Source organism: Cricetulus griseus, chromosome 6 (assembly GCF_003668045.3).
Source record: "Cricetulus griseus strain 17A/GY chromosome 6, alternate assembly CriGri-PICRH-1.0, whole genome shotgun sequence".
Lineage (NCBI taxonomy): Eukaryota > Metazoa > Chordata > Mammalia > Rodentia > Cricetidae > Cricetulus > Cricetulus griseus.
This window is the reverse complement of record NC_048599.1, coordinates 87390595-87462683: the sequence shown is the minus strand read 5'-3', so window position 1 is coordinate 87462683 and position 72089 is coordinate 87390595. Positions and strand designations below refer to the sequence as shown.

Below are 72089 nucleotides of genomic sequence, written 5' to 3'. Positions count from 1 at the left end.
CCTCAGTTAATATGAGCTTTGATTATAGTGATTTAGATGGTCTTGTTGCCTTGATGTATCCTCCAATTCTGGCTCTTGTATCCATTCTGTCTTCTCTTCCACGGGTTTCCTGATTTCTAGGGGGGAGGGATTTTATAGAGATATGTTTGGGCATGAGTGTTCCAAGATCTCTCACATTCTATTTGTTTCCATCTACCACAGGAAGAAGCTTCTCTGATGATTCCTGAAGAGGGTACTAATCTATGAATATAACAGAATGTCATTATGATTCATTTTATTACTACATTTCCCCCTTTTTGAAAGCAAGTATTATTTAGCTTGACCCTAGGTTCTTGGAATATCTAGTCTCAGGTTCTTGGTCTTCAAACAATGTTGAGACTTAAGTAAAATCAGTTACTGGTTAGTTATTCCCAACAAGCTCCATGACACCATTGTCCTAGTATATCTTGTGAACAGGACACCATTACAGATCAAAGGTTTGTGGCTGGCTTGTTGTTTATGTTTCTTTTTGGTAGTGTGCAGAGTACCTGGTGTACCAAAGGTTCAAGAGCTTAAGAGTGAAGGCTCTAAGTAGGTACCATTTTGTCTTCTCTATGTTCAATGGGCTGTGTAGATGTTATCTTTAACAATGGGACTTGCTGTCAGTTTGCAGAGAATAAGCTATAGTATTAGTAACAGTCAGAATCATTTGGAAATTTCCATGAGACCCTTTTATTTAACAATGCAATTGGATGTATCCCAATCCTAGCAATAGAAGCTTCATTTGTTTACAGGAGATGTCCTCTCAGGGTTTGTCATCCTTATTATTTGGCAATTTGATTTAAACCATCTTCATAGGTGTATCTATTTTAGGGAGATTCTATTTTATTATGTTTCCTAGCTCCCCCTCAAATATCCCTTAAGTTTTACTATCTTATCATGTATTATTTCATTTCCTCCTGTATCCTCTCATTCCACTGGCCTCAATCCATCTATAACGGTCTATTCTATTTTCCTTTTGCAGAAAGATCTATATCTGTTCCTTTAGTCCTTTACGCTATATCTACCCTCTGTTGTTCTATAGACTATAACTTAGTTATCATTAACTCAACAGCTAATATGCTTATACGGGCCAATACATACTGTATTTGTTTTCCAGGGTCTAGGACCTCACTCAATATAATTTTCTTTTACTTTCATCCATTTGCCTGTGAATATCATGATGGTATATTTTAATGGCTGAGTAACATTTTATTGGGTATATGTACCTCATTTTAATCCATTAATTAGTGGATTAATGTCATTTGTTTAAAATTTCTGGCAATTATATAGGTGGTGGTGACATATGACTTTGATCCCAACACTTGGAAGGCAGAATCAAGCAGATATCTGAGTTCAAGGCTGCCCTGGTCTATTAAGCAATTTTGAGAAGAAGAAGGGCTCTACAAAGAAATTCATCTTGAAAAAACACACAAAAATCTGACTATGATAGATAAATATGGCTGAGCAAGTGTGTTTGTAGAAGGAAGAAACATCATTGGGTGTATGCCCATGGGAGACATAGCTGGATCTTTAGGTACACAGATGCCTATCATCTGTGAAAACAGCATACTGATTTCCATAGAGGCTGTACAAGTATGCACTCCCACCAGCAAAGGGTGTTGTTACTCCACATTCTCTTTAGCATGAGGTGTCATTTGTTTTGTTGATCTTGTATCAGATAAAAATCTCAAAATGGTTTTGATTTGGATTTCACTAATGGCTAAACATGTTGAACATTTCTTTAAGTGTTTCACAGCCCTTTTAGATTACTTTATTGAGAATTCTCTATTGAGATTTGTGCCTCATTTTTAGTTGGAATATTTTTTTTCTTGATACTATACTGTCTGGTCTTATGTGTCAATTTTAACACAAGTTAGAGTCAACAGAGAGAAAGAAGCCACAGTTGAGGAAACGTGTCCATGAGTTTCAGTTTTAAGACACATTCTCAAATAGTTATCAAAGGGGAGCAACCAGCCTATGGTGAGTGGGACCATTTCTGGGATGGTGGGCCTGGTTTCTATAAGAAAGCAGGCCAAGCAAATCATGGAAACAAGCCATAAGTGGCACCCCTCCATGTCCTCTGCATCAGCTTCTGTCTCTAGGATCCTCCCCTGTTTGAGTTCCTGTCCTGACTTTCTTCAGTGATGAACAGCAATGCTGAGGTATCAGTCAAATTAACCCTTCTTCTCAACTTATTTTTTCAGTCATGGTGTTTCATCACAGAAATAGAAACTCTATCTAAGGCATCTAGTTTCTTGGGTTCTTTGTGTAATTTGGAAATCAACCCTCTATTGGAAGTCTAATTGGTAAAATTATTTTCCTGTGATGGAGGCTGCAGTTTTATCCAAATCACAGTTTCCTTGCCATGCAGAAGATTCTCAATTTCATGAGGTACTGTTTATTACCTGGTGGTCTTAGTACCTGTGCTAACATTGTTCTTTTCAGAAAGTCTTTACCTGTGTGAATTCATTCAAGAGCATTACATACTTTCTCTTCTGTCAGGTCTAGCATATATAGTTTTATGTTGAGGCTTTTGATTCATTTGGACTTAAGTTTTATGAATGTTCATAAGTATTGATCTATTTTCATTCCTTTACATGCATACATCAAGTTTGATCAGAAATATTTGCTGAAGAGGCTGTCTTTTACCTGGCCTGTGTTTCTGGCCTCATATCAAATATTAAGAGTCCTTAGGTATGCGATTTTATGTCTGGGTCTTTAATTTGATTCTATTAACTTCCAATACAATATCTTCTCTGTGGATCAAGGTGCTCTCTTTCTTTTTAGTGATTGAAGCATAAAGTGCCTGTATAAATAGATATCGAAACTTTATTCTGGATAATAAGTTTTCTACGTGTAATGTGCTTTGTTTTGCGTATGTTTTTATGTTGGAATTAGTAAACATGCAGAGCAACAAGTCAGTAAACCCTGATAAGGATACTGTGTCCATTTATTCACATGGCTTTTATTTCTCTTGTGACACAGTGTCTGAATGAACCTTGAGCTGCTATGTTCCTGACAGAGTAGCTACCCTGTAAGCCCCTGGGGAACTTTCTGTACCTTTCAAGCACTGCATTAGAGGTATGCCACCATGTCTGTCTTTGACCTTGATTCTGGCTTTACAATGCAATCCATCATACTTGTGAAGCATGTGCTCTTAGCCAGTGAGAAATCTCCCAATTCTGTAAGTTGAATACTTACCGGAAAGCACTATCAACATCTTCCCAATTTTTCTGATGTCATTATTGATTTCCTTATTCTTGAAGAGGTTAGCCATATGACTGAGCAATGACTTCAGGACAACAACATATATCAACATGTTTTCTCAAAAGAGAATGGGGATACAGGTAGTTTATAAATAAATACGTTAGGATCAAAGAACAAAAATAGAATATGGGTGAGGGAACCACAGGTAGAGACAACATTGCATTGTCTTTTAGATCCATAGGCTCTCTTTTAGAGAGAACAAGATGACATCATAGTAGATGACTAATAAAAATTTAAAATGCAGATCCACTGTTGGGACTGATGAAAATGACAAAAAATGTGTATGTTAGTGCATGTAAGCTTCATTTACAAGAAGAAATCACACATGTAATGATCACAGGCATTTGGAGCATGGAAGGGTAGTTGCAAAATACTCTGTATGATGCAAAACAAAAAGTTCCTTGCCTAAGTCACTCCTACCAGGAAGTCATGGAGCCTTTGTTTCATGATGGAGGAGTAGTGTTAGGGCTCCCAAATAACTATTTAGCAGTCATATGTCACGGTTGTTGGTACAAGCACCTCTAACACAGTAAAAGAGGATGCATCAAATAATTATTTTGTGCAATATTCAAATAAGATGGTCTTCTTCTCACAGGAAATCTGTGCAAGCATCTTGGGTGTAATAACAAAAGAGATTAATTCCTCCATAAGGGACAAGAAGTATATGGGGCAACCCAGCAGTATAGCGCTATAAATGATTGTGGGTTTGTGTGTATGTGTGCATGTGATACCTAATAATTGTATTCTCCAATAAAAATGCCAAAAATCATGTTTTCTCAATCTCTCGAGTCTGTGGAAGCCCATCAGTAAAAACTCAATGACAAGGCTCTAGTTTGCATGATTCTCAAGAGGACTTTGATAGGAAAGTTCATTTTAAGATTCTTCTTCCTTTGTCCAGGTATGAATGAGGCATCTCAATCAAGGAACCAGTAAATGAGGAAGGATCATAACATGAGGGACCAAATCTTACATGTGAAAACTATACAGATGAAGAACAGAAAAAATGGAGTCAGGAAAGAATTTAATAAATTTCTTGTATGATAATCTCATAGAATAGCTATAAAGAAAAAGATGAGAAATAACTGATTGAATATAATTTAGTCTTGAGAAAAAAGTATTCATCAATTGTTTTTTCTAGTGCAACCTTATTTGAGAAAATAGTGATCTACAACAAAAGTGGTTAAATTTATATTAATTTACCATAATACATTTTCACTAACAGATTATCTCCTCATATCTTACTATTATAATATAGAGAGTTAAATTTAACTACATGAAATTGTTACTAATGGCACTAATGGTATTTGGCATTTTAATTCTATGAGTATTCTATTTTATTGTAAATCCAGTTGCCTTCCCCTCAGAAATACTTTCAATAAATTCTCTCTGTATTTATATTGAAAACATTTTATCATTTCTAGCAATTGGAGAAGTGCAAAGCAAATGAAGTTTTTTTTTTTTTTTAAATTTCATCTTACCTCAGATATAATGGCAAAGATGAAGAAAAAAACTGCAAACAAATTCTGGGAGGAGGGGGAAGTTAAAAATCTCATTAATGGTGAGAATGCAAACAGGTGCAGTCAGTATTCAAATCACTTGGCAGAATTCTCAAAATCCTAAGAATAAATCTGTCCTATGATCCAGCTCTACCATACCTTGTTATATGCCCAAAGGCCTCAATATCTCACTAAACAGATACTTGCTCAGTTATGTTCATTGCTACTTTAAACACAATAACTAGGAAATAGAAAAGATCTAAGAACATAAATAGATAATGAAAATGTGGTACATACACACTATGAAATACCTTTCAGCTATATAGAAAAACAATAGCATGGATCATGTAGGCAATTAGATAGAACTACAAAAGTCCATACCGAGTGAAGTATCTCAGAGCCAGAAAGACAAATGTCATTGGAAGCTTCTAGCTTAAATCATCAGATTTTAATATAGATCCCAGAATACCTGCAGAAAGAAAGAAAGAAAGAAAGAAAGAAAGAAAGAAAGAAAGAGGGACCACCTGTGTCATGGTAATGGGACAATAGTGAAAGAAATAGCAGGATACAAATGAACTGACAGGAAAATGAGAAAAACCTGAGGCTCTAATTAGGGATGGCAGAATGACATAAATACAGGAGAAGGATGGAGAGGACTAAATAGCCATCAGGATGTCTGAAAAATAATACCAATGGATCATGCTATTAACTATTTATCTAAAAATGATAATACATATAAGTTAGTAATAAATACACATATACACTTTAAATGAAACTTTCTCACCTCATCTGACAATGCTCTCTCCAAGAGCAAAAGATCAAATAACAGATATCATAGCATCAGGCATGAGAATCCCTGCTTAGAGGAGTTGGTTAGGATTTTCCAAGAAGCTACAAAAACATATTCCTTATGCCCTTGTTCTCCCCAGAGATGGAAGGTAAATACGTGTTGCTGAAGATACTATGCACTTCAGACACAGGGTGGAGAGACTCCCAAGTGGAACTGGCATAAATACCTACTCCCTGAGGACTAGTTTTAATGGTATCATAAGGCACCATGCAAGTTTCCCAAAGAGGGAAGCAACAAATACTCCCACTTAGCTATAAAGCCTAGGAACTATAATGGCAAGCATGGAACTATAAACAGTAGGGTGCAGTACCATTGAAGTAAGATACAAATCTAAAATTAGACTTAATACCTGCTTAAAAAGCAATAAATCATGCCTAGTTTCAGAAACCTAGCAAATACCTATGGATACTGAATTTATTCATCTAGGAGGGGTACCTACAACACCACTGTGCAAAAACCATCATAACCTCTAACTACACTCTAAATCCTGCTCGCTCTACATAGATAAAAGTATTCAGGACTCCTCCTCACAAGTAAAACATCTATGTAATATATGCAGGTCATTACAGAAAACCAAAGTCAATCATAGTGAAGAGGTTTGGAGTCCAGAAAACAATTTCCTGCACATGATAAGATTCTTGGAAAAATGTGATAAAGGGGCCAAAAGATTGTAACATCCAAAAGTTCATGGAGTTTGTTGTGAGACTGTGAATTCTAGTTATGTCAGAACTTACACCCATAAATTTGACCAAAATGATCAACAAAACATGAGCAAAAGAGGAACAAAATCATAGATATGTTCAAGTGTATGGGGGAAAGACCATAGGGCCTCAACACAACATGATGAACTACAAGCAGCAAGGAATGCTGAGAAGAGGATAAATAGTCTTGCCCAAGGATAATCTCACCAACTCTTCTCTAATAAAAATATTGAGTTCCCCAAAACACATACATGCAACATTATACAAACTAGAATGTTATATTTATGAATATGTATTTATATGCATATATGCTTGTAACAACAATCAATAAAAAAGAAAGGCATAAATTTTAAAAAGAACAAATGGAGGTATTTTGGAGGGTTTTGAGGGTACAAAATAAGGAGAAATGATGTAATTATAATCTCAAAAATAAAAGAGTAAAAAGATTAAAATACAGAAAACACCAAAACAAAATCCATCAAAAAAAATTGGGTTCCATTTTGTATTGGAAAATTTTATGTTATTCATTGATCCTATCTTGGTCTGTGATGACATAACCAATGATTCTCCATTGAAGCACACTGCTTTTTCTTTTTCCAAAGGAATTGGTTGCAAGTAGTTTCTTGATTAGGAGAGGGACTTTGTGTCCATTTTCCATTTTCATGTTCAGGGATTCGATATGTTTTGAACATGTGTGTTTCACAGTTTTTGTGAGTTCTTTTGGGTATCAGCAAAGGATAAGAGAAGCTCAATAGCATTTGACCTTTAAATTAATAGGAATAAAATTGCGTAAATGACATCGACTTTTTATTTCACAGCTGCAAATTCTTTTCTTCTGGCATAACACTACTAGCATGTACAACTGTGCAGCTAGATTTAAGTAAATATAAAACAATGCTTGAATGTTATGTATAAAGGAACAAAATGAGTATGCTTGGTTAGTGTGTTCAATATTTTATTTCATAGTTTTATTTCAATCCTGGCATTGACAATTTCCAAAAACACCTAATACACTAATATCAGATCTTCATCTCTTAAGCAAATTCATAGTTCATAGAGACATAAGAACTAATTAAACAAGAAAAAACTATGGGTAGGGCAAGTGCCTTGAGAACAACATGAATATCAAGGGAGGTGATTGAAAGAGTAACCTCCAATAACAAACTTTGTGGTACACTTTGGTTTTTATTAGATTCACACTTGTTGTTTAATATTGTTTCTAAAACAACTTGTAATTTTTCATAAATAAACCTTCCAATGGAAATCAATACAATGTCATACACATTTGTACATGTTGGCCCTGGCATATAAAATTAAAGAGAGATCATCACAACATTAGCATTTAGTACTAAATACATTTTAAGATGAGTTAATTTGTGTATAGTGGAAAATTTTAGTTCTTGTAATTCTTGACAAATAGGATGGCTGGGCTACCTGGAAATTCCAGTGGGAGCCAAAATTCCCTTGGAATGTTAGAGCTTTTGGTTAAAGGAAAATTTTTGCTATATTCAATTAATTTGCTGAAAATTCCACTTGAAAGCTGAGTATAAGAAAATGTAAAGTGCTGGGCATAGTGATGCACTCCTTTAATCTCAGCACTTGGGAGGCAGAGGCAATCAAATTTCTGTGAGTTTGAGGCCAGCCTGGCCTACATAGTGAGTTGCAGGACTGTCAAGACTGTCTAGGACCAATCAAAACAAAAGTAAAAAAATAAATATAAAATGACAAAAATATATAAATTGAATTAATCATTTATGTATATTGACAATTATGAAATATATTTTTCACATGGGTACATGAAGTTAATATTATTAAAATCAGAAGGGGAATTAGTCTTCTCCAAATATAAGCCTACAATAAACTGCCAAATTCCAAGAAGTTCCAAATACACTCACACACACACACACACACACACACACACACACACACATACACACTCAACACTAAATGAACTCAGCAGTTGTGCATTATAAATCTATATGCTATATAGATATGTTTGTGTGTTTATTTGTATGTGTGTGTAACAATAATAATTAGAGATCAAAAAGACATGCATTTGAGAAAGGAAAGATACACAGAAGAAATTTAAGGGAGTAGGGTAGGGATGAAATGATGTAAACAGTTATACATATATGAAATCCCTCCCCCAGGAAACATAAATTATAAGGGGAAAATGAGAACTAAACTTATAAAATAAATTGAAATTTATTAATCTTATGAAAAAAAATTTCAAATCTTCTACCTCTAGATTCTCTTATTTGTTGTGGTTGTTTATAAGTAATTGATCTTCATAAGGTCAGAGGAAGTTGCACGATTAGGAGCTATGGATTTGTTGGAGTAGTTGTGGCTTTGTTGGAGGAAGTGTGGTACTTTGGTGGTGAGCCCCAAGTTCTCCTATGCTCAAGATAATTTCCAGTGTATTAGGTCACTTCCTGTTGCCTGCATGATCAAGATGTAACTCATTCTCCAATCATAGCTCTTACTCCAGCCCCATGTCTGCCTGCAGGGTGCCATGTCTTCCCATGATGATAATGGACTAAACCACTAAAAGTATTAGCTACCCCAATAAAAGTTTCTCCTTACAGGAGGTGCCATGCTCATAATGACTCTTCAGAGCAATAAAAACCCTAACTAAGACACCTGTAAATACCAGGAGACATGTACTCAGTATACGAACATCTTAGATAATAATCAATACTTGCCTTTGGCTTATGCTGTACCATGGGTTTTCCCCAGGGAATCAGGTCACATTGCTCATTTAAGAGTAGTAGTCACATTAGTCCTTAGAAATTCTAATTTTCTATTCCTTGTAGAAATTCAAGGCCTAACTGGATTTTCAAACAGACATCAACAAACTCACTTTTTAAAGTGCTCAAACGATCCAGCAACCTCTAGACTTCAGTCTATAACTCTGCTCCTTCCTATTCATTTCTAGGTTCTGAGGACTCACAGCATCATACAGTGATGCATATTTGTTGGGGAATTCTCATGTGTTTCTGCTCCTTTCTTCAAATACACATTTATTTAGTAAGAACAATTTACTTCTTCTAATAGTTTCAAAATACACTGAATATTTGAAAGTATAAAATGAAGCTAGATCTAATTTTATACATCACTGCCAATTAATCACTTTATAATGAAAATGTGATCTTAGAAGCACAGATTTCCCATGCCAATGTTAATGCACCCTATGGAAAATGATGCCATCTTTTTCAAACAAATGACTAATTAATAAAATACTTTTTTGTACTAGCAAATAGTGATTTCTTTAAATTTTATATTAATTTTCCAGATGTAATTAATGATTCTTCTGTGTGTGATGTGTGTCTGTGAATCTGTGTGAAGACTATATACATGTGTATACAAATGAGGGGTTGATGGCTTAGTTGTCCACATGCATGCTGATACAAAGTGAAGCACTGAATCCATCCATTTATTGCTCTCTATCTTATTTCCTTAAGACATAGTCTCTACTGAACCTCAACCTCAATGGTTTTAGTAAGAAAATTTGGGCTCTACACTACCTCACTTCAACCTGATTTTATTAAAAGTGTGTTATCATGCCTGACTTTTGATATGGGTGCTCAGAATCATTAATAATATCTGACATTTGCATAAAATTTGCTGTTACACACCTGTCTGTCTCCCAGAATAGGAAGTGTAATTTAATAGTCACCAGAAAGCACTATCAATCTCCTCCACATTTTCCTGGTGGCATTCTTCATTTCCTTATTCCTAAAAGTGTAAACGATAGGATTCACAAGTGGTGTCATAATTGTAGCAAATACAAGTGCATTTTTTTCAGAAGAGAAGGCAGATGTAGGTCGTGCATATATTAATATGCATGATACAAAGAACAAAAGCACAACAGTAATGTGGGATCCACAGGTAGAGAGAGCTTTAAGTCGCCCTTCAGAGCTGTGGGCTCTCAGAGAGAACAATATGACACCATAGGAGACAAGTAAAATAGAGAAGATTATGATGCAAATCGACCCACTGTTAGCGAATACCAAAATGACAAATATGTGTGTGTCAGTACAGGCAAGCTTCAGTAATGGGAACAAGTCACACATGAAGTGATCAATGACATTAGGTCCACAGAAGGGCAGCTGCAAAGTAAAGGTAATTTGTATGATAGAATGCAAGAATCCTCCAGCCCAGGATATTGCCACCAAAATGCCACAAATCCTCCGGGTCATAATGGAAGTGTAGTGCAAAGGCTTGCAAATGGCCACATAGCGGTCATAGGCCATGGCTGTCAGAACAATCACCTCTGTCCCAGTGAAAAAGTGGATAGCAAATAGTTGTGTCATACAACATTCAAATGAAATGGTCTTTCTCTCATAGAAAAAGTCTACAATCATCTTGGGTGTGACAGTAGATGAAGTGCATGCATCCAGTAAGGACAAGAATATCAAGAAGAAGTACATAGGGGAAGCAAGCAGTGTGGGACTGTAGATAATGGTAACCACAATTATCATATTGCCCCAAATAGTTGCAAGGTAGATCAACGAAAATACAACAAAGAGTATTTTCTCAACTTTTGAGTTCTGTGAAAGCCCTAGGAGTATGAACTCAGTGACCAAGCTGTGGTTTTGCATTATTTTCAAGATGATGCTGAAATAAAATCTTTTCATGTAAATCTGAAATTATAAGAAAAGAATACCTCATTAAAGTTTATATAACCACTAAGTACAAGTTTGCATTTCCTTCATTGTTTTGTCATTTAAAATAATATCCTAAATATTTAAAGATACAGTTGCATAACAGGTATTACTGAAGTTGAGATGAATTATTAAGTACTTTGAATAACCACACTTAATATATTGGAGTTAAAATCATCTACTTGTGTGAGTAGAGACAGTAGCCTATCTGTGAAAAGTCAGATTTTATCAGTCTTTATGTGATTTTGAAGTGAAACCTAATGCATTTTAAACTATTCTGAATATAAATGCAGACCAGAATGTAAGTCCTCATTGACTGATCAGAGCACTGCCTCATCCACCAATGAAAGTGCAAAATATATTTTAGGGCACTCTTCAAAATCATAGATTCATCCTAAATATGTGAAAGTGTAACTTTATTGGAACTTCCAATAACTCAATCTGTTTTTTATAAAATACAAAATTATTTGGGAAAGTATGCAATATTCCTCACTGTGCATATGTTGGTATTTAGAGCATCACAAGAACTTTACAAAACATATCCTGTTTTCATAACATCTGAGTAAAATACAAAAAATAAAATAAAATTGCAATAGCTCCAGACTTACATACCTAGTCTCAGCATTATGTCACAGTGGTTTGTATTTTTTAATTGTACTAAGTTACCATCAAAACTTTTATGATCAATCAAATAATGATGCTTACCCTGGACTTTAGAGACTCAAGCATTAGTATCCATGATGTCTCCATCAAATAAACAAGATGAAGATTGACATTGTTTGCCTTTGTAAGAACATCAGGAAAGTGATGTTCTTTCTAATCTTTTTCACTCTCTAAAGGCCAAAGCATAGTCTACTTTGTCTTTATGCAAATGAGACATCTTGACAAAAGCAACAGAAACAACAATGAAGAATCAGAAGAACAAGGACCAATCAGTTCTCAATGAAAATTAGTGACAACACATAGCTAAAAAAGAGTAAGTCTCCCTCAAATGAAATTTAGTCTTCCAAATTAGTTATTTTTCAAGATATATGCTTTGAAATTCATAAGAATTCACCACTCTAAAACATTTCACAATATCTTACCTGATTATCTCCAGCTAATAAACTGTCAAATTTGAAAAATATCAAAATGTCACTCATGGCAGCATTCCTTTACAATGCTAGGTGTAATTATTTTTTATGAAAACTCAACTGTGTCATCTGAGAAAGTACTTCCAGAAATCCTCTGTGTAAATATTCAAGCTTTCTGATTCATTTTCCTTAGGTAGTCACAGCCCAAAATGTGTCTGTCTTTTCCTGTGTAATATTCCCATGTGTGAATATGTACATGCATATACATATTCATGTCTACAGCTACAAATATCCATGTATAAGAAAAATGTATTTGTTCTGAGAAGAAAATGAGATGTTTCAATAACTGACATCTAAAGAAAGCGGACATTCCTTCACATGTTTATAAATATGTCATGTAATAATGATTGTCTATTTAGTTTACAGCAGCCATTTACATAATATCCTGAGGTCAGTTCCTCACTAGCATGTGTAAGATGAACTCTATCTACTCACATTCTATAACCAAGGAAAGAGTGGTCTGAAACAAACTGTATAAATTCCTTGGATCAAGAAGTAGTCATTTACTATAAATTACAGTGATCACTACTTAGATTATCAGCTGTTCCTCAGAGCTAAAATTGGATGGACAAAGAAGTTTATAAGAGACAGCAAAACATGGTGCCCATGCATGAATGTCAAAATGGACCTTAGAATTTCACACAATGAAAATGCAAAGGAAACCCACAGCTAATCTACACTCATACATATGATGAGATCCAAAACTCTCACCTTTTACTCTGCTGTGAATTAGGTCACTTTATGTTCCTAAATTTCTGGAAGCCTTGAGTTTCATTTTAATGTCACAACAATAAGGTTGGAATCAGAATCATAGATGATAATGAGTGTTAAAAACAAGTTGTCACATATAATCAAAAGAAGTAAAGATAATTTTTGTTGTATTTCATGCTGATACGTGGTCAAAACTGACAATTTCTTTCATTCATATTTATTCACATGATAAAATGTTTTTATAAGTTTCAGAGAGCTATGACAGTTTCAGTGTACAATACCTTCTCATGCTCTTTAAAATTAATGGTTGTAGTCCACTACTCCTGCATGAGCCTTCCTGTATGAAGAAAACAGAGAAATTTCAAAGAATCCTAGCCCTATGTTAATTTGAATGTAGCTTCATCTTCCTAATTATAATTAAGGTAATCGACGCCTGTTTGTTGTTACCAAAATAACACCATCATTTGTCCAGTGAATTAAGTTCCAAGACTCATATTTACACATCCACTATGGACAATAGATATAACATAGTTGTGGTTTATGATCACATGGGTTATGATTTTAAGCCACTGAAAACATAATTGACCTAAGAACAGGGAGTAATTTAGATTTACTCTGAGAATATAAGAGTGGTATAGTTCAAAATTAAGCTAAATACAAATAAAATGTTTAGTTAAGTGTGGTTTGTTCATGCTTATTTCATGATATTGACAGAGCATCTGATTCACATAAATCTATGTGAATTATGTCCTTTACCTTTTATACTGTCATGTCCTAATATAAAATGAGACTAAATAAAATGTTAAGTAGAATGAAAAACAGCTTATGTTCTGCTATTAAACAAGCAGGAAAAAGGCTGTCTGTAGAATAGACTTGTGCCATTTATTGAACTATCAGACTTCACAGTTTGGGGTCCATGAAAGACAAAGGAGTAGATGTCTATTGTTTGATGAGGACAGGTGGTGGTGGAAGAGAGGGTGGCAAAGTCTGATGCAGCCCACGCTGAACTCAAACACTCCACTTAGCCTAGGATAACTTTAAATTTCAGATCTTGTCTGTAGGTGGTGGTGCATGCTTTTAATTCCAGCTCTAGGGAGGCAGAGGACAGCCTGGTCTACAGAGCGAGTTCCAGCACAGGCTCCAAAGCTACTGAGAAACCCTGTCTCAAAAGATCAAAAGAGAAAAAAACTAAATTCAGATATCTTTCTCTCTCAATGCTGGTATTTCAAGCTATTATCAACACACCAAGCTAAATCTGTAGTTTCTATCAACACATTATATAAACAATCAATAAAAAATTAATATAGAAAATTGAACATTTAAACAGTGTCTGTATACATAGGTTGACTAAAATTGAATCAGCAAAAGAATAAATGTCAGTTTAAAATCCATTTTATGGGCTAGAGAAATGGATGGATACTTGAAAACACTTATTGTTCTTCTCGGAGCTTGAATACAGTTCCTAGCACCCATGTCAGGCTTCATAAACCTCTGTAACTGTAGACCAGGGACTCAGTCCCTTCCACTCCCTGTTGTGGAGTCCTGCAGAAAAGGGAAAATATGAAACAGACCAACAGATTTACCTATGAATAAAACAAAGTAAAATCACATTTTCAAGGTCATACCAATTATTAAAAATTCGATCTACTCAAATAATAGTGTGAAAATTAATCAGCAAATCAATTTAGAAACACAAACATGTTTATATTGTTATTATTAGCAATCCCAGCCATGAAATTATATTGTAAAATAAAGCTAAAGGAAGGAAATTTACATGATAATACATTTTCTAAGTTATTGAAAACAAAACAAGTATCTAAAGATACCATAACAAGATAGCTATTATATTCAACTGTTACAAACTAAAATTATATCATAATAATACAGACTTATTAAAGCACTATTAAAACACTTATTAAAGAACTTATTCAAGCACTAGTAATATGGAAACCTTAAGCTTTTTAATAGTAAATTTATGAAAAGAACAGAAGGAAATTAATTATTCACTGATGAATACATAAAAAGAGTTAAGATATGGAATGAAAAACCATAATATAATACTTTATTTATAATATGGTTATTGTTTCTATGAACCAAGTACCTAAATTTAAAGCCTACAAAATCTATTTTCCTTCACACTTATGTAAGGGGCACTGAGGTATTCAGAGCTTTCACTCTCAAAAAATGAAAACAAGAGACTAATCATATTGCATCTGGTGGTAATATTTTTCTTTCTAAAATTATTTATTTTATATGTGAAATTATAGTATGATTATATCATTCCCCCTCACTTTCTTCCCTCCATTTTATTTCCTATATCCTATATCTAACAAAACTCCTTTCTGCCAAGAGAATGTGCAAACACATTCTCTTGGAAATATTCTCTCTGTTGCTTTTCCAAAATGCCTCACCTTTTCTTGTCACTGCTTCTGGCATGCAGGACAGGACTTTACTATTTCCTTTCATGCTCTTGCCAATGGAGTTCTAAAACTTCTCTTCTGCTCCCCAGGTGATTCTGCTTAGTTTAAGAAAGACCAAGTCACAATCGTGAGGTCTACAGCAGTTCTGATCTTCAATTAATTGCATTTTCTGAATAGTTCAGAGGCACTCCTTACTGCCTAGTAAAAGTTAACTGAACATACTTAAACCAGCACAATTCACACTGAGTCAAGGTATTCTTCCTAATTCAGTAACCTTGCTTGTACCTCACCTGGTGTCCAGGTATGGAAAAAGTACAGTTTGTATTCTCTATCAATAGCTAGGTATTATAGACAACACCCCAACTAACACAGAACCTGTGTCATCATTCTTGAGAAAACTTCAAACATACTATTTTCTAATCAATGATATCAAAACAGTAATGTCACTTGTGTTACATACTGAAAATGTTTGTACAAAAAACAAATAAACTAATGGAGAGATAATAGAAAAACAGCACTGGTGCTATTGCTCTGTAACTTTATTTCAACTTCAAGATGACAAATAGAAAATGAGTTTAATTTCATTAGACTTAAAGAATCAGATGTTCATGGGAAAAGAAGGAAGGAGAGAAGGAAGAAGAACAAAGAAAGGAAGGAAGATGTTCTCCTTCTAACAACTGAGTTTTGGGCACCTGAACAATGATCAGTTGTCAAGCAATGGCTTCTGAACTCTGAATATATCATGTTAATCACAGATGTATTGATCACCCATGATCATAACATCCACACTAATGATGAGGAGTCTGAACACCAGAGTTTATGAAACCCCATACACATAGTTCAGCTCCTAATGCTCCCTGTTTGCTTTAAACACAGTAGCCTGACACACAGCAGCCACACTTAAAGTAACTCATATAATTTAAAATCATCTCTGAAAATGTTGAAATGTACCTTAAAGAAATCACCATGCTGGCTTCTCAGAAAAATCTGAAGTTAAGTATCACCTATTCTTTCTGGAGAAGTCTGTTCACTGGTGACCAAATGCTGATTGTATGCAATTCCCCTGTTCACCTGAGAGAGAAAACAGTGATTCTGGAGGTTGATACAAAGCATGTTACCATTGCTTCTTGGATCTGGCCATCAGCAGGGTCTCAGGTTTCAAGAAAAATGAAGAAACCAAAGATTTCCCCTGTGTTGTCACTGGATTTATAGAGGTTTCCCTGAGATGTCACCAGCCTAGGCGACTGATTCTTATTCCTCTGGGTTTGTGTGATTTCTTTCTAAATGAGTTTGTTACACAATTTCTGTGCTTGAACACTTGCTTGGGTGTTTAAAACACTTTGATTAATGTGAGAGAGTTTAATTTTTTGAAGAATAAGTTCTTTTAAATTTTCTCTAAATGTTCAATTTTTTCATGAGAGAGACTTTTGTAATTTTTGTCTGTCATATTCAATAATAAATTTATATGTCATGGATGCTACTTTTCTTTTGAATGATCAGGTTCCTATCTGATTGTGATTTCATGTAACAATGTATTTAGAGCAATAACAGTGCTGTAAAAAGTGTAGAACACAAGGTTTCTCTCCTGAACTTAAGCAAAATTCATGGGTAGTCATCACACATGATAGCTGGTTCTTTCATAAGGAATCCTAAAAGTAATCGTTATGCAAAATGTCTATTATTTGAGAAATAAAGTACAAAGACCATTCCTCAAAGAAAACCATTTTATTAAAACCTATATTTAGCCGGGCGTTGGTGGCACATGCCTATAATCCCAGCACTTGGGAGGCAGAGGCAGGCAGATCTCTGTGAGTTCAAATCCAGCCTGATCTCCAGAACAAGTGCCAAGATAGGCTCCAAAGCTACACAGAGAAACCTGTCTCAAAAAAAATAAATAAATAAAACCTATATTTAAAGGTATATGTTAATTTGAATGTTATTCACTTATAATAAAATTCTTGAGCTTCTCTGCCTATAGCATTTCTGGCTTGGTTGCCAGGGTGGTGTGGGAGAAATGTCTGTTTCATTTCATAGTCAAGGCAGAACTTGAATTCACAGCAATCTTTCTCTTTTAGTTTCCCTGATGCTGGAATGATAGGCCTGGGTCAAAATCTATGGCTTGTATCATAAGTCAAAAATGGTAAGTAGAGTTTCTAGAGGTGGAAAGTCATTGTGTATCCTCAAATATTCTAGATCATTTAACATAGTGGATAGAGCCTTGATAGGGCTGCTTGAAGGAAAAACCTAAAATTTGTCTCTTAGATCATTTCAGAGGTGGAATAAGCCACATGTTCTGCCAAATTGTACAATTCTTAATCAGTGATTCTTGCACTTTTTATCTGTTTACACAAATTTAAACAGTACAACTTATGAAAAGATCATTAATAATGTTGATCAATAAGCACTAGTATGAAAGTCTATGAATTTAAGAAGAATAGATGGTTTTCCTTTAACATAAATGCCACATCTCTGTCCCAACATAGAATAATCACAGGACATGAATTGCATCCCACAGTTGAACATATGAGCTCTGTAATGGTTAGCATTCAGATACTAACAATTGCTGTATTTTACTCAATTTAAACTACTAGCAACTTGCTAACATAAGAAAATATAAAACTTTTAAAGTACCTAGGGGAAGATAATAGAAGAAATATGTTTATATTTATAACTAACATTTGTACATATTATAGAAATTCTATATTTTTTTAGTTCAAAACATAAAGTCTACAAAAGAAAGATGGGGTGGAGAAATGGCTTAATACTTAAGAGCACTGTGGGTCTTGGAGAGAAACTGTGTTTTGTTACTAGTTTAACCCCAACCAGCTGTCTGCATCCTGTCACCACTTTAGCTCCCAAATAACACAGGAGACCCTTTATCAATTATGAAGCTATTAGCTAGTGACTAGGGTTTCTTATTGGCTAGCTCTGTCTTAAGTATTAAGCCATAATTACTAATACATGTATATCTACATGGTCTTATCTTATTGAGAACACCAGACTCATGCGTCCTCTACTCCTGGTATCAAAAAGTGACTCCTCACTTGTACTTCCCAGAATCTTCCTTGACTCCTAGTGACTCTTATCTTGCTTCCCTATTGGCCAACAGTTGTTATTCATCAACCAATAAGAGAAACATATTACAGAATATTTTCCCTATCATTTCCTCTTTTCTGTCTAAATAAAAAGAAAGGTTTTGACTTAACATAGATAAGTTATATATAACAAAGTAGTTATTAAGCAAGAATTATAATTATAGTATTTAATCCAGTAACATTTAGCAAGATTTAAAGAAAATATTTTATCTATCATATCTTTGTGAGTCTAAAGTCTTATATGTGACTTATAGTTTATTAAAACTAAGTAAAACTATAACCATGACTATCTGTCTTCAAATCCATCAAAGAAAACAGAAGTATCATATGTAAACTTGAGAACTGGCAGAGACAACTCACTGTCTGATCAGTCACCCAGGGTTCTTGTGTAATGTTCCATCTTTGGCCCATAGGGCATAGTGTGTTTGTCAGACTCCTAAGTATGGTAGGAAGCTTTAAACTATCCACCTGTATTGGCAGTTTGTCAGGTAGAAATAAAAAATAAATCCTCTTCTACAATCCCATCCATATAAGAAACAAATTGATTCCTAATGCTCTGCATTATAAGATTATCCACCATTGGTTTGGAGTAGTTAACCTTATTTACTATTATTAGCTGCTCTCCATGACCTAACTAGAAGCAACAGAGAGTGTGAACTGGGCTTGGAACCTTCAGACCTAGCCCTACCCCCTGTCATGCACGTACCTGTGACCATGCCCAAACAGGCATGGTCAGTGCTACAGGTAAGGTGCAGGGGGTGGATATCTCACTACAGTGTTTGATTCATAGCATCCTCATAATGGTCTAAAACCACCTGTAACTCTACTGGGAGGGGCTACAATGTCTTCTTTTAAGCTCAATAGGCACCATGCATACACATGATGCACATACACACAGGCAGGCAAAACATTCATACACATTGTATTTTTAAAATCTATAAAATGTATAAATAATAAAGAGTAAATATTCATCTAAAGAAAGAAAGAAAGAAATATAGAGCCACAAACAAGAAAATATTAACAATGGGGCTTGTGATGTCAGCCAACTCTGTTGAAGGTATCTTTTTTGTGTGTGCATGTGTTTTTATTTTAAAAATTATATTCCTTTTACATACCAACCACAGTTCACCTTCCCTCCCCTCTTCCCATTCAGTTCTGACTTCCTGCCCACATACCCCATCCACTCATCCACTCGTGAAGGAGGGTAAGGCCTACCATGGGGAGTCAACTAAGCCTAGCATAACAAGTAGAGGCAGGAACAAGCCCCCCCCCCTCCTGCTTGCCTCAAGGCTGAACAATTTATCCCACCATAGGGAATGGGCTACAAAATGTCATCTCATACACAAGGGATAAATCCTGGTCCCTCTGCCAGGGATCCCACAAACAGACTTTGCCACACAATTGTCACCCATTTTTGGAGGGACTACTAGGTCCAATATGGGCTCCCCAGCTGTCAGTTCAGAGTCCATGACTTCAGATTAGCTGTCTCTATAAGTTTCTTCATCATGACCTTGACCTCCCTTGCTCATATAATCCCTCCTCTTTCTCTTCGACTGGAATCCAGGAGCTCCGCCCAGTACATGACTGTGGGTCACTGCATCTGTTTCCATCAGATACTGGATGAAGATTCTGTACTTCTGCAGGCCTTAATTAAAGATATGCTGTCTTATCTGTCTTTGACCTAGAGTCTAGCTCTCCAAACTCAATCCTTCATACTAGTGAAGCATGTTTTCCTAGCCAGTGAGACATCTCCCCAACTCTGTAAGTGTAGCATGTTAACACTTATCATAAAGCATTAACAATGTTTTCCCGATTTTTTGATGTTACTCTTTATTTCCTTTTCACTGAAGAGGTAAACCATAGCATTGATAAATGATTTCAGGATAACAGCATATATAAACATGTTTTCTCAAAGGAGAACAGTGACATAGCCAATCCAAAAATTAATATGAAAGAAACATAAAACAAAACTACTACAAGAGGGGTGTGGACTTTGTAAGTAATTAGGACTACAAAAGATCATACTGATTGAAGTAGCCCAGATTTTGAAAGACAAATGTCATTGGATGCTTCTAGTTTGAAACCATCAGATCTGAATATATATCCAGGAATACCTGCAGAAACAAGGAACAAAAGGGACCACTTGTGTTGGAGTAATGAGACAATAGTGTGGGGAATAGCTGGACAGATATGAACTGAGGAGTAAATAAGAAAAGGTGGGCTCCAATTATGGCTTGTAGAAGTATATAAATACAAGAACTCAATGGAGAGGTTTAAACAACAGTAAGGTTGCCTGAAAAAAATCAAAAGGGATCATGGTATTAACTATCTAAATAATATAATATACAATGTTCTATATGAATAGGCATACACAGTTTAAATGAAATTTTCTCACCAGAGCTGACAATGATCTCTCCAAGAACCAAAGACCAACTAGCAAAAATGCCCAAAAAATCCTGACAGGATTTGATGGTTAGAGTTGTCCAAGAAACTCACAAAACATGCAGTATGTTTCTTATTCCCTAGTTTGCCCACCCCCTCATATGTGGAAGGTGAGTCCCTATTGCTGAAGATATCATGAACTTCAGACACAGGGCTTAGAGGTCCCCAAATGGAACTGAAATAAATACCTCCTCTCTGAAAACTAGTTTTAATGATACCAGAAGGCACAATGCAAAACAGGGAAGCAACCAATTGTCCTACCCATCTATAAAGATCATGAGCCACAATGACAAACATGGGAAATTACACTAAGGATGCAGTAGTGGTGAGATAACATTTGTTGTAACCTACATATCTCTCATTGCACTCAATCCCTGCTCAAAAAGCAATACATCGTTCTGGCATCAAAACCTCCCAAATACCCATGGCTACATGGTCATTAATCTAGGAGGAGAACCTACAACACCACTTATTTTAAAAAAATAGCATAACTTTAAATGTACTCTAAATATTTGTCATTATATCCACAGATAAGTGTATCCCTGGCTCTTCAAGGGAAGCTTCTCTTTTTGACATATGAAGATTGTTATAGAAAACAAAAGCCAATGATAATGAAGAGTTGTTGAGCCTAGTCCCAGTGGATATATCTATAAAACAATGTTTAGCACCTAGGGTTCAGGGAACAATGTAAAAAAGTAGCCAGAAATATCACAAGATCCAGAAGATCAGTGACTTATATCCATAAAATCATACCTAAACATGGACAAAAATAAATAAATATGTCAAAGTGGATGAGGAAAGACTATGCAACCTCAACCCTACAGGCATCTAAGGAAGGCTAAGCATAGTAGAAATAATGTTCTCCAGGGAAGATCTCACCAAGTAATTATATAATACCAAATCCTGAGCCCTGAAAACATATATACAAGTAACATCATACAAACTGATCATGTTGTATTTCGGATCTGTATGTATATGATACACACATATGCATAAAACAAAAATCAATGATAAAAAGAGGACATGAGCATGAAAAAAAGCGAAAGGAGAGTATTGGAGTGTTCGGAGTGTGGAAATGATATAATTATAATTTCAAAAGTCTCAAAGCAGGGTTCTCTCTGCTTTCAATCTGTGTGTGTCACAGTACCCGTGAGTTCTTATATGTTTCAGTAAGGTATAAGAGAAACTCACCAGATGCTCATCTTTAAATGAGTAGGCATAAAAATGGGTAAATGGCATCCAGTTTTTGTTTTACAGCAAAAACTGTAACTTCTTTTCTTCTGGCATGGCAGTGCTAGAGTCTACAACTGTGTAACTTGAGTTAAGGAAATAAAATAATGTTTGAATGTGATGTAGCTCCGTGAAATGTTCGGCATCACATGCTCCTGCCTCCCAGTACCCCTAAGAGGAAGGTCAGTGCAGAAGGAGCGGCCAAGTCGGAGCCCAAGCGCCAATCCGCAAGGCTGTCGGCCAATCCCACCCCTGCCAGGGTGGACAGGAAGACTAAAAAGGCCGCAGGGAAGGATAAATCATCAGAAAAAGAGAAGTGTAAACAAAAGGGAAGAGGAGAGAAAAGGGCAAATAGGCTGAAGTGGCTGACCAGCAGACTGCAGATCTGCCTGCAGAAAATAGAGTCCAGCCTCTGAAGTAGAAGAGAAAGAAGCCAAGTCCGACTAATCATTCCTCATGTCTGTCATGTACATGTTCCTGCTTCCCTTCATGTACAATCCAGAGGAATATTTTTATCAACTACATTGTAAATGTGAGTTTTTAATAGCTCTAAAAACATTTTTAAAATGTGGGAGGAAATCTCACCTCATCCCATTTTTTAAGTGTTAATATTTTTAAGAGGTTAAATCATTTGCTGGTTGTATATTTTTTGATAAAACCAGAAAATGGAATGCTCAATCAGGAGAGGCTGTGACTGTCTCAGGGATTACCATAACATTCCGTAGAGGGGGCTAGTTTTATATCCTACAGCATAAAGCGTACTAAGTGTTTGAAGTCTTAGTCGTGCATTTGTGTCTGTAGTATTTTCAGTTATATCTGGTCTCATGTTTCTAGTAGAACTGTTTACTTAAAAAAAATCCTCTGTCTTTGCCTTGTCAGAACTGTCTCTAATGGTTGTGGCCATCTATTTTCCTAACAATTGTGATAAAATGCTGTAAAAGGTAAAAATTTGGAGTATGTGCTATATGTGACATAAAATTGTGAGTCACTGAAACTGATTGTGAGCATTTGAGAGTTATGTGAGGTCTTAGGAAAAGCTTGACATGTGAGAGGCTGGACCATCACTGAAATAACTTCAAAGAGAAACAACACGTGGCTATTGGGGTACGTGTATACAATGTATGACTCTTCAGAGATTGGGTGCATGTGTTAAGAATTGAAATGTCTGTGTATTCTGCTCCTTAACAAATAAATCGCAGTTGTGAAAAAAAAAAGAACAAAATGAGATGCTTGGTTAGTGTGTTCAGTATTTTATTTCATAGTTTTATTTCAGTCTTGGCATTAACAATTTCCATAAATACTTAATACACTGATATTATATCTCCATATCTTAAGCTAATTCATAGGGATGTAAGAACTAATCAAACAAGAACACCAATGTGTAGGGCAATGACTTTGAGAAAGTGAATCTGCTATGAGAAAGACATGAGACACACAAAAATTAATTGGGAAATTATCCTAGCATATCCAAACTTTGGTAACGCATCAGTTTTGATGAGATTCATGAACATTTTTCATATATTGTTTTGTAAACAACCTGTATATTTTCATGCATACACTTTCTAATGGAAATCAATACAATCTCATATACATTTTTCTATCATAGCTCTGGCATATAAAATTAAGGAGAGACCATCACAAGTATTAGCATTTAGTTCTGAATACATTGTTAAGGTGGGTTCATTTGTAAATGGTAGAAAATTTGAGTTGGTTCTTAAGTTTCTTGACAAATAAAATGTTTATACCAGCTGGAATTTCCCATGGATGACAAAATCCCCTTGGAATGTTAGAGCTTTCAGTTAAAGGGAAAAAGTATGTTACATTCAATTAATTTTCTGAAGATTTCCACATGAAACCTGAGTATAAGAAAATATAAAGTGGTGGGAATGGTGGTGCACTACTTTAATCCTAGCACTTGAGAGGCAGAGGTAGGCAAATCCCTCTGAGTTTTATGCCATCCCGGTCTACATAGTGAGTTTCAGGACTGCAAACGCTATGCAGAGAAACCCTGTCTCAAAAAATTAGTAAATAAAATAAAAGAAGAAAAAGTAAAATGTTATAAAAGAATATAACTTTCATTATTGATATCAATTGATAATTATATAAAGTGTATTTTTTCATGTGAAAACACAAAGTTAAGAAATTTAAAATATGGAGAACAAGTCTTCTCCAAGGACGAGACTATGATACATTACCTAATTCCAAGAAGTCAGCCAAACACATATTTATATAAGCATCACTAAATGAATTCAATGGTCTGTATAAATGTACATATTTGATATATATATGCATATATGTCTGTGTTTCTGAATGTGTGTGCAACAATAATAATTAAAGAATGAAAGGACATGCATTTGAGAATGAAGGAGAAGCATGGAAGGAATTTAAGGAAGCAGAAAAGGGAGGAAATGATGTAAAAATTATTTTTATATGAAATAACCTCTCCTCTCTCTCTCTCTCTCTCTCTCTCTCTCTCTCTCTATATATATATATATATATATATATATATATATATATATATATATATGGAAATGAATGCTAAACTCATAAAATGAATTGAAATCTACTACTCTTCTATTAATTTATGATCTGTTTCCTCCTGAATTCTCTCTAAATAATGGGGGATATGTGCTCAATATATGAATATCTTATGTAATAATCAATACTTGCCTTTAGTTTATGCTTTAACATGGGTTTTTCCTATGGAAGCAGGATACAGAACTCATTTAAATGGGGTAGCCACAACACCCAATGGAAATTCAGATTATCTAGTTGTTTTAGAAATTCAAGGCATTACTCAAATTTCCCTTCCGGCATGAATAAAACCAATTTTAAATGTGTTCAAATGATCCAGCACTTAATTCATAGTGAAAGTCTGGTCTCAGAAACAGTTTTCCCACCACATTTTTAATGCATCCTATAGAAAATGATGCCATGATTTTTCAAAACAAAAACTAATTAATAAAATACTTTTCCTAGTAAATAGTGATTTCTTAATTTTTAGAATGGGTTTTGAAGTGTAATTATTGATTCTAATGTGTGTATATGTACCTCTGTGTGTCTGTGTGTACCTGTGTGAATAGTGTGTATATGGGTATACAAATGAAGGGTGGGTGGTGTATGTACCTGTCCAGAGCCATGATGAATCAAAAGAAGACATCAACTCTGTCTATTTATTGCTCTCTACCTTATTTCCTTAAGACAAGGTCTCTATTGAACATTCACTCCATTGATTTTTGAAAGAGTCTTTGCGCTCTACAATACCTCATTTCACCAGTATTCTGCTAAACATGTGCAACCACGAATGATTTTTGATAAAGGTGCTAGGTATCAGAAAAAATGCTAATGTTTGCACAACAAATGCTTTTACCAACTGGTTGATCTGCCCATCATTTGAAGTGTAATATTTTAATAATCATTAGAAACCATTATGAGTCTTTTCCACATTATCCTGATAGCATTCTTTATTTCCTTATTCCTGAAAGTATAAACCATAGGATTCAGAAGTGGTGTAATGATGGTGGCAAACACAAATGCATTTTTTTCAGAAGAGAAGGCAGATGTAGGTCGTGCATATATTAAAAAGCATGGAACAAAGAACAAAAGCACAACAGTAATGTGGGATCCACAGGTGGAGAGAGCTTTAAGTCGCCCTTCAGTGCTGTGGGCTCTCAGAGAGTACAATATGACACCATAGGAGACAAGCAAAATAGAGAAGATTATGATGCTGATTGACCCACTGTTAGCAAACACTAAAATGACAAATATGTGTGTGTCAGTACAGGCAAGCTTCAGTAATGGGAACAAGTCACACATGTAATGATCGATGATATTGGGTCCACATAAAGGTAGTTGCAAAGTGAAGATAATTTGTACAGTAGAATGTAAAAACCCTCCTGCCCAGGATATTGCTACCAAAATGCCACAGAGCCTCCGGGTCATAATGGAAGTGTAGTGCAAGGGCTTGCAAATGGCTACGTAGCGGTCATAGGCCATGGCTGACAGAACAATCACCTCTATCCCAGTGAAGAAATGGATAGCAAATAGTTGTATCATGCACCATTCAAATGAAATAGTCTTCCTCCTATAGAAGAAGTCTACAATCATCTTGGGTGTGACAGTAGAAGAAGTGCATGCATCCAGCAAGGACAAGAATATCAAGAAGAAGTACATAGGGGAAGCAAGCAGTGTGGGACTGTAGATGATGGTCACCACTATTATCATGTTTCCCCAAATAGTTGCAAGGTAGATTAACAAAAATACAACAAATAATATTTTCTCAACTTTTGAGTTCTGTGAAAGCCCAAGGAGTATGAACTCAGTGACAAAGCTCTGGTTTTGCATGATTCTCAATAAGATGCTGAAATAAAATCTTTTCAAGCAAATCTGAAATCATAGAATAGAATACCTCATTAAAGATTATACAATCACCATGTAGAAGTTTGTGTTTCCTTGATTGTTTTGCAATTAAGAAAAGAATATTACTTTTTAAATATATAATTGCATAACATGTAGTAATAAAGTTGAGATGAATTACTAGATACTTAAAATATCCACATTTAATAATATTAGAGTTAAAACATCAACTTGTGCGAGAGGAGAGCAACAGCCAATCTTTGAAGGGTCAGCTTTCATCAGTCCTTATGGGATTCTTGAAGTGAAACATTGAAATGCATTTTAAAGCATTCTAGATAAAAATGAAGACCAGAATATAAATCCTCATTAACTGATCAGAGCACCACCTCATCTACCAATGAAAGAGGCAAAATATATTAGGTTACTCTTCAAAATCATTGATTCGGCTTAGATGTTTATAAAAATTTGAGTTCATTGGAACTTCTAGTAACTCAATCTATTCTTTACAAAACAGAAAATTCTTTGTGAAAGTATTTGGCACTCATCATTATGAATATGGTGAAATGTAAATGTCACAAAATTCAACATTCTGTAACATAAGAACAACTTTGTACTACTTAATCCTGTTTTCATAATGGAAAATTAAACTACTACAAAAAAAGCAATCGCTGTAGATTTAAAATCACAGTTCTAGTCAGCAGTATTGACATACAATTGACATTCAATACAGTATTGAAATACTCAGTGGTTTCTGCATATTAATTTTGAAAAGGTTATCATCAAACAAAGATGCTCAATCTGGGACTTTAGAGACACAGGCATTAGCATTCATGATGTCTCCACCAAATAAACAAGATGAAGAGTGACATCGCTCTCCTTTGTAAGAACCTCAGGAAAGGGAGGTTCTTTCTAATCTCTTTCACTCTCTAAAGGTTAAAGCATAGTCTACTTTGTCCTAATGCAAATGAGACATCCTGACAAAGGCAACAGTGTCAATAATTAAGAATCAGAAGGCCAAGTACCAATTAGCTATGAATAAAAAAGTGAAACTCACCCTCAAATGTATTTTAGTTTTACATATTAATTATTTTGCCAAGATACATGCTTTGAAATTCATAAGAATTCATTATAAAAATATGCATAACATCTGACCTGCTCATATCCAGTGATTATATGGTCAAATATAAAAATGTCAAATTGCTACTCATGGAAGCATTCTTTCACAATGCTAGGTGTAATTAACTCACAAAATGCTCAACTGTATCATGGAAAGAAAGTAATTCTGCAAAACTGTGTAAATATTACAGCATCTGATTAATTTTCTCAGGTACTTACAACCCGAACAGTGTCTCTATCTCTTCCTGTAAAATCCTCTGACATGTGAATATATACATGCATATACATATTTATGAGTATGTATTTATATCCATGCATGTCTACTGATAAAATATCTGTATGTATAAGAAAAATATGTTTATCCTGTGGAGAAAAGTGAAATATTTCAATAATTGACATCTAAAGAAAGTGGATCTTAGTTCACATATTTATAAAGCTACCATGTAACAGTTTATTTATTCATTTTACAACAGTCATTTATGTGATGTCCTAAGGTCATTTCCTTACTAGTATGTATAAAATAAACTCTATCCACTTATATGCTACTTTCAAGTAAGCAGTTGCCTGAAACAAACCCTATAAACTCACTAGATCAGGCGGTAATCATTTATTATAAATTAAGATGATCACCACTTAGTTTACCAGTTGTCACTCAGAGCTATTAATTTAATGAGAAGAAATTTAATGAGAAGTCATTGAGGCATGACACCCATGCATCAAATGTCAGAATGAATCAGAGGATGTTACACAATGAAAAAGCAAAGGGAAAAAAATTACTAACACTCCTCTCTGCTGTTAGTAGAGCTGAGCCAAAATTTCTCAGCTTTGCTTGTCTTACTGTTTCTGGCATACAGGAAAGTACTTTACTGTTCCATCTTACTGCCTTGAAAATTGACTTCTAAACTTTTTATTTTCCTGTGTGAGTGTTTTTGCCCCTTTTAAGTGAGATCAAGTCACAACCATGAGCCCTGAAGAAGCTCAAGCTTTCCACTACCTGATTTCTCTGAACTGTTCAGAGAAAGTTAAGTGGACATTCTTAAACCATTACACCTCACATTGACTTAAGGCACTCTTGTTGATTTAGTGTCCTTACCTGTACCATACTTAATGTCCATACCAGTTATGGAAAAACACATTTTATATTCTCTATCAATATATATGTAGTATAGACATCACCACAACTAACATAAACCCATGTCATCATTCTTTACAAAACTTCAAACATACTATTTTCTAATCAGTGATATCACAACAGTAAGGATTGTGTTACTTACTGAAAATGTTTTTACAAAAAACCAAATAAACTACTAATGTAGAGATGACAAGAAAAACAGGATTTTGCCATTTCTCTGTTTCTTGCTTTCAATGTCAAGATAAGTTGAAAATTTGTTTAATTTCATCAGACTTAAGCAGAGTTTCAAGGGGATTACAGGAAGGAGACAGAGAGACAGAGAGAGAGAGAGAAAGGGGGTGGAGGGAGAGAGAGAGAGAGGGAGGGAGAGAGAGAGAGAGAGAGAGAGAGAGAGAGAGAGAGAGAGAGAGAGTCGAGGAACAAAGACAGGAAGGAAGAAGTTCTCACAACTGAGTTTTGGGCACCTGAACAATGATCAGTTGTCAAGCAATGGCTTCTGAACTCTGAATATATCATGTTAATCACAGATGTATTGATCACCCATGATCATAACATCCACACTAATGATGAGGAGTCTGAACACCAGAGTTTATGAAACCCTGTTTACACATAGTTCTGTTTCTTATGCTCCCTGTTTGCTTTAAACACAGTAGCCTGACACACATCCACACTTAAAGAACCTCATATAATTTAAAATCATTTCTGAATATGTTGAAATGTACCTTAAATACATCACCATGCCACTTCTCAAAAAAATCTGAAGTTAGGTATCACCTATTCTTTCTGGAGAAGTCTGTTCAGTGGTGACCAAATGCTGATTATATGCAACTCCTCTGTACACATGAGAGAGAAAACAGTGATTCTGGAAATTGATACAAAGTTTGTTACCATTGCCTCTTGAGTCTGTCCATCAGAATGGTCTCACATTTCAATAAAAATGAATAAACCAAGGATTACCCCTGTGTTGTCACTGGATTTATAAAGGTTTCCCTGAGATGTCACCAGCGTGGAAGACTGATTCTTATTCCCCTGGGTTTGTATGATTTCTTTCTGCATGAGTTTATTACACAATTTTTGTGCTTGAACACTTGCTTGAGTATTTAAAATGTTCTTGTTAATGTTGTTAGACAGAGTTTAATTTTTCCAAAAGAAGGTTCTTTTGCAGTTTTGCAGAGAATTTTAAAATTTTTGTCTTTCATATTCATTATTCTATTTTTAAATATCATTTTTATATGTTCATGGATGCTATTTTTCTTTTGAATGGTCAGGTTCCTATCTGATAAAGATTTCATCTAACACTGTATTTAGAGTGAGAACAGTGCTGTAAATACAATATTTCTTTCCTGAGCTTATGCAGAATGCATGGTTATTCATCACACATGACAGCTGGTTTTTTCATGAGGAATCCATACACTAATCCCTACACAAAATGTCTATTGTTTGAGAAACAAAGTAGCAAAAAACGTTTATCAAAGAAAACCATTTCATGAAAACCTATATTTAAAGGTATGTGTCATTTGAATGTTGTTCACTTACACAAAGATTCTTGACCTTGTGTGATCAGAGTACTTGGGGAGACAGTGCTGCACACACACATACACACACACACACACACACACACACACACACACACACACACACACACACACACACACACACACCATGTTTCCTTTTGTATCCCAGAAAGAACTTGTTCTCACAATAAATTTTTTTGTCTTAGCTTCCTTCTTAGCTTCTTCTTTGTCTTAAGATGCTGGACTTATAGGCCTGGGCCAAAATCTATGTCTTGTATACTAAATAAAAAAAATGTAGAATTTCTAGAGGTCGTCAGACACCTTGAATTTTCACAGTGTGTGAAAGAAATTTGAAGATCACTTTAACATAGGGGATATACCCTTGACATTGCTTCTTGAGGAAAACTTAAAAGTTGTCTCTCAGATCATTTCAGAGGCATAGCAAGCCAAGTAGTCTGTCAAATTGTACAGTTCTTAAGCATTGATTCCTACTCTTTTTTAAATACCTGTTTACATTTAATGTTAAAAACGTAGAAATCATGTGACTCCTGAAACAATTGTGAATAATGGTACTGAAGCAACACCAATATTACAGTCTATGAATTTAAGTGGAATTGGTTATTTTCATTTAACTTTCAATGCCATATTACTTTCCCAACACAGAATAATGACCTGACACGAATTACATCCTGCAGAAGGTGGTAAGAGCTCTTCCATGGTAAGCAGCAAATAAGTATCCCACTCCATTTAAACCGCTAGCAACTTACTCTCACTATTTTTTCCTACTTTGATTAATTCTTTATCATCTCTTTCTCTAAGAAAAACATAGTTCAAAAATTCAAATAGTATTTTTGAAAGTGCATTAGGACAAATAATAGAATTTTTTACTTGTTTATGACATTTATACATACTGTGTAGTCAGACTTTCTTTGGACTGACAGCTCCTGAAAAATGACATGGAGACTTCTTATTAAGTAAGAAAGTTTGCACTCAGCTTAGGCGTTTGCCACTAGCTCTTAAAACTTAAATTAATCCTTTTATATTAACTTACATTCTGCCACATTGCTCCTTACCTATCCTCAGTACTGTATATATGACTTCCTCCACTTATCTGTGAATTCTGCCTCTCTTACTCTTCTCCTCAATTCCTCTATCTCCCCAGAAGTCCTGCCTGTCTTCTCCTGCCTTCTCTGCTGGCCATTCAGCTGTTATTTAACCAATCAGAAGGTGCTTTTGTCTGGTGAGGTAAAATAGAGACATCTTTCCCAGGGTGAGATCAAATAACCCACAATACTTTAGAAATGGTATAACATTAAATTGCAAAACATAAGACTAAAAAGAGACCTGTCTGGAGAAATGGCTGAGCACTTACAGCACTGTGTCTCCTTCAGAGAAGCTCTGTTTGACTCATAGCACTCACATGGTGGCCCACAAACACCTGTAATTCCACTTCCATTGGATCAAATGTCTTCTTCTGCCCTTGCTGGGCACTAGGCACACACATGATGCACATATATACATGTAGGCAAAAATCTATATACATAAAATTAAAAAATATAAACAATAAATATAAAAAGAAATATGTAACTACAAGCATGAAAATATTAACAAGAGCTTCAGATGGTAGTCAGCTCTGTAGACTATATTCCACTATTTCCTACTGATTTATGTTCTCATCTTCCTGGATTAAATTTGTAAAAGCAAATAAACAGCATTTTCTAAAACATAACAGTTGATTTTTTGACAACTTCTTCTTTAAATTATATTGTAAAATTATATAGATTAAAAATGTGGAAGTGGGAAATTATACAAGGAAATACTTAGAGGTAACATGATTCAGTAAACACATTTATTTGGGGTATTTTTTATGATGTATACACATTCTAATCATAATTCCCATCATTCATCTCCCTCCCTAACCCATCCAACTGCACATATTTCAATACCAACTAATAAATTCCTAGTAAACATGTGAATTCAAATGCAGGTTTCCCTTTTTCCTTTTATTGAAAATAGATTCACTTTTTATATAATATATTCCAATAATAGTTCCCCTACATCTACTTTTCCATTTTCCTCCCTATTACTCCTCATGTCCAGACCCACTCCCTTTATGTATCTCATTAGAAAAGAAATGGCATCTAAGAGATAACAACCAAATATGATAACCATAAATATAATAAAATAAGAAAAAAAAATCCCATCAAAATTGGACAAGAAACCCAACAGAAGAAAAAGTACCCAAGATAAGGCACAAGAGTCAGAGACCCACTCAAGAATCCCCAAAAAACACTAAACTGGAAGCCATACTATATACTTAGAGGACCTGATGCCGACTTGTGTCCATCCTATGCATGTTGCTTCACTTTCTGTGAGTTCATTTGAGCTTGCTCATGATGAGTTAGAGTAGTGGTTCTCAACCTCTGGGTCCTGACTTCTTTGGGAATAGCATATCAGATATACTACATATAAGGTATTTACATTATCACTCATAACAGTAGCAAACTTACTGTTATAAAGCAGCAACAAAAATAATTTTATAGTTGGGAGTCACCACAACTTGAGGAAATGTAATAAAGGGACACAGCATTAGGAATTTTGAGAACCACTGATTTCAAAGTTCTTCTTTTCTTGGTGTCCTTCTTTATCTGTAGCTCTTATAATTTCTGTCTCCTCTTCTGCAGGGTCTCCTGAGCTCCGAGAGAAAGGATTGATGGAGACATCATATTTTGGCATGAGTTTTCCCAGATATCTCCTGGTCTACATAATGTTTTATTGAGGGCCCCTGTATTGGTTCCCATCTGCTACAGGAGGAAGCCCCTCTGATGATGGACAAACAAGACACTGATCTATGAATATAGTAGAATATCATTGTGACTCAATAATCTTATTATTGTTCTTTTTTGTTTTGTTTTGTTTTTTAGACCAGCAATATTTGGATTGACTTTAGAACACTGGGCTATATAGTATCAGGTTCTTGATCACTCAAAATATTTTGGGTCCTCCTCCCAGCTCCTTGGTTCATAAGTTAAATCAGTTACTGGTTGTTTATTCCCATAAGCTTTGTGCCACCATTGTCCTAGAATATTTTGCAGGCAGGACACTGTTACAGATCAAAGAGTCAGTGGCTGGTTCAGTTTTTCTATTTTCCTTTTGTAGCAAGCAAAGTACCTTCCTGTACCAAAGGTTCTACTTTCTAAATTCTAGAATGTAGGAATGAAGGCTTTGTATACATAAGCTCGACAACTCTATGTTCAATGAGTTGTGTAGATGTCTTCAACAATGGACCTTTCTGTCATTTTTCAGATATCAATTTATTGTCTTAGTAAGAACCTGAGTTGCTTGAGTAGTCCCAGGGGACCCCTTTGACCAACAATTTGGTTACATGTAACTCAATCCTGGTTCTGGAAGATTCATTTGATGAGATGTACAATTGGGACTCTTCCTTCTCCATTACTTGGCAATTTCATTTAGATTGCCTTCATATATGGATATATTTTAGGAAGCTTCTACTGTATTAGGTTTCTACACTAATCCTCATATGGACCTGAATTTTAGTTGTCTCTCACCACATCCTCTCCCCTTCCCTACTGGATACTCCCATTCTAGTTATCTCCATCTATCCATAATTATCTATTCTACTTATCTTTCCTAATTACACACACACACACACACACACACACACACACACACACACACACACACGCATCCTCTGTGGTTCTATAGACTGTAGGTTGGTTATCATTGACTTCATAGCTAATATCCAGATATAGGTAAATACATACTATGTTTGTTTTTCTACATCTGGGATACCTAACTCAGGATAACTTTTTTTAGTGCCATCCATTTGCATACAAATTTTATGATGTGATTATTTTTAATGGCTTAGTAATATTGTACTAAAATGTGCCATTTTTTCATTTATCTGTGGATAGTTACCTAATCTTTTTCTAATTTATCAGATTATGAATGAACATGGATGAGAAAGTGTCTTTGTGGTAGGATTAAACATCCATTGGTATAAACCCAGGAGTGGTATAGATGGATCTTTAGGTAGATGGATTTCCAAATTCATGTGGAACCACCACAATGAGTTCCATAGTGGCTGTACAAGTTTGCATTCCCACCAGAAATGGGAGTTAATGAACATCCTTGATAACATTAGGTGTCATTTGTTTTATTGATCTTATCCATTCTGATATATTTAAGATGAGATCTCAAAAGGAGTTTTGATTTGCTTTCCCTGATGACTGGATTTTAAAATTTTCTTTAAGGGTTGCACATACCTTCTCTGTAGAACAATGTGGTTTTTTTTTTTCTCAAAAGTGTGTAAAGCATGAAGTACCTATGTAAGTATATATTGGCTCTTTCTTCTTGACAAGTTTTCAAAGTGTGATTTTCTTTATTTGTGTGTATGTGTTTGTATTTGCAGATTCATGCACATGCTAATGCACAAGTCAGCAAAGTCCAGATAAGGGCACTGACTGTGTCCATCTATTCATCTGGTTGGTCCTTGTTTTCTTGAGACAAAGTATCTGAACGAACCTTAAGATTGCTGTGTTTCTGACATGTTTGCTGATGTATGAGCTCCTGGGGAATTTCTGTCCTTCTGCAGCCCTGAATTAAAGATATGCTGCCATGCCTGATTTGACCTGGATTCTGGCTCTCCAAACCCAATCCCTCAGACTTGTATGAGCCCTCAGTCTTGTAATCTTGCCCAGTGAGACATCCCCTCAGCTCTGTATGTGTAGCACCTACAGAAACCACTGTCAATATCTTTCCCATTTTTCTGATAACATTCTTCATTTCCTTATTCCTGAAAGTGTAAACCATAGGATTGATCAATGACTTCTGAGAAACAGCATATGTAACCATGTTTTCTCAAAGGTTAATGGGGTACCATTAGACCAAAATTATGGAAGGAACAAAGAACAAAAATTACAACAGTACTCTGAGAAACAAAACTGGAGATAACAATGCATTGCCCTTCAGAACCATCAGCTCTCAGAAAGAACAGAATGATATCATATCAAGAAGTAGAAACTTGGCACCGACAAGATGACAAAAATGTGTGTCCGTGTAAGCAAGCTTCACTAATTGGAGCAAGTCACACAAGTAATAATACCTGGCACTGGTTCCACAGAAGGATAGTTGCAAATTAATGTGTATGTACAAGAAGACCCCCTGCACAAGTCTCTCTAATTATGGTGCGAAAGAGCCTTTGGTTCATGATGGAAGAGTAGGGCTAGGGCTCTCAAATGGCAACATAGAAGTTATATGCCATTGATGTTGGGACACTCACCTCTAATACAGTAAAGAAACATGTTACAAGAAAGTACGTTTGAAATACTCAAATGAGATGGCCTTCCATTTATACAAGAATTCTATAAGCATCTTGACTGTGAAAACAGAAGAGATGCATTCATCCTAGAAGAACAAATTGTACATGGGACAGCCCTGCAGTGCAAGACTGTAAATGACTCTCTCTCTCTCTCTCTCTCTCTCTCTCTCTGTGTGTGTGTGTGTGTGTGTGTGTGTGTGTGTGTGTATGTTTTTATGTATTGTCACTAATAGTTGCATTGTAAACCAATAAAAATGCCAGAAATTGTAGATGGATTTTGCTTTGGATCTCTAGCTCACAAAAAATGTCTTGGAGACTTATTATTAGTTATGGAAGGTTAGCCTATAACTTAAGCTTATAAATTAGCTCTTCCAACTTAAATTAATGCATTTCTATTCATCTGTGTATTGTCAAGTAACTGGTGGATTTTACCTCTCCTCCTGCATGTCTTGCTCTTCCTTCATGGAGTTCACAACTCTTCCTTTCTTCTTTCCAGCATTCTCTCCACCTAAAAATCCTGCCTAACATTGTCATTATAATCCTATTTTCTTGTAAATCCACTTTCTTGTAAATCCAGCTGCCTTCCCAGCAGACTTTCAATTAAACTTTTGCATATTTATTCAGTTCCTGAATTCATTTTTACTGGGTAGTCACAGCTTTAATATTTATATCTTTTTGTGGATATACATAAGAGAAATGTATAAGTAAAATACACTTTTCATGTGTGAATTTCTGCCTCTATATGCACAAGCAAACACACACACACACACACACACACACACACACACACACACACAAATGCACTGGTTGTTACAAATCTGTGAGTAAAACTATAATTTACTTGTACTTAGGAAAATGTAATGTGCTGATTTTAATGACTGACCTTTACACTGGGCGGACACAAAGCCAATGTTATTTTTAAACCCCATTTTTATTGTGTCCTAATGTCTGTTCTTCAGTGGTATTTATTGTATAAAGTTTGTATTCACTTACAAGCTACAGTCAAGGAAACAACAGTAAACACCGAAACCCACAAGGTCATTGGATGGGCTGGCAATGAGTTTTGAGAATAAGATTATTCTATAATTTACTAGTTGTCCTTCAGGGATAAGGTAGGATAGAAGGAACTGAAACAAGATCACAGAGAATAAGATACATGTATAAAAATGTTACAATAAAACTCATCATTTTGTATAATGACTATAGGGGAGGCTGGACTACTTTATACTCTTAGAACATGAATCCTGACAGTTTCATTCTACAAAGCAGTCTGGGATCAAGAGAGCTTTCTGTACTAATCTCATTTGTTTTAATCTAAAATTAGTGCAAATAAAACACTAAATATAAATAAATGTTCATTTTCTGCTATCAAAGGTTTAATTCTATCAATCATGTGCTACTAAATTAGCACAGTAACACCTCAAGCTTTTAGAAGCAATAAACAAAATCAGTATTATTTATCAGAGATTGGCAAGGTCTGATAAACCTCAGGGTGGCTCAAACCTACCATGCACTCTAGCATAATCTTTTAAGATAATTTACTTATTTTTTCCAGTCTGATCATAGTTTCCCCTCTCTCTTCTCTTCTCATTCCCTTCCCCCTAACTCCTCCTGCTTCATCTACTCTTCCTCCTTTCTCTTCAGAAAAGGGCAGGATTCCCATGTACATCAGCCAGCAATGGAGTATCAAGTTGCAATAAGATTAGGCACCTCCTCTCCTATTGAGACAGGATGAGGCAACCCAGTAGAAGGTAGGAATCACAAGTGCTGGTAACAGAGTCTGAGATGGCCTCTGTTCCCACTGTTAGGAGACCAACAGGAATACCAATCTACACAACTGTAACTGGTGTAGAGGTCCTAGGTCAGTCCCATGCAAGTTCTCCCATTGTCTGTTCAGTGTCTGAGTGCCTATAAGACCAGGTTAGTGGATTCTGTGAGTTTTCTTGTGGTGCCCTTGACTTCTCTGGCTCCCACAATCCTTCCTACCCTCTTCCACATGGGGGTGAGATTCCCAATCCCAACCTAGTGTTTGTCTATGGGTCTCTGCTGTTTCCATCAGTTGTGAGGTGAAGCTTCTTTGATGCAAATTGGGCTAGACAACAATATATGAGTATAAGAAAGTATCCTTAGGAACAATTTCATTGACTTTTCTTTAATTGTCAGTCACTTTGATTCTATATTAGTCTCTGGACTGTCCAGCTTCTGAGTTCTGGTACTTCAAGCAGTGTCAGGTGTGGGTTCCCTTTCATGGTATGAGTCTCAAGCTGGACCAGTCATTAGTTGGCCACACTTCTAATTTTTGCATCACCTTTACCTCAGCAAATCTTGTAGGCAGGGCAATTGTAGATCAAAGGTTGTGTGTCTAGATTAGGGTGTGATTTCCTCCAGTGAAAGTTGTGCCTGATTACAGAAGATGACCAATTCAGGCTCCATATCCCATTAATTGGAGTCTTAGTCAGGGTCATCGTCATAGATCCTGGGATTTTCCATTGAACTAGGTTTTGAGTTTGTCCCAATAATGCTTCCAGTACTTTCTCCCTCCATCCTCCCATGAGCTTATCCCTCCTATTCCCATCCCAACCCTGTATTCAGACCCCCCCCCCCCGTCCATCCACTTTTCTTACCTATTCGATTTCCCTTCACAGTGAGATTCAGATATTCAAGTTTAGACATGTCTGCTTGTTGTAATCCAAGAACTCAGAAGGGGGCATCAAGAAATTCCCCATGAGTTTGTGAACAATCTGATCTACATTAAGATTTCTAGGTCAGCTTCTGAAACAGGAACATCCCTTCCTCAAGAAAAATAGAAAGAAGAAAAGATAAATTGTGCCTATAATTGCCTAAATGAATTTATTATCTCAGGTTGCATTGTGGTGATAGCTAAAATTCTCCTAGCATGCCAATATTACTAAAACACATTGAGTATTCTAAAAATGGTATTAAATCATTTTGCTTTTTTCTTAGTACTTTGTGTTTTCATAGCCATGGGCTATGACCAGCATGTGGCTATTTTTGAAGTCTTCCTATTCCTCTTCCATCATTAACTGGGGACTCTGCTATGGGTAGTCAGATCTAGGAGATTTTTGTATTTCATCATACACATAGTTACCACTTTATAGAAGCTCTTCTTTAGGCCCAATATTCTCATCCTTTTTGGGATGACTTGTACCCATTACTGCGCAAGATTTCTAAAAATATTTTAAGCAAAGGAAACAATTATTTCATTCATTGTTGTCTCATTATGAAATTCATAAAGGATTAAATTTTAAACCATTAGCTGGACAAAGTATATACATTTCAATAGACTCAGTAGTATGTAAAAAACTATGGACACCCCAGTGTTCCTTTCCTTCACTTTGATGATATATTAGTTGTACAATATAAGAGGTCATATTATAATTTTCCATATATACATGTAATACATTTAATCATATTCCTTTTTTAAATTACTCTGAACTCCACCTCACATTATTCCATTCCTAGTAGTTCCCCATTTACTAGTGTGTCCTTCTTATTTACCCTCGCTCTCACATATTAAATAAAAATATAGTAGGTTTTTAAGCTTTAAAATGGCTTATTTTACTTCACTCAATGGTGTCTTGCTCCATCCATTTTCTTATAAATAGCATAAATTTATTCTTTTTATGGCTACACAAAATTATTCTTTGTCTATATTTATCACATTTTTAATTGATTGATCTGTTGGGGCCGTTCTGGACTGATTCTATAGTTCACCTATGATGGATGTGTGGTAAACCTGTGCATAAATACATCTCCCTTGTAGATTTACTTTGGTTCACTAGACAGTAGTGTTGTAGTTAGATGTTATATATTATGTTCCTAACATACTGATTTTCATAATAGCTGAACACATTCTCACCAGCATTTAATAAGTCATTCTACTTGCTGTCAGAAATAAGTTTGTGGCCATAAGGTAAGAAGTGTACAGAAAAATGAAGGAGGGATGATGAAAGGTTCAGGCATTATGCTGGCCTGTCCCTGTTACCTGGTGGAACAGGCAGTACCCTGGTCAGCCCAAGGTTCCATGAGAACTAAGTCTGCACGCAGGTGCAGAGGACCCCTTTAAAAGACAAGTCCCTGCCCCTTTACGCTCTCTATTCTCTCTCTCTCTGTTCCCTCTCTGTGTTCCCTCTCTCTGTTTCCTCTGTTTCCCTGCTCTGCTTTGTCTCTGCTCTCACTCTACTCTGTCTCCCACCTATGCTCTCGCTCTGTCTCTCTATGGTGACCGACCATGGCAGTCAGCCATTACCCTGTTCCTCTTCTTACTCTCCCCATTCGGCCGGGCCTTATAATAAACTTATAGTCTTATGTCTCATGTCTCAGCATTTCTCTTTTCTTCTTCTTAAATAAAATAATAACATTTTGGTGCCTGACTTGGTTTAGGCTCTCTCCATAGACCCTCTCCCAAAGCTAGCTGGTGGGATAGTCTTTCTTTGTAACTTTTCCTGCCAGGAGCATGGGAAATCTCAGAGATCCTAAAATCTGAACTCATAGCCCACTTCCATCTCTGCTTTTCCTGGTACTCCCTCCTGCCTGCAGCAGCCTGAGATGCCGGAACTCAAATTGCCACTTTTCTAACTAAGTATCGCTGGAACTCACTGATCTGCCTATTCGCTGAAATCCGGTAAGATACCCATGGGGCAGACCCAGCACTGTTCACTCTGGGTCCATTTTTCGGTTTCGGGCCGGGTGCTCTCAGACATGGCAATCTGTGCCATTTTTGGCCTTGCCCACGGGAAATACATTTTTACGGGATCTTTCGGTTACTGGAAGCCAGTAGGTAAATGAGCAGAGTTCTGCCTCCCAATGGGAAATTACTTTCACCTGGGAATGTCCCTCATTGTTCTGTTTGTTCTTTCTCTGACTGTGTTTCTTCTTGGTTGGCAATGTCTGCTTGAGACGCTCTGAGAATTTTTTGTTTGTTTGCCGGTTTTCATTTTTTCCACATGAATGAGGTTTGAAACTTTTCTGGCACTTGAGAATATGCTTACGGGGTCGTGATCTCAACCACATGGGCTAACCTGGGGGCTGCCATCTTGGTCATAACCAGGTGACCTAGTTTAGGCCTGCCCACTCAGTTCAGTGACTTGCACAGGCAAGTACTGCCACCTGACTTCTTGCTTTTTATTTCTTCTTTCACTTGTTGGGTGCATTTCCTGAAGGTCAGGCATGGGATCCTGCTCTAGGAGCACTGCTTTTTTGCTTTTTCAGCTTGGACCGCTGGGTCCTTTTTCGGTTTCGGGACAGCTGTGTCCCCTTCGGGGCTAGGCCCCTGGCAACTCCCACAGGCAGATGTGCATCCAGAGAGGAGCTTTTTGCCGGTTTTCCACTTGCCTCACCCATGGGAAATGCATAGAGGAACCTTTCTGGTTTCATCCAACAAACAGGTAAACAGACAAAAGCGGCTTATGGTTGCCGCCATTTTGGTCATGTGACCTATCTGTAGGCACGCCCACTCCAGCGGCCTGTGCCAGCAAACCTGTCTACCAGATTTTTGATTTCTGCCAGTTCTTTTTGCTTTTTATTTTATTTTATTTTATTTTTTGTCTGTGATTTCTTCTTTCACTGGCTCTGTTGTTCATGGCTTGTTTACTAAATACTATGCCTTTCCAGGGCCCTCTGCTCTCTCCCTTTAAATCTCCTGTCTGTTTGCTACAATGTACGGATCAGAGATTGCATTTTAGTCCCCCTTTACTGTTATCCCGTCCTACTTGTCTCTGTACCTGTAATTTAACTTTATACTTATCTAACTCTATATACAACTTAAATTAAACTATACTAAGTCTCATATTTCTAAATTGCTATATATCTTTAAATGATGGTAAACATTTAAAGTCATAAAGTTCTAATCTACCTTTACTTAAAATATAAGCTAAGTCTATACAACTTAAATTTAACTCATGTATCTTTAAATGATAATGAAAATTTAAAATCATAAAGATCTATTTCAAAGTAACAAAATATTTATACCACTCAGTCTATCCTATAAGCCGTTTACAAAGGTACAGCTTTTATTACAAAAAGGAATTTTTCTCTAACTAAAGACAAACTTAACTGCTGAGATACTAAACTAGACAGCACTCAAATGCTCAGAGATCTAGAGAATATGGCATTTAAAATGTTTTGTTAAATAGATTTTTATAACAGAGAGACAGGCCAGCTGCTGTCCCCACCCCATTTCCTCTGAGAAGACTGATGGGCACTGAAGAAGCTTCATCTTGAGTCAGTGACAACGCTAGGCACTGAGCAACCCTGCCCTTCACCTCAACTACTACAAAGTATTCCAGACCTTGGACAAGAGGACAACGGAATCGACTTTCTTGGCGCTGCTTGGGCCAATGGTAGGTGAGTCTTCCCAAAGTCTGTAATCCACAGGTCAAAAGTTATCAGCAAGAAGGCAGGTGTCCTGCAGCCCACTACTATGGATGGAGGACCTTGTGGATGGCTGTCCATGCAGCCTGCTGGCAAGTCTCTATTATTCTTTAATCATTGATTCAGGTAAAATCTTATCCTTCTCAAGAACTCTGATGCTTTTGACGACTGGCAGTCTTGACAGCTTAAAGCAAAACAGATTCCAGGAACAGGTATTTTAGGGTTTATCTATGTGAAGATAGGAAAGTCGAAGATGTATAAAAGTCTGAGAATGTAGTTACAAAGGCCTGAGGATAAAAAGGCTTAAGTGATGATAAAATAAGTTGAGACATTAAAAACAATGAAATATGTTCCTGACTTCTCTATTTCTCATGCTACTGTTCATAATAAAGTTCACCAATACCACTATAGGATCATAACTATGAAGTCAAGATTAAGATGCTTTTCATTGTCCTAAAAAATAATCTGTCTATTTTTAAATGGTAATACTTTCAGCCAAGTTGCTTCTAATGTAAATATGCTGCTAATGTGTCTAATACTTATCTTTCCACAAACTCTAAGGATTCTTGTAAGTTCCAGGGAGCCGAATCAGATCCAAACAGGTCAGATTCACTCCAGGTAATATTCAACCTTTCCCTGGTCCCAAATTCCCTTCCCTCATGTTAGGACTCCTCGGGAACTCCTCCCTCATCTTACAATCTTCCCCTCAAGTGACAGGACATAAGAAATTTTTTTTTTCTAAACTTAACCTAGTCCTCTGCTCTGTCAACATCTTGCCAGGTCTAAGCAGTGCCAGGGAGTTCCATACAGCCTGGACTGCAATGAAACAACCAGCTACCCCAGGACATGGCAGCACCCCAACCTTCTCGGGTCCCCCAAAGATGGTCAACGCCCCCCATGTCAGCAGGAAGCAGTCTTTAGAATTTGACGCCCTTATTCCTTAACCTGCCATATCTAAACACCCCACCTTTTTTAAATAATAAGTAGAGGTGGGAATGAAAGGTTCAGGCATTATGCTGGCCTGTCCCTGTTACCTGGTGGAACAGGCAGTACCCTGGTCAGCCCAAGGATCCATGGGAACTAAGTCTGCACGCAGGTGCAGAGGACCCCTTTAAAAGACAAGTCCCTGCCCCTTTATGCTCTCTGTTCTCTCTCTGTGTTCCCTCTCTCTGTTTCCTCTGTTTCCCCACTCTGCTTTGTCTCTGCTCTCACTCTACTCTGTCTCCCACCTATGCTCTCGCTCTGTCTCTCTATGGTGACCGACCATGGCAGTCAGCCATTACCCTGTTCCTCTTCTTAGTCTCCCCATTCTGTCAGGCCTTATAATAAACTTATAGTCTTATGTCTCATGTCTCAGCATTTCTCTTTTCTTCTTTTTAAACAAAAGAATAACAGATGATATAGTGGTTATTCATTCATACCATCAAATTCATAGAATAAGCCATGGACCTTTGTATAAACAAAGATTTTACTGGAACAGGAGTATTAAAACATTTACATTAAAGTCTTATAAGGATCTGGGCATTGGTGGAACATGCCTTTAATCCCAGCACTCAGGAGGCAGAGGCAGGTAGATCTCTGTGAGTTCAAGGCCAGCCTGGTAAACAGAGAGAGTGCCAGGATAGGCTCCAAACGTACAAAGAGAAACCCTGTCTCAAAAAATCAAAAAAAAAAAAAGTCTTATAAGGGGAGGGAGTTTAAAAGATTTAAATTACTTGTCCTAAACACAGTTTTTACAGTATTTGATAGAAAAAAACACATATTTTATATTTCTCATACATCTCACCCTCCATTTACGTGGCATTGTTTTGTCTTGTTTGCCTTCTTTATGATAGCCATTCTGACAGTTGTAAGGTCAGTTAAGCTTTTATTTGAGTTTCCTTACTAGTTAAACATATTTTCTTTAATTAAAATCTTGGTTAATTGTTTTACATAATTTTATATTCCTCATCAAAGAATCTACCCTATCAGATGGTAGCAGTGTGTGGCTGGGAGGCTGACAATTTCAAAGGATTTTATAATTCAGGTATGAAATGACTATGGTCTAAGGAGAAAGGGAAGACACTATCAGAAAATATATAGCTTATCTTCTCTATAGAATCTCAAATAAACATCAACGTGTCTGGAAGATATGTCCACTAGTCAATAGTAGCATTAATGTTACATTATGGGAATAACGAAACACTTTCTTTTTCTTTTCTTATTTTAATTTAAAGCTCATTTTCTGAGATTGAATCAATACACAACACATGATACTTTTAGTTGAGCCAAAAACCTCAGAGCAAATAGGTGATGGGCCCTACAGGAAAAGTAACACTATTATTTTGTAGACTCATAAACCTTTGCCCTATGTCTAAAAATCAAAAATGAATGAGTACATACAATGTTTATCTTTTTATGATTGGGTTATCTCACACAGGATGGTTTCTTGTAGTTCCATCTATTTGCCTGCAAATTTCAAGATTCCAATGTTTTGTTTTGTTTTGTTTTGTTTTTCCACTAAGTAGTACTCCACTGTGTAAATGTACCACATTTTCTCTATCAATTTTCAGTTGAAGGTCATCTAGGTTGCTTCCAGGTTCTGACTATTACAAATAATGCTGCTATGAACACAGTTGAACATATGTACTTATTGTATGAGTGTGCATTCTTCGAATATATTCTCAAGAGAAGAATTGCTGGATCTTGAGGTAGATTGATTCCCATTTTCCTGAGAAACTGCCATACTGATTTCCAAAGTGGTTGTACAAGTTTGCACTCCCACCAGAAATGGAGGAGAGTTCCTTTTTATCCACATCATCTCCAGCATAGATTGCCATCTGTGTTATTAATTTTAGCCATTCTGACAGGAGTAAGATGATATCTCAGAGTGGTTTTGAGCTTCATTTCCCTGATGGCTAAGGATGTTGAGCACTTTACACTGCCAGAGGATCTAAGAAACAAGGAGGTCCCAGAAGAGAAGCTTGCATAGTCCCTTGAAGAAGGGGATGGGGACAAGAACCCCAGAACAAAGTGGGAGTGGGGGGGAGGTGGGAAGGGAAGAAAAGGATGGGGGGAGAACAAGAGGATTGAGATGGGGAGGAGTAGAGGAGGGCAAGAAAGGAGATAACTTGACAGAGGGAGACAGTACAGGTTTGGAGAGAGCTCTGGCACAGGTAAATGTTACAGGATCCACAGGGATGACTCCATCTAATCCAGGCAGTGGTGGAGAGGGTGGCATTGATGCCATTCCTCTATAATGAGATTGATGCCTATCTTGGTTACCATTCCTAGAACCTCCATCCTGTAGATATTTAAAGCAGAAACAGGCTCCCACAGCTAACACTGAACCATACTACTGGAATCCAGTTGTGAAGAGGGAGGAGGGATGAGCAAAGGAGCCAAGATGGGACTGGAGGAACCCACACAAACAGTGAACCTGACCTAGTGAGAGCATGGAGACCCTAGTCATAAAGCTGGGGAAACACCATTGAACCAAACCAAGCCCTCTGAATGTGGGTGCCAGCTAGGAGGCTATGGCATATCTAACAGTGGAACCAGTCTTTATCCCCAGAGCACAAATGGGATTTGGGAGCCCATTCCCTATGGAGGGACACTATTGCAGCCCAGATACAGCAAGGAATGGTCAAGGCCCTTTCCAAATGATATGATAGTCTTTGAAGGTCCCCTGTGGAGGGCCTCACTATCCCTGGGGAGGAGTTGGGGGGATTAGGGGGATTAGTGGGGAACATGGGAGGGTGGGAAGGCAAGGGAATGGGTGGATGGATATGTAAATATGAGTAGTAATTAAAGTGTTTTTAAAAAGAAGAAAAGCAATACTATTGTTTTCTAAGTGGGCATAGAAATAAAATTACCCCTAACAAAGCATAGATAAGTCTATCCATCAACCCTCATCAGAAAAGCTTCTTGAAGTAAATGATAATTAACAGAATGACTCACAGCAGGACAATCATCAAACAGTGACAAGCTTTGGACCATTCAGCCTTAAACAGGTTGTCTTTATCACCTCTCCCCTCAAGGCTTTGATATCTATATGTTAAAGGAGACATAACTTAAGAACCAGGACTAGTGGATGAATTTATGGAAACAACGTTTTCCAGACACAACATGGCAGACTCAAATATGTACTCAGAAAATGGACAGCATGCATAGGACCAGCACAAGACCAAACAAAGGAAAATCTAAGCACAGAGAAGAGGGAATGGGCATAAAGGCCCACCCCTAATTGAGAAGCCATTTATAATTGATAGCTTCTGGGATAAGAAAAAGCATTTTTCTTCAGTATAGCAACACTAACCATCTCAACCAGTCAGGGAAGGCCCATGCTCAGGAACAGATAGTCAAGAAAAACATGGACTCATTTATATTCTTGTATGCCTTTTGTTTTATTTTGATAATTTTCATCTTATTGGTTTGCTTTTTTACTTTTTTGTTAAGAGAGATTGGAGGGAAAAGAAGATTATAGGGGAGGGAGGGAGGTTGGGAGGATCTGGAAGGAATTGGGGAAAGAGAAAGAATATGATCAAAATACTTTGCATGAAAAATTTTAATAAAACTAGGAAAACTTAATTCCAAAAGTTTTTTATGTAATGTTGATCCCAACAACTAGACAGCCCATGAGGTCATAGGACTTCATCCCAGATGTTGCCTTATTGCTCGGCTTTGTTTTTGTTGTTTGCTTATCTGGTTAGTTTTTATTTATTTTTACACAATCTTCTACTTTTATGTATCAACTCATCCATTTGGAAAGCTCTCCAAAGAAAAAAACAAAACTGACAAACTCTCCTCAGATTAGATTGTTAAAAAATTTGAGATCATAATTTGATTGTAAAATTTCTTCCTTCTGTTTCCTCTAGAAATACTCTCAAATATACCTCTCTACTCTTCTTCAAATTCACAGCCTTTTCATTTTATTTTGCTTTACTAATTGTTATTTTAAAACAGGGCTCTTCATATCTAATTTAAGCCACTTCTTAAATGTATTGGTAATTAACACAGAGACTCATACCTGGACAATGTGTAGAGAATTCACTTAGCTTAAAATGGGCTGTCTTTATCACATCTCTCCTCCCAAGCAAGGCTCAGGGGTTTGTGGAAGATGAGACATATCATAAGAACCATTATATATTACATAATACTATATTGCTTTTCATATGTTTTTCATTGAATGTTTTCTTTTAATGAACAGTTTTTGATATAGTATTTTTAAAACAAAACATTTACTTTCCTTGTAGATTGACAGAAGAAGTCTATATGAGTGAATTCAGCTCTCATGTTTGATAAGCATTCTGCTTAAATTCTGTTGAGAAGCTGTAGCCCATCCATTATACAACAAAGCTCCATCCCTAAACATGATGCTACATTCAAGCATTTATTAACAGAAACCTAAGAATATTTCAAAAGAAAAGAGTTAGTATTTGGGGACCATAAACAAATTATACTCTTTTAAAGAGAAAAGAACATTGCAATGAAAAAATGCACAAAATCCTCCTTAGTAGAAGAACTCACAATTTTAAGAATTTTTAAGAAGGAAACAATGGTCAAGATGTACCCTGGGGCACAGGAAGAAACACTCTCCAAGGTCCCTGCTTCAGGACATGGCTCAGGGAGCAGAGTTCCAGTTGTAAGGCATCTAAGAGCAAGATAAAAACAGCATAAATCTGGCACTTGGATTTTGATGCAGGAGGATCAGGGTAAAATTATATTTAATTCCACAGATCCAAATAAACTAAGTAACAAGGAGGGCTCAAGGGGGGAACATCTGAATCTGACATAGAAGTCTTTATGTAGATCAGATTGGTCACAAACTCGTGAGGAATCTCCTGCCGCCACCTTCTGAGTGCTGGGATTACAACAAACAGATATGTTTAAACTTGAATGATTGCTTTATTAATAACTTCAAATAAAATTATATTTAGTTTGAGTATAAAAGTTAAGAAGATTAAAGCTGTGTATAAATACAATCCTCTTTTGAGAGCTTTTGTCTCTTTTATTTAAATTCTTTAATTACTACTCATTTATTTACTGCCCCAATATTTTATTGCATTAACTGTAGTTGATATTAGCTGTTTTAGGTTGGTGGGATCTCAGGAACTCCTTTGGTAATTTTCCTAAGAGGTATTTTTTTCACTATTAGGGGATCCTTCCATCTTCTTTCCCAGGGCTGACTGACATAAATTGTCTCTTAATCCACGAAGAAAACATGCACTGGCAGGAATGGCCAACCAAGAATTATCTCTCAATACATCAAGAAATGGTTCACATTCTTTAACAAAAGGCAAAGAACCCCCCATGACATAATGGAATCACAAGAGACAGGGAGCCTACAGTACTTTTGTGAAAATTTTCCTTCTAGCCTTTCTAAATTCTAGCTGTTACTGAGATCATTATCATAAACTGATTTTTTAAATTGAAAATAGGTTTTCATCCAAATATATATAACAGTTTGAATTACCTGTAAGCTTGGAGTTAATAGCCACCACTGTAGCTAGTAATTTTGATTCCATTCTTTTTTAATTAATAGATTCTAAATATAAAATTCAATCATCTTTCATTTACACACATAAATATTGAGTTTCCAACTCAGTGCACATGTTTGATATAAAAGGGAAAACAGCATTATCTAAAGCCCAAAATAATGCTTGTTCTGGAGAATAGCATTAGCTCCTCATAGGAAATAAATGTACTATGCTTTGTGTGCAATAATTTTGACTTCTTTACTATTAATATAAATTTTGGTAAAAGTAACATTTTTATGTTTCATCTGAATGTACTATCAATTTCTTCCACACTTTCCTTATGGCATTCTTCATGTCCTTATTCCGAAAAGTGTAAATCATTGGATTAAGCAATGGCGATAACATGGTGTAAAATATTGCTACCATTTTGTCAAAGGAGAAGGCAGTAGGAGGTCTTGCATATGTAAATATACATGGAACAAAGAACAAGATCACAACAGCAATGTGGGACCCACAAGTAGACAGAGCTTTCCATCGCCCTTCAGAACTGTGGGATCTCAGTGAGAGCAAGATAAAACCATATGAAACAAGCAACAAGGAGAAGATTATGATGCAGATAAATCCACTGTTGGCAACCACTAAAAGGCCAAAGATGTGAGTGTCAGTGCAGGCAAGCTCCAGCAATGGGTACAAATCACATATGAAATGATCAATGACATTGGGTCCACAGAAGGGCAGCTGCAAAGTGAAGATGATTTGTATGATGGAATGTAAGAATCCCCCTGCCCAGGCAACTCCTATCAGAGTGCCACAGAGCCTCCAGTTCATGATGGAAGAGTAGTGTAAGGGCTTGCAAATGGCCACATAGCGGTCATAGGCCATGGCTGTCAGAACAATCACCTCAGCCCCACCAAAGAAGTGTTCAGAAAAAAGTTGTATCATGCATCCTTCAAAGGAGATAGTTTTTCTCTCATAGAGAGAATCCACAATCATCTTCGGTGTCATGGCAGAAGAGAAACTTGCATCAAGTAAAGACAGAAAAGCCAGAAAGAAATACATGGGGTAGCTCAGCAGTGTAGGGCTACAGACAATGGTTACCACAATTGTCATGTTGCCTCCGATAGTTGCAATGTAGACAAACAAACATATAATAAATATCAGTTTTTGAACACTTGGATTCTGTGATAGTCCCAGGAAGACAAATTCAGTTACTAAACTCTGGTTTTGCATGGTTTCCAAGGAAAAGGTGAAAGTCCAGTAGAGAGTATGTAATTTGGCAATGAAAAACACTTGCTTCAATCCCATTTATACTTTTGAAATCAATAGTGACTTATTACAGCTAAATCCAAAATTACAGTGAGTGCTTGATTTCATTGAGAATCCCAAAAAAAGAAAAGAAAAAATTTTACAGGGTGACAGATCAGTCAGATTGAGGTACAGAATATTTACAGAATATTTAACAGAATAAATTACAGAATATTTAAAATCTAAAGCTCATCACACATGGAAATGGAAACAGCTATGTGTGGAAGATTTTCCATTTATTTCCACTTGTGCATATAAATGAAAAGAATGATTGAATTCTTATACTTTTTATGGGCATGTATCAGTTGGGAAGCATATATCTTTGACAATATGGACATGCTCACATGTCTTTGTTAAAAAGATGTAAACAAAAGAATAATATTTTATTGCAAAGGTTAAAATATTCTTTGTTTAGAAATTCTAATTTCAACTAATAGAAATCTTTTTAACTATGAATAAAACTAACAAACATGTATAATGTACAATAGTTTCTCTGCTCAGTTCTCCAATTAATTTCTCCTAGGTGCCCATACTATGAATTCCAAAACCATTTACAAACTATCATCAATAACAGTAGGATAAAGCAAACTTTACCTGGGCTACAGAGTGAGTTTCAGGACAGCCTCCAAAGCCACAGAGAAACCCTGTCTTGAAAAAACAAACAAACAAAAAACAAAACAAACTTAAAAGGATCATGGCATCAGCAAATATCTATGTGTCATCCAGGTAAGTATACTATTCCAAGTCTCAGGTTCTGGCTAGCGTAGCTGAAGAATAATGCAGGAAAAAGAATAGGAAGAAATGAGTCTGACCAGTTCCTGACTCTTGCAAACTATACCAATATAGGATTTGCTGTTTGTTCCATGGACTGGAGCAAATTGCTTAAGGTTCTAAGTACTCTCAAAGCCCAGATGACATTTCTGTATTTGAACTTGATAAGAATGTCTCTCAACAGGTTCTTGAGCGAACAGGAAAACATGATGCCGTGAAGGCAGTCAGAATATCAGAAGACAGTGTTGAGGTGTGAGTACACACCCCACAGTCAGAAGAATGGCATTCTACTCCTAATTCTAGCTATACTATCACCGATGGTGATAGACATTTACCAATCTTCTCATAGGTTTAAAATGTATTAAAATTATTTTGGCTAGTGACAGCATAATGATTAACAATAATCTAAACATGTGTCCTTGGCCCACAGATAAATGTATGGCATTACCCTCAGACCTCCTGCTCCAGATAATTTCCTTGTATCCAGGAAGTTATCAAATTGACTGGAACAATAAAAGGAAGAGAAAGCTTATATTAACTTATAGTAATAATTCTTATTATCTATTTCCTTAGCAAGTTTTCTCAATTAAGCTTATTCAAATAAAAGTTATCTTTAAAGAATGTTAATATTCTACTATCAAACACATAACAATGCCAGCTTGCTCATGTAGTAGCCATTGTCACAGACAAAGGTACTTCTGTATTCTCTAACAGAAAATGGACACAGTAACATAGATCAAGTTCAGAGACTTCAAAAATTCCACTAGACAGTTATTATAACTGCATTTTAGAAAACATGTATCAGTGATGATAGATAATACTGATGTCAGCATAGTTTCTAAATAACATCTACACAAAAAGTAAAAATTTAATTAGCATAAAATAGGATATGTCCTTTAAATATTATGCTGTCTTCAGTTATAACTCTTAAATTGTGATAAAAGAGGTTTGTTTATTTAATTATTTTATAAAACTTATGAATAATATTTCTGAAATTGTAAATACGTTTGGAAACTTTATATTAACAACCTCAGCTCTAAAAACTTAATACAAAGGTGCAATGAGACAGGAAAACAATATAAGATGGTGCTTTACAAATACTAACAAAAGAGAGAGCTGCCTAAAATAAGCATAGATAGATGTTTATATAAATCAAATATTTATTACTCACCCATCTATGTAAGAATGTTCCTATACATGACAATCTGGGAACTATGTCCCCTTCAGATTTTGGTACCTTCTCCCAGCAGTCACTGATGCTCTGATAATTGTCTCAAATACTTCAATTGTCATAATCTTGCTATTTCTGGAGTGGAATGGCCTGTGATACCTACCATTCATGTGTTTCCACTGGTGTTCATTTCAGTGGGTACCTGAAGCCTCTTCTAGGATCTTGCTAATTCATCTGACTTAGATTGACACGAAACCAGGGCTCCAGATGTTCAAATTTACTGAACATTCTTAAGCAGGGGCCAACAATAATTATTCACAAACATCAAACACAATTAAGGAGAGTAAATAGACACATTTAACTTAGGATATTCTACTCCTTGGCTTCTGTCATGTTTCTCACCTTAAGGTCTATTCTAATGAACTTGTCTGGTGTGTAATTGTGGACATTGTAAATTTCATGCTGTGTATTAATAAGAAGGAGGACAGCATTTCATGGTTCCACATCAAGATTCTGGAGACATTCTCTGAAAATTAACTGTTTAATCTTAAAAATGAAGAAGTGTTCAAGGATAGAAATATGTTTAAAAAATAAAGCTGTTGAGAGGGCAAAATATGACATGTGCTTGTTGCATTATAACTGATTTGTATTTATTTCACAGTTAAAATTTAAATATAATATTAATTACATTAAACCTATAAGAATGGCTGCTTTGCATCTCACTTCACAATTCTGCAGTTTTTATTGAAAGATGTTTACTGTGTATCAAGTCCTGTCCTACTGGTTTCCTATGTGTTTTTTCCTGTTTCTCTCATCACTAATCATAGCAGCCACAGTTTACACTACATTCTAACTATAAATCCCTTCTGAAAATTAAATAAAATAATTCTAAATCTCACTTATGTCAACTGATTTCTTAGCAATTCTTGTGATGACACTCTCCTGTTTTATATGTAGTAGCTTTGTTCAATGTCTAGTCAAACTCTAAGGCTCCTATTTTTTCTTCTCATCATGGACAAAGTAGAGAGGCATCTTCTGTAAATCACTGCTCCCACATGCTGTCTGCAGTAGGTGATCAAGAAGAAACAGAAGGAGCAGGAATTTCTTCATTCACAACCAGAATTTAAAGAGTTTTCCATGGGACTTGAGAACATGTAGCTCCACCCAACTCAAGGCTTGGAAAATTTCCATTATTGTGATTTTCCATGACATAATTTTGAGTGCTGTTACTTCCTCACTTTTTTATAAATTTTCCTGTCCCTAAAGAATTAGAGGATTTTTTCTTTTCTTTGAACGTTTGCATTTCTGTTTGAAAATGTTTTCAAATATGAGTTGAGTTCTGAAACACTATTCCAGCTGTTTACAAAAGAAATATGGAATTTCTGGGAGACTAGAATGTTTAACAAAGAATAAAATGTCTACTTATACACAGAAATATTTGCTGGTCAAAATGTTTGCTTTTATACCAGAAAAGGGATTGGAAATTCTTTGACTTTAAAACTAAATGCAAAATTTTGGTGATTATTTTTTCTTTTATTATAGAGATAAGAACATAAGGCTGGACAGCATCATGTCAGCACCAAACCTGAATCATGAGAGAAAACTGGTACTTAGCTCTCTGGAAAGTTCAGAAAAGACCATAGAAAGAAATACTTCTGATTTGTTCAATTTCAATATCACATTTTACTTAGTTTTCACAACTCACAGAGAAAACTAGAAGTGAGGTGATGCATATAGAAAAATTAAAGCCCTGAGTATCATCTCTTCAGTCCTGTAAAAAAGTAAACTGAGTTTTGTTTTGGTTTCAGTTTTGGGTCTTTGTTGTTGTTTTGTTTTTTAATGTTAGTTAAAAGTTAGCAATTACGTCCTATTGCAAAAAGTACCTATCATTACCAGTCTGCTAGTGCATTTTTGTAGCCTTGCTGGTCACTTTGAAACATCTAGATTTTCTACTGTTTCCATGATTTCCTTTGCTTAGTATTTTGTTATCTATGTCAGTGAAATTAATGGAGTTAGATTACAAAGAAACATCTGAAATGAAATAAAGCAGACAATGTTAAAAAAAAATACCAGTTGATCCAGTTAGAAAGTTGCTGATTGATGCTAACATATGGGTGCCACTACTAAGACTTAAGAACTGCTCAAAAAGAGGTAAATTATACATGGCAGTGGAAAACTAGACAACAAAAAAGACTTGTAAAGCCCTGGATCTTAGAAGGGAACCTACAACCACTGCTTTACTAAATCAGTACAATATAAGTATCTGTCTTTACAGAGACAGGTAAGTGTAGCCCTCATCCTTTATCAAGGAATCTTCACTTTGCAACAGATAGAGACCATTACAGAAAAACACAATCGCCTATTGAGGTGAGTGTGAGGCCTTCTCAGGCCCAACTTCCCCCAGCCCAACTCCCCATATCCTCTCCTTGGAACTTCCAGGGTTAGCTCCTCCTATAGTTGACCCATCCTGGCACTTCAGACCATCCAGAGCCTGCCCTCATCACAGTCTTGGCCCCCCTAAGCCCTCTGCTTGTGGTGACTGTGGGGCGTGCTCAGTCCCAACTCCCTACATCCTCTCCTTGGAATTTCAAGGTTCACCCCTTCTTGTAGTAGACCCACCCTGGCAATCTGGACCATCAGGAACCTGCCCTCATCAGATTATCGCCCCCTACTACCTCTGCTTGAGTCTTGGCCCCCTAAGGCCTCTACTTGAGTGGACCCACCCCAAAATGTCAAACCATCCAGAGTCTGCCCTCATCTTAGTCTTGTTCCCCCTATACCCTCCACTTGAGAGATCCAAGAGAGCTCAGACCATCCCGAGTTGCTGACATCAAAGTGTTGACACACCTACATCCACCTGGAGTTAATAGGAGAGAGACAGAGACAGAGACAGAGAGAGAGAGAGAGAGAGAGAGAGAGAGAGAGAGAGAGAGAGAGAGACCCCATCTGCAAAAGCTGGAAGAAGGGATGGGAAGATGACAGATGAGAAAACATTCAACAATAGAAAGACCAATATGACACCAACAGAATCTAGGGACTCAATACTGGCAAGACCTGAACATCCCAACACAGAAGAAGCAAATGATAAGGACCTTAAAAAACTTTAAGAAGATGATAGAGACCCTCAAAGAGGAAATGAGAAAAATCCCTTAAAGAAATGGAAGAAAAAACAAAAATACAGGAAGTGGAGGAAAAGACAAACCAAAAAAATTCAAGAAATAAACAACTCTTGTAAAGAAGCAAGGAAAGCCAAGAAAAAAACCCAAACAAACAAGTCAAGGAAACAATTCAAAAATACAAAGCATGAAAGCTGAAATAGAAACAATAAAGACAACACAGAATGAGTGAATGCTGGAAATAGAAATGCTGGGTAAATGAACAGAAACTACAGATGTAACTATACCCAATAGATTACTAGAGATGAAAGAGAGAAACTCAGGTGTTGAAGACTCACTAGAGGAAATGGAGTCATTGACCAAAGAAAATCTTAAGTACAACAAATCCCTAATGCAAAATAACCAGGTGATATGGGACACCATGAAAAGTACAAACCTAAGAATAATAGGTAAAGAAGGTGAAAAAATAGGCCCTCAATTCAGGGGAGAGTCACCCCATCCCTATTTCTATCTCTCTGAAACATGTATTTGGAGAACAGAGGCCAATATTGGTGTCTTCCTTAGTCATTCAAAAAATAAAAAAGGTGAAGAAAATATGTTCAACAAAATCATAGAAGGAAACTTTCCCAGCCTAAAGAAGGACATGCCTGTGAAAGTACAAGAGGCTTACAAAACCCCAAATAGATGCTCTTGCCAAATAATAATCAAAACAACAAATTTACAGAATAAAGAAAAAATTAAGAGCAGCAAAGGAAAAGGGGCATGTAACATGTAAAGGCATACCTATCAGAATTACAACCAACTTGTCAATGAAAACTCTGAAAAAAAAGGAAGGTCCTGGATACATTTGCTACAACTCTAAGACACCATGGATGCCAACCCAGAATACTAAACCAAGCAAAGCTTCCAATCACTGTAGATGGAGAAAATAAGATATTCCATGACAAAGTCAGACTTAAAACAATACATATCCAAAAGTCCTAGAGAAAGTTCTGGAAGGAAAACTCCAACCCAATGAAATAAAATACACTCACAAAAATATAGACAATAGATAATCCAGCTATACCAAAATCCAAAGAAAAAAAAATCAGGGAAAGTTTACAGACAATACCACCACCACCACCAAACCCAAAACAAACAAGAATTAACAATCAATGGTCATTAGTGTCCCTTGATAGCAATGGTCTTAACTTGCCTATAAAAAGACACAGATTAACAGAACAGATATGAAGACAGAATACATCCTTCTGCTGCATACAAGAGACACACCTCATCTTCACAGACAAATATTACCTCAAGTTAAAGGTTGGGAGAAGATTTTCCTATCAAATGGGCCCAAGAAGCAAGCTGCTATGGCAACCCTAATATCTAAAAAATTAGATGTCAAACTAAAATCAATCAAAAGAGATGATGAAGGTCATTTCCTATTCACCACAGGAAAAGTCCATGAAGAAGAAGTCTCAATTCTGAAAATCTATGACCCAAATAGAAAGGCACCTACATTCATAAAAGAAACATTACTAAAGCTCAAATCACACATAAAACATCACACTGGTAATGGGAGACTTCAACACCACGCTATCACCACTATACAGGACACCCAGACAGAAACTAAACAAAGAAACTAACAGAAGTTATGACCCAATTGTGATTAACAGACATCTATAAAATATCCTATCCAAACACAAAACAATATACCTTCTTCTCAGTGCCACATGGTACCTTCTCTAAAATTGAACACATACTCTGCAACATAGCAAATATCAACATTTACAAAAAAAATGGAATAACACCCTGTATCTTATCGGATCACCATGGTTTCAAGTTAAAAATTCACCAACAACACAAATTGCAGAAACCCTACAAACTCATGGAATATGAACAATGTGCAATTGCACCATTACTTGGTCAAGGAAGAAATAAAAAGAAATTAAAGACTTTGTGGAATTAAGTAAGAACAAAGACAAAGCATACCCAAACTTATGGGAAAATTTGAAAGCAATACTAAGAGGAAAGTTCATAGCAGTGCCCACATGGTGAAACTTGAGAAAAGTCACAGTAGAGAATTAACAGAGCAACTGATATCACTAGAACAAAAAGAAACAAACTCACAAGGAGGAGTTGAGACCAGAAAATAACAAATTGATGGCAGAAATTAGTAAAGTAGAAACAAAGAAAACAATACAATGAATCAATATAACAAAGAGTTGATTCTTCAAGAAAAACCTTCTGATAGACAAACCTTTATCCAAACTAACCAAAAAGCAGAGAGAGACTGTGCAAATTAACAAAATCAGAAATGAAAAGGGGGATATAACAATAGATACAAAGAAAATCCAGAAATCTTCAGATATTATTTTGAAAACATATACTCCAAGAAATTTGAAAATTTAAAGAAATGGACAATTTTCTGGATAGATATTGCTTATCAAAATTAAATCAAGAACAGATAAGCAATTTAAACAGACCTATAACCTCTAATGAAATAGAAGCAGTCATCAAAAGTCTTCCAACCAAAAATAGCCCAGGGCCAGATGGTTTCAGTACATAATTTACCAGGAATTCAAAGAAGAGCTAATACCAAAACTTCTCAAATTGTTCCACAAAACTGACGCAGAAGATCCATTGGCAAACTCTTTTTACAAGGATACAATTACCTTGATTCCCAAGACACAACTAAGAAAGAGAACTACAAACCAATATCCCTCATGAACATTGATCTAAAAGTTACTCAATAACTTTACTGGCATATGGAATCCAAATTCTGTTGGCCCACTCTGGGATCTCCTTGCCTGGGGACTTCAGGGACTTTGACTCACCCCCTGTGAACCAAGCAACCTAGAGTCTGTTGACAATTCTGTGCTAGTTCCTCTTCCAAAAACATGGAGAGGGAGTGCCTGAGATCTGCCTGCAATCATCCTGAGACCCATCAAAGTATTGGTTCTGCTTGCACCCACTAGAAGAGAACCTCGGATCCATATCCACCAGGAGAAGAAGATACCCAACCTGCACACAGAAGAAGGGATGGGAAGGTGATAATTTAAGAACATATTCAACAACAGGAAAACCAATTGATGCCACCAGAGTCTAGGAACTCTACACCAGCAAGACTTGAACATCCCAACACAGATGAAGCAAAACAGAATGACCTTAAAAAAAACTTCATGAAGATGACAGAGACCCTAAAAGAGGAAATGAGAAAATACAGAAATCAGGCACTAGGGAAATGTCTGGAGAGCTACAAAGATGACACCAACTAACAATCTAAGCAACAGAGGAGAGGCTACCTTAAATGACCTCTCCTGATACTGATATTGATGACTAATTCATATGACATCATATAGCCTTCATCCAACAGCTGGTAGAAGTAGAAGCAGACACCCACAGCTAAACCTTGAACTGAACTGGTATCCAGTTGCAGAGAAGCAGCATGAGCAAAGGGATTCAGACCAGGCTGGTGAAAACCAAAGAAACAGTTGACCTGTTCAAGGGAGAGCTCTTGGTCCCCAGACTGATATCTGGGAAACCAGCATGGGATTGATCCAGACCCCCTGAATGTGGGTGTCAGTAGGGAGACCTTAGAAATCTATGGGACTTCTTGTTGTGGTTCAGTACTTATCCCTAGCATAGCAATGGACCTTGGGAACCCATCCCACATGAAGGGATACACCCTGAGACTAAACACAAGAAGGTTGGCCTAGACCCTATCACAAAGAATAAGACAAAGTTTGAAGACTCTCTATGGAAGGCCTCACCCTCCCTTGGGATCAGAAAGGGTATGGGATAGGTAGGATGTTAGTAAGGGGCAGAGGAGGAGGGGATGGAAAGGGACCTGGGATTGACATGTACAATAATTTTCTTTCTAATAAAAACAAAAAAGAAATGGAAGAAAAGACAAACCAATAATTGTAAGAAACAATTCAAACAGTACAAGGTTTCAAAGCTGAAATAGAGACAATTTAAAAAAAAACACAGTCTGAGGAAATGCTGGAATTAGAAAAGATGGGTAAACAATAAGGAACTACAGATGCAAGCATAATCAACAGAATAAAAGAGATGGAAAAGAGAATCTCAGTCATTGAAGATACACTAGGAGAAATAGATTCATTGACCAAAGAAAATCTTAAGTCCAACAAATCCCTAACACAAAATATCCAGGAAATTTGGGACATTGTGAAAAGGCCAAACCTAGGAATAATCAGTATAGAAGAAGCTGAAAAAACCCAGGTCAAAGGTACAGAAAACATATTCAACAATATCATAGAAGAAAACTTTTCCAACCTAAAGAAAGACATGTCAATGAAAGTACAAGAAGCTTACAAAACAGCATGTAGAGTAGACTACAAAAATGTCCCATTGTCACATAATAATCAAAACAACAAACATATGGAATAAAAAAAGAATATTAAGAGCAGAAAAGGAAAAATGCCAAGTAACATATATAGGCAAACCCATCAGAATTACTTGACTTCTCCATGGAAACTCTGAAAGCCAGAAGGTCCTGGATAGATATTTTACAAACACTAAGAGACCATGGATGCCAGCCCAGCCTACTAAATCCAGCAAAGCTTTCAATCAATATACATGAAGAAAACAAGTTATTCCATGGCAAAAACAGATTTAAACAATACATAGCCACTAATCCAGCCCTACAGAAAGTATTGGAAGTAAAACTCCAACCTAAGAATCTTAACTACACTCAAAAAAAATAGGCAATAGGTAATCCCACTTTACCAAAATCCAAAAGAAAAATCAGTGTTTATTCACACACAATACCAACAACAACAACAAATCCAAAACAAACAAGAATGAACACTCAATTGTCCTTGATTTCCCTCAATATTAAAGATCTTAACTGCCATTAAAAGGACACAGGCTAACAGAATGGATACAAAGACCAAATCCAACTTTTTGCTGAATCAAGAAACACACTTCAACTTCAAGGATAGACATTAACTCAGAGTAAATGGTTGGGAAAAGATTTTCCAATCAAATGGACCAAAAAAAAAAAAACAAGCTGTTGTAGCTATCCTAATAGTTAACAAATTAGAATTCAAATTAAAATTGATCAAAAGATATGAGGAAGTTCATTTCATATGAATCATAGGAAAAATCCATCAGGAAGAAGTCTCAATTCTGTATATCTATGCCCCAAATACAAAGGCATCCACATTCATTAAAGAAGCAATACTAAAACTCAAATCTTCATAAGATCTCATGGGAATTGAACAGTGTGCAATTAGATCATTCCTGGGGCAAGGAAGAAATTAAAGACTTACTAGATTTGAGTGAAAATGAAGGCACAACATACCCAAAGTTATGGGATACTTCTAAAGCAGTACTAAGAGTAAAGTACATAGCACTAAATGCCCATATGAAGAAACTAGAAAATAGTCACACTAGAGAATTAACAACACAACTGAAAGCTCTAGAACAAAAAGAAGAAAACTCACCCTAGAGGAGTAGACACCAGGAAATAAACAAATTGCAAAAGAAAAACCACATGATCATTTCACTAGATGCTGAAGAAGCCTTTGACAAAATCCAAAACCCATTCATGATAAAGGTCTTGGAGAGATCAGGAATAACAGGAACATACCTAAACATAATAAAAGCAATATACAGTAAACCAACAGCCAACATCAAACTAAATGGAGAGAAACTCAACTTGATTCCTCTAAAATCAGGAACAAGATAAGGCTGTCCACTCTCTCCATATCTCTTCAATATTGTACTTGAAGTTCTACCTAGAACAATAAGATAAAAAAATTAGATCAAGTGGATAAAAATTGCAAAGGAAGAAGTAAAACTTTCAGTATTGTCACATGATATGATACTTTACAAAAGGGACCGGAAAAACTCTACCAGGTGGAGGGCTGATAAACACCTTCAGCCAAGTGGCAGGACACAAGTTTAACTCAAAAAATTCAGTAGCCCTACTATATACAGGAAATAAATTGGCTGAGAAAGAACTCAGAGAACCATCACCATTTACAATAACCATAAACAACATGACGTATGGTGGGGTAACACTAAGCAAACAGGTGAATGACCTGTATGGGAAGAACTTTGATTATTTAAAGAAAGAAATTAAAGAAGATAACAGAAAATGGAAAGATCTCCCATGCTCTTGATTGGGTAGGATCAATATAGTAAAAATGGCAATCTTACCAAAAGCAATCTACAAATTCAATGCAATCCCCATCAAAATGCCAGCACAATTATTCACAGACCTTGAAAGAACAATAATCAAGTTTTTATGGAAAAACAAAAGATCCTGGATAGCCAAAACCATGCTGTACAACACAGCAACTTCTGGAAGCATTACCATCCCTGACTTCAAGCTCTATTATAGATCTATAATCCTGAAAACAGCTTGGTATTGGCACAAAAATAGATAGGTAGACCAATGAAATGGAATTGAAAACCCTGATATCAACCCACACACTTACCAACACCTGATTTTTGACAAATAAGATAATATTATACAATGGACAATAAAAGCATCTACAACAAATGATACTGGTATAACTGGATGCTGGCCTGTAGAAGACTGCAGATAGATACATATCTATCATCATGCACAAAAGTTAAACCCAAATGAATCAAAGACTTTAACAAAAATCCAGCCACACTGAATCTCTTAGAAGAGAAAGTAGGAATTTCCCTTGAATTAATTGGTACAGGAGACTGTCTCCTGAACATAACACCAGTAACACAGACACTCCTGAAACTGAGAAGCTTCTGTAAGGCAAAGGACACAGTCAACAAGACAAAAGGTAGCCCACAGAATGGGAAAAGATACTCATTCACAAACCCCATATCTGACAGGGCTTATTTCCAAAATTGACAAAGAACTCAATAAGCTAGTCACCAAACACTAAATAATCCAATTAAAAAGTGGGGTACAGAATTCTCAATAGAGGAGTCTAAAATGGCTGATTGACACTTAAGAAAGTGCTCAACATCCTTAGCCATTAGGGAAATATAACTCAAAACAACTCTGAGATACCATCTTACTCCTGTCAGAATGGCTAAAATCAAAAACACCAGGTTTATGTTTGAGAAGATGTCAAGAAAGTGGAATACTACTCCACTGCTGGTGGGAGTGTCAACTTATACAGTCACTTTGGAAAGTATCACTGAGGTTCCTCAGGAAAATTGGAATCAGTTTACCACAAGATCCAGCAATTCCACTCTTAACGCCTATACCCAAAAGAGTCACATTCATACAACAAGGACATCTGTTCAACGATGTTCATATCAGCATTATTTGTAATAGCCAGAACCTGGAAGCAACCTAGATGCTCCTCAACTGAAGAAAAGATAGAGAAAATGTGGTACATTTGTACAGTGGAGTACTACTCAGTGGAAGAAAAAACAATGGAATCCTGAAATTTTTAGGGAAATGGATGGAAGTAGAAGAAACCATCCTGAGCAAGGCAACAGAATTACAAAAAGATAAACATGCAATATACTCACTCATATATGGATTTTAGACATAGAGCAAAGGATTACCAGCCTACAATCCATACTGGCAGAAAAGTTTGGAAACAAGGAGGACCCTATGAGAGACATTCATTGTCCTACAGAGAAGGGGAAAGGCACAAAATCTCCTTAGCAAATTGGGAGCATGGAGGGAGGGCAGAGGAAGTTTGAAGAAAGAGAAGAGGAGAGGCAAGGAGAAAGGAGGACACAGGGAGTAGGAAGTTTGAGTTGGGGGAAGAATAGAGGAGAGCAAGAACAGAGATGTCATAATAGAGGGAGCCATTATAAGTTTAAACAGAAATCTGGCACTAGGGAAATGTCCAGAGATCTACAAGGATGACACCACCTAACAATCTAAGTCATAGTGGAGAGGCCACCTTAAATGCCCTTCTTCAATAATGAGGTTGATGACAACCTTAAATGCCATCCTAGTAGACCTTCATCCAGTAGCTGATGGAAGTAGAAGCAGACACACATTTCTAAACACTAAACTGAACTCTGAAATTCAATTGCAGAGTATGAGGAGTGATGAGCAAAGGGGTCAAGACCAGGCTGGAGAAACCCACAGAATCAGCTGACCTGAACATGTGGGCACTCATGGACCCCAGACTGATAGCTGGGGAACCAGCATAGTACTGTTCCAAAACCCCTGAAGGAGGATGTCAATTTGGAGGTCTGGGCAATCTCTGGGGCCTTTGGTAGTGGATCAGTATTTATCCATAATACTGGTGTGGGCTTTGGGAGCCCATTCCACATAGAGGGATACTTTCTCAGGCTAGACACACAAGGGAAGGGCTAGGCCCTGCTCCAAATGATATGACAGACTTTGAAGATCCCCCATGGAAGGCTTCACTCTTCCTGGAATTGTGGCAATTGTAAAGGGTGATGTTTCTCTGATTTCTTTCTCCACCAATGTGTCATCGGTGTATAGTAGGGCTACGGATTTTTTTTTCAGTTAATCTTGTATCCTGCCACTTTGCTGAAGGTGTTTATTAGCTGTAGGAGTTCCCTGGTAGAGTTTTTCAGGGCACTAATGTAGACTATCATATCGTCTGCAAATAGTGAGAGTTTGACTTCTTCCTTTCCGATTTGTATTCCCTGATCTCCTTTTCTTGTCTTATTGCTCTAGCTAGGACTTCAAGGACAATATTGAAGAGGTAGGGAGAGAGTGGACAGCCTTGTCTTGTCCCCAGTTTTAGAGGAATTGGATTGAGTTTCTCTCCATTTAATTTGATGTTGGCTGTTGGCTTGCTGTATATTGCTTTTATTATGTTGAGGTATGTTCATATTATCCCTGATTTCTCCAAGACCTTTATCATGAAGGGGTGTTGGATTTTGTCATAGGCTTTTTCTGCATCTAGGGAGATGACCATGTGTTTTTTTTTCCTCATTCTGTTTATATGGTGGATTACTCTGATGGATTTTCGTATTTTGAACCATCCTTGCATCCCTGGGATGAAGCCTACTTGATCATGGTGGATGGTTTCTCTGATATTATCTTGTATTCAATTTGCTAGGATTTTATTGAGAATTTTTGCGTCAATGTTCATAAGGGATATTGGTCTATAGTTCTCTTTCTTAGTTGTGTCTTTGTGTGGCTTGGCTATCAAGGTTATTCTACTCTCGTAAAAAGAGTTTGGCAATGTCCCTTCTGCTTCTGTTTTGTGCAACAATTTGAGGAGTATTGGTATTAGCACTTCTTTGAATTTCTTGCCAAATTCTGCAGTGAATCCATCTGGCCCTAGGCTTTTTTTGGTTGGAAGACTTTTGATGACTGCCTCTATTTCCTTAGAGGTTATAGGTCTGTTTAAGTTGCTTATCTGTTCTTGATTCAATTTTGGTAAGTGATAACTGTCTAGAAAATTGTCCATTTCCTTAAATTTTCAAATTTTGTGGAGTACAGGTTTTCAAAGTATGACCTGAAGATTCTCTGGTTTTCCTCAGTGTCCGTTGTTATGTCCCCCTTTTCATTTCTGATTTTGTTAATTTGCATATTCTCTTTCTGCCTTTTGGTTAGTTTGGATAAAGGTTTGTCTCTATAGTATGTTTTCTTGAAGAACCAACTCTTTGTTATATTGATTCTTTGAATTGTTTTCTTTGTTTGAACTTTATTGATTTCTGCCCTCAGTTTGATTATTTCCTGGCATCTGCTCCTCTGGGGTGAATTTGCTTCCATTTTTTCTAGAGTTTTCAGCTATGATGTCAAATCTCTGGTGTGGCTATTCTCTAGTTTCTTCATGTGAGCACTTAGGGCTGTGAACTTTCCTCTTAGTACTGCTTTCAAAGTGTCCCATAAGTTTGGGTATGTTTTGTCAACATTTCCATTAAATTCTAAGAAGTCTTTAATTTCTTTCTTTATTTCTTCCTTGACCCAGGAATGTTGCAATTGTGTGTTGTTCATTTTCCATGAGTTGTTAGGTTTTTTGCACTTTGATTTGTTTTTGATTTCTAACTTTAAAGCATGGTGGTCTGAGAAGACACAGGGGATTATTCCAATTTTTTTCTACCTATTGAAGTTTGCTATGTTGTGGAGAATGTGGTTGATTTTTGAGAAGGTTCCATGTGATGCTGAAAAGAAGGTATATTCTTTTGTGTTTAGATAGAAAGTTCTATAAATGTCTGTTAATTCCAATTGGGTCATTACTTCTGCTAGTTCCTTTGTCTCTCTGTTAAATTTCTGTCTGGTGGTCCTGTTCAGTGGTGAAAGTGGAGTGTTGAGGTCTCCCACTATAACAGTTTGAGGTCTTATTTGTGATTTGTGTTTTAATAATGTTTTTTATGAATGTTGGTGCCTTTGTATTTGGTGCATAGATGTTTAGAATTGAGACTTCTTCCTGATGGAATTTTCCTGTGATGAATATGAAATGACCTTCTTCATCTCTTTTGATTGATTTTAGTTTGAAGTCTATCTTGTTAGATACTAGGATAGCTACCCCAGATCATTTCTTGGGTCCATTTGATTGGAGTATCTTATCCCAACCCTTTACTCTGAGGTAATGTCTGTCTTTGAATTTGAGGTGTGTTTCTTGTATGAAGCAGAAGAATGGACTCTGTCTTTGTATCCAATCTGTTAGCCTGTGTCTTTTTATAGGGGAGTTAAGAGCATTAATATTGAGGGAAATTAAGGTCCATTGAATGTTTACTCTTGTTTGTTTTTGGTTTGTTGTTGGTAAAGGTATTTATGTGGATTTACCCTGCCTTTTATATTGTGTTTTTGTAGAGTGGTATTATCTACTACCTATGTTTATGTGAGTGTAGTTAATTTCCTTAGGTTGGAGTTTTCCTTCCATTACTTTCTGAAGGGATGGATTAGTGGCTATGTATTGTTTAAATCTGGTTTTGTCATGGAATAACTTGTTTTCTCCATTTATAATGATTGAAAGCTTTGGTGGGTATAAAAGTCTGGGCTGGCATCCATGTACCCTCAGAGTTGGTGAATATCTATCCAGGTCCTTCTAGCTTTCAGAGTTTCCATGGAGAAGTCTGGTGTAATTCTGATAGGTTTGCTTTTATATGTTACTTGGCCTTTTTCCCTTGGTGCTCTTAATATATTTTCTTTATTCAGTAAGTTTGGTGTTTTAATTATTATGTGACGAGGGGACTTTCTTTTGTGGTCCACTCTATTTGGTGTTCTGTAGGCTTCTTGTACTTTCATTGGCATGTCTACCTTTAGGTTGGGAAAGTTTTCTTCTATGATTTCGTTGAATATGTTTTCTGCACCTTTAATTTGGGTCTCTTCACCTTCTTCTATACCTATTATCCTTAGGTTTGGTCTTTTCATGGTGTCCCATATTTCCTGGATATTTTGTGTTATGGATTTGTTTGACTTCAGATTTTCTATGCTTGACGAGTTTATTTCCTCTAGTTTGTCTTCAGCATCTGAGATTCTGTCTTCCATCTCTTGTATTCTATTGGGTATGCTTGCATCTGTGGTTCCTGATTGTTTACTCAGCTTTTCCACTTCCAGCATTCCCTCAGTTTGTGTTTTCTTTATTGTCTCTAATTTAGTTTTCAGGTCCTGAACTGTTTCCTTCAGCTGTTTAGTTGCATTTTCTTGGCTTTTTGCCTTTCCTTGATTTCTTGCATCTTTTGGTTTGTCTTTTTTCCCATTTCTCTGAAGGATTTTCTGATTTCCTGTCTTATGTTCTCTATCATCTGCATGAAGTTGTTTTTAATGATGCTCTCTTCTGCTTCTTCTGTGTTTCGATGTTCATGTCTTGCTGGTGTAGAGTCCCTAGACTCTGGTGGTGTCATATTGGTTTTCCTGTTGTTGGATGTGTTCTTATATTGTGGTCTTCCTATTTCTTGTTCCAGTGGGTACAGTTGGTGTCACTTCCTTTCCTGGTATGTATGGGTCCAGTGTTCTCTTCAGGTGTGTGCAATTGACTTTGATACTCTGAGGGTTCTCAAGTTGTGTGTAGGCAGGTATGAGGCACTCGCTCTCCAGGTGGGTGACAGCAGCACTGGCACAGAGATGTCAGCAGACTCTGGGTTTGCCAGGGTGGGCAGATGGAAGTTGGGCCCAAGGCAGGTGCTGAAGCAGCTCCCGACTCTACACTCTCGGCACTCTGTATGGGGCCGGAATAGCGAAGCGATCTCATCAGAATCAGTATCCCAGGGTACTCAGGGACGGATTTAGTCTTCCTGAGATGTTCATAGCAGCATTATTTGTGATAGCCAGAAACTGGAAGCAGCCTAGATGCCCCTCAGCCAAAGAATGGAAAGAGAAATTGTGGTACATTTACACAATGGAGTACTATTCAGTGGAAAAAAAAAAAAAAAAAACAATGGAATCTTGAAATTTGCAGGAAAATGGATGGATCTAGAAGAAACCATTCTGAGCAATGTAAACCAATCCCAAAAAGACAAACATGATATATACTCACTCATATGTGGATTTTAGACATAGAGTAAGGATTACCAGCCTACAATCCACACTGCCAAAGAAGCTAATAAACAAGGAGGTCTCTAAGAGAGACATACATGGTCCACTGGAGACAGGGAGAGGTTCAAGATCTGCTGAGCAAATTGGGAGCACGGGAAGAGTAGGGAGGGAGCTAGGAGAATGAGAATGGGAGAAGAGGAGGTATGCCGAGGACATCAGGGAGCAGAAAGTATGAGTCAGGGGAAGAATACATGATAACAAGAATGGAGATATCATAATAGAGGGAGACATTTTTGTTTACAGAGAAATGAGGCACAAGGGAAATGTCTGGAGGTCTACAAAAATGACACCAGCTAACAATCTCAGCAATGGAGGAAAGGCTACCTTAAATGCCCTCCCCTGATTTTGAGATTGATGACTGACTCATATGCCATCCTATAGCCTTTATCCAGCAGCTGGTGGAAGTAGAAGCAGACATCCATAACTAATCACTAAACCGAACTGGAACCCAGATGCAGAGAAGGATCAGTGAAGAGCACAGAGGTCCAGACTAGGCTGGTGAAACACACAGAAACAGCTGAACTGAACATCCGGGAACTCTTGCTCCCCAGTCTGATAGCTGGAATACCAGAATGGGAGTGATCCAGAACCCAGGAACATGGGTTTCTGTGAGGAAACCTCAGAAATCTATGGGACCTCCTTTAGAAGCCCAGTATTTATCCCTGGCATAGGTGTGCACTTTGGGAGCCCATTCCATATAGAGGAATACTCCCTCAGCCAAGACACACGGGGGTGGGCCTAGGCCCTATCCCAAAGGATATGAAAGGCTATGATGACACCCTATGAAAGGCATCACCATCCAGGGGAAGCAAAAAGATATGTGACAAATAAAGTTTTAGTTGGGGCAGGGTATGGGAGGATGGGTGGGAGAAGGGAACTGGGATTGTCATGTAAAACAATCCTGTTCCTAATTCAAATAAAAAAGCTAGGGAAAAAATAAGAGAACCTGGGGAAGTGCCTCAGAGGGTACTTCCCTTGCTTGCTGCACAAGGAAAAGGACCACAGTTCAGGTTCCCAGAATCTATATAAAAACAGGGTATCCTTCGCAGCAACATGGAATCCCAAGAGGAAGTTGCCTGGCCATAGTCTCCAAAACCAGAACTTTTAGATTCAGTGAACGATCCTCAAGGAAGGTGGAGATCCATATATGAAGGTAACTTATGTCTCAACATACATGCAAACATGCTCATCTTTATATTCACTGGCACATAGTTATAAATTCACATACATGTGAAATACATGTATGCACACCATAACCACCCATACTCTGTGTGTGTGTGTGTGTGTGTGTGTGTGTGTGTGTGTGTGTGTGTGTGTGTGTGCAAAAAAAGGATGAAAAAGTTATACCAGAAGTTCAGTGAAGGATGGCTATTATATTAAAACAGCACTGTAATAGGCAGAAACTGTCTCAAACCAGGACATGTGGAGGCATGCTGCAATTCAATGTTCTAAAATGCCTGTATTTTTTCATCTTGCTCACTTACTTTCATCTTTATTTGCAAACTTTTAATTCCATAAATCTCTTTGACACTTATTCACATCCAGTAGTATTTATTCAGCATATGTTGAGTGGCTAGGAGTGTTCCAATACCTAGGGTTACATCATGAAGTGAGAAACACAATCCCTGCTGTGAGAAGTACTAAGAAGTGGGCAGGGAAATATAACATGAAACCTATGTGGTAATTATAAAATAAATACTGAAATGAATCTTAAAGATAACCTGAATATGGAGGTAGAGAATAAATAAAGTAAATGACTAGAGGGAATCAGGGAATACTTGCCTCTCTTTTAATGTAGGACTTTATATGGAAATAGAAAAACATAAATTAATACTTAAAAAGTCAACAAAAATAAAGCTAGTCTTTTCAAAAATTATTTCAGCCAAAAGTAAACTTAACAAAGAAAATTCCCTAGACTGTGAAAGTTTCACACTATGGGCTGTTTTGTTTTTGTTTTTGTTTTGACAGATGTTCCCAAAGCATTGAGAGGGAGAAAATGTACTACAAAACATGCTGGTATGGTGAGCTGAAGATATGGGCAGAAAAAGATTAAGTAGAATGCTTTGAACCTGCTTTTTTAAACTTGGAAGCTGCCTCTTCTAGTGTGTATCTAATGGTCTGGAATTAATGCAGAAGGTATATCTCTAAGAGATTTATTTGTCCTTGTCATACAATGACAATCAGGGCCCCTTTTCATCCACATTTTCCTCATAGCAGTTTTCACCTCTGCGTTCCTCAAGGTATAGATCAAAGGATTTAACATTGGTTCAACAATGGTAGCAGACACAGCCATAGCATTGTCTATGGGGTAAATGACCACAGGCCTCATGTACAAGAAGATACAAGGTACAAAGAACAGCACAACCACTGTGAAGTGAGAACTGCAAGTGGAGAGGGCTTTGTGCCTTCCTTCAGAGCTGCAAGACTTCAGGGAAAACAGGATGACCACATAGGAAGAGATGAGAATAAGGAAAATGGTCATACACATCACCCCACTATTGATAATGACTAAGAGACCCAGGATATGGGTGTCCATGCAGCCTAGTTGCAACAATGGAATCAAGTCACAGATGACATGATCAATGATATAGGGGCCACAGAAAGGTATTTGATACAGGAAGAGAAGCTGAATGGTTGCGTGAATAAATCCTCCAACCCAGGCTCCTCCCACCATCAGGCAGCACACTCGAGGACTAACAATGGTCATGTAATGCAGAGGTTTACAGATGGCCACATAGCGGTCATAGGCCATCACAATGAGAAGGATGATCTCTACCCCACCAAAGAAGTGCTCAGCAAAGAGCTGGGCCATGCAGCCTTCCAGGGAGATGGTAGTGTTGCCAGACAGAGAGTCCACAATCAACTTGGGAGCAGTAACTGAAGAGTAGATGACATCCACAAGGGACAAGGAAATGAGGAAAAAGTACATCGGGGACCTCAGATTTGGACTCACAATAATAGTTACCACAATCAGTAGGTTTCCCAATAGTGTGACCACATATATGATAAGAAACAAAGCAGAGAAGAATGTCCTCAATTCTGGAATCCTTGTGATGTTCAGAAGAATAAATTCAGTCACATTCTTTGGATTCTCCATTAGATGTGAGCTGGGGAAATCATGGGATTCTTCACTGGAGAATCTATTAAAAATATGTTATTTCTAATTAATAACTATCCAATATACTGGATGTTTGTTGCACCCCATTTTCCCACCCTCCTAAGCTTTATTGTTTTGTTTTTTTTTTTCAACTAACTATACACACTATCATGTGTTAGATGCTAACAATAATGTCTGATGGCAGCTTCTGCCCAGACCCCACAAGTCTAATATCCTCTCTGGAGTTTAATTCAGTCTTTCTGTTATGGAGCTTGATTCTGTAACAAAAATCCCTGCTTTGGAGTTCTAGTGAATACACAGTCCTAGGAAAATATGTCGTTAATACCTTGGTGGAACTCAGACAGTAGTGAATATGATCCAATTGATAAACGGTAATCTGTTTAATGCTGAGACTTAAATTTTTCTTTTCTGGTTTCACTTTCCCCATTGCTTTTTTTCCTGTTTTCCAATGTCAGCTGTCTCCACTCAGCATTTTCCTAGGTTTCTGCTCTTGAAAAGCTTGCAAATAGGCTGTTGACTTTCATTTATCATTAAATACACTCAAGAATTTGAAAAGTATGCAAATCTTCATGTATTATATATAGATAAATAGGTAGATAAGTATTGATATAGATACAGTTATTGAATATTTATATTATATGCTCCTTTATGACCTATAAGATTATATGCCTGAAATTTTCTATTTATTAACGACCATAAGTATAACATCTAACAAGGAAGATGCCTTCTAAATTCATTTGTTTTTGTTTTGTTTGTTTGATAATATCATGGGTTGTGCAGCCTTGACCTGTGAATATAATACATTTTTGAGTAGTTTACAAGCAATGGATTTCACTGTGGTAGTTTAATATAGAATTTGTTTTGATGATCCTCCCCACCCTCTCTCTACCATACCCCTGCCTCTCACTTGTACCATTCTTCTCTTCACTTTCTTTCTATTTTAATGTTATATTGAATCACAAACTGACCTATTCTGCTCTTCACTTTTATAGTTCCTTTTCAACTTTTATGACATCCCACATATATATAAATACAAAAATACATGCATGCATACCAACATACTTGCCTACACACACATACACACAGGCATACATACATATTGCAGGAACATAGTTTGGTGTCTTTGTACAGGGAGAAACCTTACCCTGGTTTCAGAGTAAGCAGATTTAGTTCTCTTATGCTTGGAGCCTCCTTACTGATGGATGTTCAGTGCCACTGAAGCAGAGTCCATAATAGTAATCAAAGTCAATTCGAGTCAGGAGCTGATTAAAGAAAGTGTTAACATTTTTATAATTTTATTTCTTAATTTCTATAAAACTGTAAGAGATAGCTGCAATGTGATGCCATACACATTGAATCTTACCCTTATAGAGTGAGAGGCAAGAAGATTATGAGTTGGAGAAGTCTGAGATGTGTGGTGAATACATGACTCAAAAAAGAAAACAAAGGCAAAATATTTATAGGAGATAAAAGCTAATAGCATATAATTTTCAGAAACAATAAAGAAGGCTGTGAGAAGTCATGAAACTCGACTAAATCTCTTTACTGGATAAATCTACAGCCCAGCCTACCAGCTACTATATTCTTTGTCTCCTCTAAAGATCCCATCCTTCTCTCAGTATAAAAGAAAGAACAAGAACGCAACAATTCAGTATTGAACCACTGCCACCACATAATCCTTATGAATTGGTTTTAAAAGAATATTACTCCAAAATGTTGGTAGCTCAGAGCTCTCCATTCTGAGACCAATTGTACAAACAAATAAAACAGGTGAGTACTTAACACACTTAAAATAAAATTGTACTTTGGAATTTAATTGTTGTAATAACCTCGAA

At 36.6% G+C, this 72089-nt stretch overlaps 4 protein-coding genes and 1 pseudogene across 4 annotated transcripts; 1 reads left to right on the top strand and 4 right to left on the bottom strand.

Moving 5' to 3' along the window:
* Positions 1–7147: 7147 nt before the first annotated feature.
* LOC100759912 (olfactory receptor 4C15-like) lies at positions 7148–10936 on the bottom strand. The gene is made up of 2 exons (XM_027421086.1): positions 10012–10936; positions 7148–7170 (listed from the first exon to the last, which is right to left on the bottom strand). Exons 1-2 carry the CDS (start codon positions 10934–10936, stop codon positions 7148–7150), a joined length of 948 nt encoding a protein of 315 aa, XP_027276887.1.
* Positions 10937–22179: 11243 nt separating this feature from the next.
* On the top strand, positions 22180–22477 carry LOC100771497 (annotated as a pseudogene).
* Positions 22478–25438: 2961 nt separating this feature from the next.
* LOC100771207 (olfactory receptor 4C15-like) lies at positions 25439–26404 on the bottom strand. Its single transcript, XM_027421085.1, has one exon. It carries the CDS (start codon positions 26372–26374, stop codon positions 25439–25441), a length of 936 nt encoding a protein of 311 aa, XP_027276886.1. The 5' UTR covers positions 26375–26404.
* Positions 26405–48634: 22230 nt separating this feature from the next.
* On the bottom strand, positions 48635–49582 carry LOC100770923 (olfactory receptor 4C15). Its single transcript, XM_027420916.1, has one exon. The coding sequence runs from the start codon at positions 49568–49570 to the stop codon at positions 48635–48637; it is 936 nt and encodes a 311-aa protein (XP_027276717.1). The 5' UTR covers positions 49571–49582.
* A 19664-nt stretch (positions 49583–69246) lies between these two features.
* On the bottom strand, positions 69247–70233 carry LOC100770637 (olfactory receptor 4C6). The gene has a single exon (XM_027420915.1). The coding sequence runs from the start codon at positions 70231–70233 to the stop codon at positions 69247–69249; it is 987 nt and encodes a 328-aa protein (XP_027276716.1).
* Positions 70234–72089: the final 1856 nt, after the last annotated feature.

Excerpts from the sequence above, each read along its gene's own strand:
- LOC100759912 (XM_027421086.1), bottom strand. The coding sequence starts at position 10,936 with ATGCAAAACCACAGCTTGGTCACTGAGTTCATACTCCTAGGGCTTTCA. Across the intron at positions 7,171-10,011 it reads GAGATTGATAGTGCTTTCTG|AAGAAAAGAATTTGCAGCTG; the intron begins GTGACTATTAAA and ends GTGTTATGCCAG.
- LOC100771207 (XM_027421085.1), bottom strand. The coding sequence starts at position 26,374 with ATGCAAAACCAGAGCTTTGTCACTGAGTTCATACTCCTTGGGCTTTCA.
- LOC100770923 (XM_027420916.1), bottom strand. The coding sequence starts at position 49,570 with ATGCAAAACCAGAGTTTAGTAACTGAATTTGTCTTCCTGGGACTATCA.
- LOC100770637 (XM_027420915.1), bottom strand. The coding sequence starts at position 70,233 with ATGGAGAATCCAAAGAATGTGACTGAATTTATTCTTCTGAACATCACA.